We start from the raw sequence: 72,089 nt of genomic DNA, 5'->3' as shown, positions 1-72,089 counted from the left end.
TAACCATTGAAATAACAACTAGTACTTGATAAATTCTTAACATGAAAATCTTAAGTTATCATTTATGAATAACTTTAAATAACTTAGTTGCATACACATGAAAGAAATAGCATGAACACAAGTGACACCAATATTTAATGTGAAAACCCAATTTGGGAAAAACCACCAATTGCAACTAGTTACTATTTTTCACTCTTTTGAAGTGAGCATCGTTAGGAGTGAACACTATTAGGTGTGAACCTATTAGAGGGTTTAATCACCCTATTAGGAGTGGTCTTGTTATAGGTCTTTAGATACTTCAATTTGACTAGTTGTGAAAATTATCTCTTACTTATCAATTGATGAGCTTAAGGGGCTTTCTAATAAATGGTTCATAAGGCACAATACTTGGTGAAGGTTTTGCAAATGGGGTTGCAAGCTTTGGGTTTAACCATGGAGGAAACTATGTAGTTAAGCATGCTTAGGCTGGAGTAGTACTAGGATGGGTGAGCTCCCAAGAAATCTCGGTGCTTCACCCCTATGAGGATCACCTAGATCTAGTGAGTGCTAAGTGTTCCATTTAATCTCATGAGATATGGATTCATGTTGAATCACTACTCATGAAACATGGGTCAATGATTTTGATTCAAAAATCACATAGTTAAATCTTGATTGTAATATCCCAATTTGATTGGTTGTGGAAATTATTTCCTACTTATCAATTGATGAGCTTAAGGGGCTTTCTAATAAATGGTTCATAAGTAACAACACTTGGTGGAGGTTTTACAAATGGGGTTACAAGCTTTCAATTTAACCATGGAGGAAACTCTTTATTTAAGTGTGCTCAGACTGGAGTAGTACTAGGATGGGTGACCTCTCAGGAAGTCTCGATGCTTCACCACTGTGAGCATCACCTAGATCCAATGAGTGCTAAGTATTCCATTTATTCTCATGAGAGATGTATTCATGTTGAATCACTACTCATGAAACATGGATCAATGAGTTTGACTCAAAAATCACACAGTTAAATCTTGATAGCAATATCACTACATTAGTACTAGCTATTTCAGTTATTTCATGATGATATATATGTTCATGTATTGACTTTCATTTATTTAGTGATGTTAGTTATATATGAATGATTTTTATGCAGTTTCTATAGATACTTACCCCATACTTGCATATGTATGGTGTGCATGTATGTTTTCTTTATGTATGATGTTCTTGATGTGGTTGAGGAAGGGAGTTGTAGTCACCTGTTAGTTGGGATCTACACAATGTGCCACTTTCTATCATTGCTTGTTTAGTTTAGAATATTGTGTTTGTACATGTGCAGATTTTATGTAGATTGCAGGTATCAGGTATCATCTTCCTTGAATTTCCAGGGTGAGCGTACCCTATTATAGTATTTCAATGGTATAAGTGGGGAGATAACTCTTGAGTCCAAATCCTAAACCTTAAGCCAATTGTCTTAGAAAATAGGACACATATTTGAGTTAGTTTCACCTTTCTAATTCGTCAAGTGACATGAATTTATGATTTTAATCCTGGAGTTTGATTATGTTCTTTATCTTCAGTTGAGTTGTCATTTTTAGTTTTGTTGGTCTATTGTGATTTTTTATTATAATTAAATCAAATTGAAAGATAATTTAATTTAATAGAAATTTAATAAAAAAAATTCAATACTTAATTATATTTAATTAATTGAGAAATTAGTTAAATAAAAGAATTAAATTTAATAATTTTATTAAAGTTCTATTTAGGCATTTTTATATTTATTTAATTTAATAATTATTATTTAAGTTTTATTTTTAATAATAAACTCTAAATAATATTATTAGTTGAATTAATAAATATATTATTATAGCGTCTCGTGATTTAATAAGAGAGAGAAAACATAATTTAATAAAGTTTATTTTAATAAAATTGTATAAAGCATATGCATGAAATTAAAATATAATAAATTAAATAAAGTGAGAAATTAAATTAATTTAATAAATATATTTTAAATTGCTAAAAGTGTGCATGAAAATAAAAAAGATAATAAAATATTTTAAAAATTGATCAATGAATTCTCTTGTGTGATTGCACAATCAAAGCCCCAAATTATCAGAGATCATATGATTGGACAATCAGAGGCCCAAATTAAGGGAGAACTCTTTATCAGAGATCACGTGATTGAATAATCAGAGGCCCAAATTAAGGGAGAATTCTTTATCAGAGATCTAGAGCTCATTTTGCAATTACACAAGTTTTGGAGGAACAATTTCAAAGAGGATGGTTTTTGGAAAAAGGGAATTGTTGCGTGTTCTGTGCGTCTATCATTTTAGCATCCGATCGAGGTAGGATCTCATGGTTTAATTTCATAGTGGATTTCCATTCTTTGAATTATTGTCTTCTTCATGTTTGGATAAATCTATTTTTGAAATTTTAAATTTGATTGAAACCCTTGTGTTGATGTTCTTTGTCCTTGATTTTGTTTGTGAACGAATTAATTAAATTGAAACCCTTGTTTGTTAAATTGAGATTGGAAACCCTTATTTGATTTAAATTGGGAGATTCGTAATGGATTTGATTAAATTTGAGATAGGGGTTCTGAAAAGAAAACTAGTTTTAAATTACTAAATTTAATTGTTTAAATTTCATTGCTCTATCATATCTATTTTGGAAAGTTTCCATTTTTAGTAAGTTTCTATTTTTGAAAAGTTTTCATTTATAGTAAGTTTTCATTTTTGGAAAGTTTCCATTTTTACCAAGTTTCCATTTTGGAAAGTTTCCATTTTTAGTAAGTTTTCATTTTTGAAAAGTTTCCATTTTTCGTAAAGTTTTGTTTTTAGCAAGTTTGCATTTTAGTAAAATTTTTATTTTTAGTAAGTTTCCATTTTTGAGAATTTTCTATTTTTAGCAAGTTTCTATTTTTGAATTTTTGAATTTTTAGCAGGTTTCCATTTTTTGGAAAGTTTCTATTTTTAGTAGGTTTCTATTTTTGGAAAATTTTCATTTTTAGTAGGTTTCCATTTTTTGAAAGTTTCTATCTTTAGTAGGTTTCTATTTTTGGAGAGTTTCTATTTTTTGCAAGTTTCCATTTTTAGTAGGTTTTATTTTTGGGAAAGTTTTTCTAAGGTTAATAAATTTAAAATTATTATTAATAATTTTAATAAGTATTGCTAAAATTTGAAATTTAATTATTTGAAAATTTGATTTATTACTTTATTATTTAAATACAATTCTAAAGTAAATTAAAAATTAAAGAAATTAATTGGGAGAATTAATGTTTTCTTTTATAAACTTGGATGTGTTTATATGGTTTAGATATATGAAAATGAATTGTAATACTAGGGAAATTTAATTATTCGAAAACCTTACTAATTATAATACTTTGAGAAAATGAAAACTGAAACCCTAGCTTTGAACATTGAATCTTGTGTTTGGTGTAATGAATTAAACTATGAAACTATGTTTAAGTAAATTTATATGATTTTTTGAATCATCTAGGATTCTAGTGAACTTGGGAAACCTTAGTGAATCTAAAAATTAGAGAAATGAAATTGAAACCTGGATTGAGATCAAAAAAAATTATGAATTGATATACTTGATAACGAAACTGAAAACTTGAAAACCTATAAGTGAAAATGGAATTGGTGTGTTTTCTAAACCTAATATTTTGTGAAAGTTACTTTTGTATTTACTACTTTTATGACATGTGATTTTACTATTGGGTGTCATGTTGACTTAATACTTTGACCAAATTAGGATTTTTACTAGAGGCTTGAGAGTTCTATTTTGTGATGTCATGATGATGTTTTGATCACAATCTTTTATGCTCAACCATGGTAATGTGTCTTGTATTCTCTATGAGGTGTTTTAATCTATTAATTGTTATTTCTTTCTAGTGTTCTTGTGTGAAACTGAGGTGAATAGTGTGACCTATTTGATATAACCTTTGAGTCTTCAATTAGTTGCATTTAGATTGCTTTTCAATCACTTGTATAGGACTGAGGTGTTTGTATGATTTGTTCTTAATGATGTCATGTTATGATGTGGATTAGTTTATGTGTACTTTCTTGGATCAGTCCTATTAGGATGATCATTTTAGTGATGCTCGTATTTTGATCAATAATATTTAGTACTTGTTAGTTGCTTATTTAAGAACTGATGTATGGTATGTGGTCTTTTGATTTTATTGAGCTGAGGGTAGGTTATCTGTATGTCATGTAGGGAAGTGTCTTACAATAATGGAGGCTGAGGCCCTAAAGAGGCTGATGGGTAACCCATTGTAGGTTATTTAATAAGTGATAACATTTCATTAAATGGGTTTAAAATGAATTAATAAGAGTAATTGTTTTTCCTACCCATGCCTTGAGTGCTAGTACAGGCTAGGATGGGAGTAGAGAGGATGCTTGGTTGTGAATATGCTTTGTTAGTATGCCTTGTTAGTACAAAATGATACTAGTACCACATAGAGTCATTAGTAGGTCAGAGGATTAAAAGACTAGCCAGGTAACCTTCAATTTGGTTTGTATGATGGAACTTGCCCACATGCATAATAGATTTCTTATGTGATTGTATTGCCTCTGGGATTAGCTGATACTTGTGTCTTGGTACCCTTTGAGATAGTTTTCTTTCAAATGATTCCTCAATCCTAGATGTTGATTTTGAATTTTGAGTTTATTATCTTGTTTGGGACTTGAGACTATCCCCTCAACATGGTGGGAGTGGACCTTTTTGGGTTCCACGAGGTCAGGTAGTAGTGCTTTTTCTTATACCATCGAGATCTGACTATTGGATGTCATTGTTGGATTTATTCATGTAGATGTTCCCTTTTGTCTATTCCTATATTTCTATGATAGATGGTTATACTTGGTGTATTGTATTTGATTTCATAGATCTTACAAGATGATGTAATCTATTTCATGATGTATATTATTTCAGCCCTTCATACCCTGTGACCTGTATAGTGGATGATGGTGCATTATGATTATTTTCAAGTGACATTCAAGATGTCCATTTATTATTTAAATGGATTCTTAATTTAATATTATTATTTGATCTAGATTTATTATATATTAGATTTAGTGCTAATTAAAATTAAACTTGATTCATCATCATGTGACCCTTAAGAGTTATAACCTATTTATGTGTTATTGATGTATGAGTGTATGTTAATTGCTTCCACTATTCTATAATTTTTGTTGTATCTTTATCTTATCTAAAATAAATGTTTGAAAAACTTAGTAAAACTTTAGGTTAACTTCTTTTGGGTCATGGTAGGGCATTATAGTGTCTTAAGACTTAAATGCTTTAGTGACACTACAAGTTTCCCTGAGTACCAATCATATAGAAATAAAAGAAAGAAAGATGAAAAAGAAGAAGAAGGAAGCCCAAGAACTAATATCTAAACCAAATACATTAGATGAGGTTATTGTTATACCCTCATGGGATCTGAAATCCTTGGATGATAAGAAAATGAAATCTATATCGAGCTCTATAAATAGAAAAAAGAGCAAACAAGGTTGAGGAATGAATAAAAACAAAAGTAGATTCTACATTATGTTAAGGATATTTTACTTGAAGTATTACTTGACATCTTAATCAATGAGAATGCCCCAATATTGGATACACTTGAGAAGATAATGGATAAACTAGATGATCAAGATATTGACACCCTATCAAAGCTAACACAAAGGGTAGAAAGAAATTTCTAGAGTAAAGTTCTAGAGAAGGTGTTGACAACTATTGCACTTCAACAAGTTGTATTGTCTTCTACTATTACCAAGATGAATGTAGTGACGTAGAATGTTATTTCTTTATTATCAAAATTATGTGATATTCCATCACTCACTAGTGATATAAGGGAGAAAATGAAAAAGGTAAATGAAGACTTGAAGTCTAGTGCTTCTACTCTAACAATAGAACTAAGTACATCCTTTGTACATTTTTCCAAAGTGAGATTTCTCACTAGTTTTCAATATGGTTTCATAGAGGAAGATAAAAAATTAAGAGAATATATAAATGAGACTCAATGGTTTTTGTTACCCTATCTTGAGGTTATGCAAAATCATATTAATGCTTCTAAGGAGTTAATTTCTTCCCTAATCCTCCTGGTAGTAGATCACATGACAAACATTTCTGCCCAACTATAGGTTGAGAAAAAATCACTTGAGTTGGTAAGAGAAAATTGGGATTGAAAAGTTATCATGCTAAAGAAACACAAGGAGTTCATTGATCACTTTGGACTGCATCAAAATTAAGTTATTATTTGTGTTGATGGTAAACACTTTTTGACATCAGATTCAAAAAGGGGGATAGGTAAGGTATATTGTTTTTTCATAATGTTTGTTTGCATTATAGTCATATATAGAGATATGAGGAGCAAGTGATATAAACAAAATTATTTTTGAAAAAGATTTTGAAAATACTTCATTACCCAAAGACTATATACATAGAGGGAGTTTGTATGAGTTTTCAAATAACTCCAAGTTATCTGAAGCTTAAATTTTTTTCCACTAATATCAAAGGGGGATTATTCTACTTTCATAAGCAATCATGAATAATATATTTCCAATTAGTGTCAAAATATGGACAAGGAGTTGATGTCAAATATAGTCATTGTATATAGTTAGTGAGTTATGTAATGCCTAAGCATGAAACAAGAGAAGGTAAATCAAGTAATTTTACACTTGATGAGCAAAAGTATATATTGAGTTTGATAGAGATTTCCAAGCAAAATTTTTATACCAGAGCAATGAAATTCACTGAATGACAATAGAACAAACATTATGTTTATCAAATAATACATAGACTACATAAGAATCTAATTTTTTATAAATATTGGTGTGAATTAGTTATACTAAGTGGGTAAATGGATTCAAACATTTTAAAGAAAATAATTAAAAAGATTCTTGAAGTTTGTGTCTTAAGTGTTTTATGATTTAAAGGCATAGGAGACCACTCAAAATAAAGAAAAGAAAAAAATGGAGCAGAGATTATTCTTGATCATTGATTTCAATTTGACATGTATTTTAGCGGGTTAATAAACCCTAATTAGGTCAGATATAATGAAGGAAAAAGAAAATTATAAAAGGTCTCACGTGGAACAATTTTATGTTGTTGCTAGTTGAGATTGATGAGGAAAACAGAAGCAAGAAGAATTTTTATGACCAATGATAGAGTTGAGCTTATGGAAGGTTAGAAATATTAAGAAATGAAAAAGGATTTGAAGACCAATAAAAGGAGGTGATTCAAGACATTAGGCATAAGTGAGATCTAATCAAGAAAAGTAAGTTCCAATCATATAGATCAATTGTTATTACTTTCTTATCATTGTAGTAGTTTTAAATCCTTATAAAAGTAGACCTAATAGTTTGATCTAAATCTCTTAACTGAGTATACACTTAAAGATTTTTGTAGAAATCCTTTTGAAAGGTGGATCTAACTGATCTTATTGTATACATATAACAAAGTAAGTGACCAGAAGTGAGAAAACATTATAGCCCTAATGAGGTACCCTCTTATTATAGTAGTGATGGATTTGTGGGTACAATCCCCATAATAGTTTTCCTTTTGACCAACAATTTCTATGTGATCTAAATGATTGTGTTATATATGATGATTATTTACTTTTATGCTTATGTTTAAATATCATTAGATTATTTGTGTTATTTTAACTTGCAAGAAATTTGGTATACGTTTAGTATTTATCAAGTGACAAAGGAAGCAAGGAAAATATTGAATTTTGTTAAATGGTAAAAGTTTAAAGATACTGATTCAACCCCCCACCCCCCCAGCATCATATCTATCTAATATTCCAACACTCTATTCATAATTTGGAATTATGACCTACTAGTACTTATGTTCAAAAGATTATAATAAGAAAATAATGCCCATGGTAGAAAAAGTCCCATAATTTGGGTTTATCACCTACTAAGAATCTTATTAGGTTATAAAAGATTGTATTCACTACTTAAATTTTCCCTTTAGTTTGTGAGTGATGTGAAAAGATATACTTTGACTCTTTCTTTAATTTCTTCCTCAAGGATCTCCAAAAAATACCTAATAAACTCAATATAGTGGTCTGAAACTATGGTCTATGGAAGACCATGTAGCCTCACCACCTCTTTAAAGAATAAATCAGCACTTTGAACTGCATCATAGGTCTTTTCAAAATGAATGGAATGAGACATTTTTGAAAACATATCAACTAAAAGTACCAAATCATTTCCCCTTTGTGTCCTTGGTAAGCCAAGATAAAAATTTATAATTATATCTTCCTAAGGTCGTGATGGTATAGGGTGCACCTGATAGAGTCTTTTATTCTAAAAACCTCTTTAATTGTTTGACACACTTTGAAACTCTACATAAATTTCTTCACATGTTTTGATAACTAAGAAAACAAATTTGGCTGGATGTTTTGCAACTAAAAATTTGTATAACTTCTTTTTCAAAATAGGAGTACTAGACACAAAATGTGAGACAAATTCTCTCATACCTTTGAGGGAAAGCTCCCCCTTCTCACCATTCCTTGGATCAACTCAAAATAATAAATAAGTTTAAAGACACTTCTAAAGGGCATTACAATATTTTTTCCTCTTGTTTTAAGAAAAAATCCAGTTATGCTTAAAGTGGGTAATGGGCAAGATGGATCTATTAACTACACTTCTATCTTAAAATTGAAAATTATATTTGTCGATAAACTCATGCAAAATCATAGGTAATTGAAAGTGTACTAGCTTAGATATATGCTTATATCTTCTATTCTATAAAGATAAATCTCTACTATTAGGTCTTACAGACTTCTAGAAGTAGATGATTTCTAAACACTAAGCTTATAAGCTATTCCAATTAATAGTCATGAAAGTAACTTAATTCTTATAATATGTGTAAATATAAGACAAAAATACAAACCAAAATCATAGCTTCTAAATTGTATCACCTCAATTTCTTCTAGACACAACTTCAAGAAAAAATGTTTCTCCTACTCACTTTGTTCCGAATGTAAATAGGATTAAAATGAACTAAACATAGAAATAAAAAATTATAGTCACAACTTCCAATTTTACTACCACAATTGTTCCCAGACATAGCTTCAAAAAAATGTTTCTTCTATTCACCTCTCTTTACAACTTGTACAACAAATCATAGTTATGCTTGCACAAATTTTGCATAGCTTTCTTGCATATAAAAGGATAATTATTTTTTAAGGCACCTCCTCTTAAGAACTTAATAAAAACCTAGTTATGTAAATGTCGCTTGTTAGAAGAATTGAAAGATTAATTATGCGAGATGAGATGTGGCATTAATAGATAAGTGATGGTATAGCTCAAAAATATGGTCGTAAAGCACATATTGTTCTCCATACAAGAAATTTTCACAAAGATGTCATTAAGAAGAATTATAAGATTCTTTCTTGCCATTCTTTGCATCAATTGAAAAATTGTGAGAAAATGACTGAGAGAGATGTAGCCTTTAATTTATGTTCCTTATTAGTTCTTCTATTTTATTGGTACAAGATTGATTGGTTTAGACTCTATAAAAAAAAGATTTGATATTATTGTTATGGTTAATTTATAAACTTATGAAGACTATGCTATAATACATCACTACCAACATTGTGATTTTCTAATTTATGTAAATATTAGAATGATGTTGTATGAGTATTGAAGATTGTGTTAAATTGAAAATAATGTTATGAAGGATGTTGTGTACTCATCTTATATGTAAATTATGTGGAATTTATTTTGTTAAAAATAAACTATGGGTCACATATTGTTGAGACATGGATAATTGAGAGGGAATTTAATTCAGATATTATATGCTAAAATCTTACTAGACATTGAAACTCAAAAGTCACTTACATGTACATGTAAGTTCAAGTAGGAGTTGCCTTAGAAAGGTGTTAATTTATTCTATTGGGTGAGTTATGAATTGATAACATAGAGTTGGTGAGAAAATGCTAATATTTTCTAAATGATGTTAACCATCATATATACATATGGTTTCTAGGAATGAAAGAAGCATTAGGAAAATTATAGATGAAAATTATATAAGGTCAAGAAGTGGTTGCATGGTCAAATTATGTATGATATTTAATTTTAAAGCGAACCATTATGTTAGCAATGATATGAGAATATTCGTTCTTGATTGTCAAATTGCAATGTTTTACTATTTAATAAATTTAAATAACTTGATAGAGATGGATAGAAAAGAATAATTGTGTTTTACCAGACAATTGACTATTACACTTATTTTGTTTACTTCCTGAATTGTCAACCTACTAGAAGTTATGACCTTTCAAAAAGAATCTCATGATAATAATTTAATGTTTAAATGATATCATGTTGGTTAAGAAATTAGCTTGGGATGAACATGTTTGCATAAGAGAAATTTGAAAATGGAAGTTAAGTACAAATTATGCAATTATGGTTATTAGGTTAATTACTTAGTTGTTTTTAGTACATTAGAAAATAGTGAATTAAATTGAAAGAATATAATATTGGGGTGGATATTTCTTCCATGAGATGATTATGAAATTGAGGAGTTTAATTAAGGTGATGTGATTGAGGTTTAATTGTGAATCGGTTATGTTGTATATGTATATTGAAAAAAAATGAAATGGTTTGAATTAGTTGAATGGTGAATTGAATGATGTGAATATTGTGATTTGTGCACTTTTTTAATATAATGTATATGACTTCTCAAACTACTAATATTTGAATTGAGTTGTGTAGGAAAGTATATGGAATTAAATTTAGAGAGCTCGTACTCAATTGATGTGAAACAGTCATCCAAGGTTGCATCTTTTGAGAGATAATAGCTCATTTGTGATAGTATTTTATTCTTAAATATATTGTTGCATGACTATAATTATTAATTGTATTTGTAAATGAGTAATTCCTAGGTGGAAAATTCCATGTGTGTTGATATGTAATTATGGTGTCACTTGGTACATGTGATGTGTATGTATTATATATCCACCTAGAAAGCATGTGAACCCTACCTTGACCATATTAACTTATAACTTCCCATGTGATCCACTTGGTTAGAGAGCCTTAGGATGGCTCCAATATTTTGAAATTTGTATGTAAACTTTAGGTGGATTCTTGGAGGGTCATATGAGCATCTAGGGCTAATTTAGGCACTTTTAGAAATCTCAATTGGTATACCTATGGGTAAGGGTCAATTTTAACCTTAGGAAACCTCTTAGTCAACTTGAGAGGCCCTCCAAAAGTTGGTTTTCCAAGATGGACGAAAATCAACTTTTGAAATCATGGCCTTAGTTAGGGAACATTCTATTTGGGTGCAAAAGACCTTTTTCCTTTCCTAAAGCCAACTTTCTAGTTTCTAAACATAGAACTTGTAAGGGTTTGGGAAGAGTGACCAATGAGAGCTCACACTTTTACCAAGAGGATTATGAGAAATGTGTGGAGCCCATTTAATGAGTTTCTTCATGGTTGGGGAAACCATTTCCCACTCTCCAACTTAGGAGACAATCTTATGAGTTACGAAATTTTGAAGGATTAGAAAGGAGTTCTTCATAAACCATCTTTCCATAGTTGGGATCAAGGTTTTTCCTCTTCTCATCTTGTGTAACTCATGTTCTTTCTATAAATTTGGTATTGTAAATGTCATAGATTTGCATACAATAGATATTTTGGATGACATTTGTTTCTTATTATTATTTCTGGTGTGTTGTTATTGGTGTTTTCCTTTTGTATTGTTATGGGTGTTTTTTCTTATGTGTTGTTATGGGTTTTCAAGGCATCACTCACCCTTGGGAGGGAATTGTTAGGATGAATCCTGATGATACTACTTTGGGGGAGTATCCTAAGCATTGGAGAATATTGACATGCTACATTCATGAATGTGTTTGTCATTGATGTCAACATAGCATGGCTTCTATAAAGACTAGCTGAGTAGCAAACAAAGATCTTAATGGTATAGATAATAGTTTGATTATCTGGTGATGCATAGTTATGAAAATGTTTGGCACAGTGTCCTAATGATGTGGTCAAGTGTACATAGTCTAAGTTGAATATGTACAAAATTTTTACCTAATGTATAGAGTATTTTAGAGATAAAGTACTAGGAAAGTAGTTCCTAATGTTTGTTTACTAAATTACATCTGAGATGTAGTAAGAAGATGTACAATTAGGTAGTGATAGAGGATAGTCTATGATGAGATTAGCACGTGTGAAGTTTTGTATATATTATAAGTCAACAATGATATTATAATTTTAATTAACTAATTATCTTATTATAATTAATTAGGAAAGCCTCAAGGCTAACTCAAGGAATTATTATGAAGACATGGTAAAAAGGAAAGATATTTTCCTTCTTTGTATTGTATCCATTGAAGTGTGAAGTGTGAAGAGGAGAATAATGTTTGGTAAATGTTTGTAAGCGATCCAAGGGATTATTGGATGTGATTTATGTGATCTAGTTACAAGGTCAAAAGGAGTAGAGGTCTAGTTGATAGGATAGAAGAAGAGGAAGGAAGCATATTTCATTTCTATTATTCTGCAAGAAATAATATAGAGATCATTTGGATAGTGGATTTATTGGTCTTTCCCTTGAATATATTTGGGTAGTGGGTCCAACTATCTTCCACAACTCCTAATAGGGCTAGAATCTCCTAATAGGGATTCAAAGTCTTCTAATAGGGACTCATACGTACTAAATGTATTTATAGACTCCTAACAGGGTCCATCCTTTAACAAGGAATATTTATATTAGTAGATAATTTGTGGGTCTATCCCCACCAAGTTTTTCCCTCTGATCAAGTGTTTCCCTAGTTAGCATATCTAGTGCTATTGTGTATGAGTATCTTGTCACTACTACATTTGGGCCTAAATTACGATGGAAAGCCATCACAATTATGATGGTAACTCATCTCCCAATCTACATCAATTGGAATTGGCTCCTGTTAGATGAGCGTCAAACTTTTGTTGTCACAAGTTGTAATGAAAAGGGTTACCATTGCAATTACAATAGCCACATGTGTCATAAATTGGGCTTCCATTTTAGTAAACTATTCATTTTCACTGTAAAAATTGTGATGGAAATTTGTTGATGACACTATCATAGTTGTGATGACTATGTGGCAGAAGTGTTATGGGCCCTATGGCAAGCTATCAAAACCATCCGTCATAATGGGGATGACATCTGGTAGGATCGACAACTAGCCATCACTATTGTGATAGTGTGTTGTACTAATAAAAAAAAATGTTGATAAACATTGAATAGCTATGATGCAATCATACATTAATATTGAGCTTCACTTGGTTTCAAGAATAGGCTAATTTCTCTACTAATAAGGGCCAACCATGTGAAGGTGGAAGCTCATTTCTCCCCCCTAACATCTAAATTCCCTGTTAACATCTAAAATCTTTAAAAAATGATCAATCTTTAAAGTACAAAAAAGGTTCTAGACTTGTAAAAGTGACATCATTTTCCCATCTTCTGGTGCACATCATTTTTCTATCACATCCAAAATTAGATTCTACCACTCTGAATCAAGAATGCATATGCAACTCCATTCTGTATCCATGGAAAATAGGAGCTAAAAAGACCGAACATGTTTACATTTATTTAATAGTTCTATGCAAACCTCTAACAAAAATGAAAAATTGTTGGGTTTTTTTTGCCCCACTTGATGTCATATGCATATGAATTGAGATTACATATTGAACTATGGAATCCTTCTACATTTCCTAAAACCAATAGATTCATATAGTTAGTTATCATACAATCATAGGTTAATGTTGAACTTCACTTGGTTTCAATAATAGTTTAATATTCTCTACTAATCAGGGCCAACCTCGTGAAGGTGTAGGCTCATTTGCCCCCCCAACATCTAAATTCCCATTAACATCTAAAATATTTAAGGAAGGATCAATATTTAAAGTATAAAAAAAGGTTCTAGACCTACAAAAGTGACATCATTTTCCCATCTTCTTGTGCATGTCATTTTTCTATCACATCCAAAATAAGATTCTGTCACTCTGAATTGAGAATGCACATGTAGCTACATTCAAATGCATGGACAATAGGTGGAGTTGATAAAACAAAATAGGATTATATTTATTTAATAGGTCTATTAATTTTTGAAATTATAGATGATCATCATAAACAATATTCGTGATGGTCTATAACTTAAAACACCTAATTAAAGACCTCTAACAAAAGTGAAAACTTCTTGTATTTTCAACTCTTCCTAATGTCATATGCATATGAATTGATATTTCACATTGAACTATGACATCTTTCTACATTGCCTAAAATCAAGAGATTGACACAATTAGTTGTCATTAAATCATAGGTTATTGTTGAGCTTCACTTGGTTTTGAGAATAGTTTAATATTCTCTACTAATCAAGGCCAATCATATGAAGGTGGAAGCTCATTCCCCCACCCCCCAACATCTAATTTTTTAAAGAAAGGATCAATCTTTAAATTAACTAGAATGTCCTCATCACCTCCTGCTACTCTTAGGGGAAGTCTATCTTCACTACTAACAAGAAATTCATCACACAAGTACATCCAAGAATGTCCTCATCACCTCCTATATAAAATGAATCCAGTATTAGAAAATTTCCACTAAGAAATAATAGTTCATGTGAAATAAACACATGAAAAATGAGAAAGAAAAAGAGGAATCTTTATACCAATAGGTGTTACCATCACATTTGTGGCCATGCTACCTATTGAGTGAGTTTTATTGTTTTTTTAGTTGTGGCAAGATCTCTCTATTTATATACATACATACATACATACATGTATGTATATATATAGATGGATATTTTAAGGTTCTAAGTAACTTACATCAAGATCCTCCACAAAAATAATACAAACTAGGAAAAATGGGTAGAGTTTGCAAGAAAGTTTAGAAAAATATATGTTAGGTCCCTTTCGTAGTACTCTATTATAAATCTTAATAACATGAATATGATTAGAGCTAGGAAGAGTAAGGGTATGAGATGTCATGATTTTTTCTCTTGTGTATAGAATGTGAATTATAGATTGTTACCTTACACCTTATGATAGAATGATGGTAATAAGGTTTGGGATCGCAGTGTGTCATAATTGGTATTTTCCTTAGCAATAATACACCTAAGATCTTATTGATATATATATATATATATATATATATATATATATATATATATATATATATATATATATATATATATACAAAAGCTATTGTTTTACTAAGTATCCCATTCAAAATTATATTAGGTTGATCAACTAAGACCCTATGAAATAAGGGTTCAAGATGTCATAACTTAGAAACTATGTCAATGGGTTCATGATACTTTATGGCCTATCAAGATAATTGAATTAGATGGTTATTATGGAAAGATGAGTCAACACGTACCCTTATGATATTGCTTATAGTCATAGCTGAAAATTAATATCAAAATTGGATAAGGGTCTACATTGAAAAACTCAATATGATGTAATGTAATGGATTTATTCTAAGATTGATTTTGAAACTATGTGACTATACAGGCACCCTAATTACCTAACATAATTGATACACCTTATAATGTATTATCTCATAATGATAACAAGATACTATTAGCAATCAAACTATATTTAATAGGATCAAAGGATACTAGTTGTGATGGTTACATTTTTGTGATTTTGAACTAAGATATGCATTTAGAACTAATTTTAATGTTGGCTGATTTAATAGTATAGATTCAAAATTTCATCATTGATGATAGCAAATGGATTATGATCTAGTTCAAAATATTAGTTGGATCATTTGATATTAATGTTGGTATGCATATTCTAATATTTTAGCATTTTGAATGCTTTATATGAAAATGATTAGAAAATAAAATTGATTATGATGTTAAGGTGAATTATTTAATATGAAATTTTCATGCACCTATATATGTATTTTATATGATTTTTAATTGGGCTACTGATGTTCAAGTTTAGTGTGTAGGCAATTGAACCATAGAATTTAGTCAGGGAAACAAGGCCTAAACTCATGTGGACACAGTATAGCCAAGGCAAATCTTTGGAAGATTCAAAGCCTCATTGTGATGTGTTTATTTCATAAATGTAAGTTGCATGTGTGTAATAAATATATATTCATGAATGAATTAGGGACATGTCATTGTGATGTGTAATGTGTTTTAATGTGTCTCTTGACACTTGTAAATTTTTTATGTGTTGATGACATGCCACCTAGGGTTTAAGTCATGGTTACACTTAACCTTAAACTATTTGCCTTTCAAAAGATTTAAGCAAATATACTTGGAGAAAGGATAGGATGGGTCACCATCAAGGGAAATTTTGAATTCAAACTTCACAAGGATTTTAGAGGGTCAATAGGTGGTCCCAAAGTGCCATTTTTGTGAAAATAAGCTACTAGTATTTTAGCATAACATTTTAGGGGCCCAAATTTGACTATTGTGGTGCTTAGCTAGACTAGGGGGGCCCTTAACTAATGCATTCTTCCACCAATTCAAAATTTAGTTGTCTCATGAGTTCATCCCCATCTTCCCACTTAGTCAAAACTATCAAATTAGGTAGGGAAAAAGTTGTAAGAGATAGTGGCTTGATGTTTTTGCCAAAAGGACATAGTGGGAGAGTCTTTTTAAGCAACTTGGACAAACTAGTGGGGTGTTCACCCACTCTCTAAGTTTAGAGATAGTTAGGGTTTGGAAGGAGGAAGGATTAAAGGGAAAGGAGCTTTGTAAAAAATTTAATTCTTGCCTTTATCTTGGACCAAGGTTGGTGCCCATGCCATAACTCTCATTGCACTTGCTCAATGATATTGTTCTTGTTCATTTTGTGTTAAAATCTTTGTAATGTGTTTGTGTTGAGATTGTGGGTATGTGCCATTATTTGTGATGGATTTCTCTTTACTATTTTTTTTAATTTTTGAGTGTTGATTGTAAATGGGTGTGAAGGCTTCACTCACCCTTGGGAGGGAAGAGATTCCTTGGGTGAAGGGGTTAGTTGGGTTCAACATTGAAGTTGAGAGATTTCTCTCTTGGAGAGGGCTTTTTTGTTCCTGGAGTATGGGCTCCATTGAATCCATATACCTGTTTTTTATTATGGGAGGTATAATTGTATGGATGTGATGATGAGGATGTATTTTGATAGCCTTGAAGAGGCATGATGCAATTGAAAATGTATATGTTTATTTGGATATGGCATTCTCCTCTTTAAAGAGCCCACCTTCACCCATTGTGTAGTGCCTGCCCCTAAGTCGCATTTTTGTCTTCATTGCCAAACTCTTTTAGGCCAGTTTTATACTTGATGTTTAGTAGCATTACTTTCAGATTATTAGATGTTGTTTTACACTCAATTTATTATACGATGAGATGACTTGGTACTCTATATTTCATGCATGTATGATGATTATTCAATATTTTCAGTTATCGATGATGATTAGTTAGATGGTTTATTATCACACGTGCTTTCTTATGGATACTTACCCCATACTGCATGTGTATGGTGTGCGTGTTTGTTTTCTTTATGTATGGTGTTTCTGATGTGGTTAAGGAAGGGAGTCGTAGTCACCTGCCAGTCGAGATCTACACGATGCACCACTTCCTGCCATTGTCTGTTTAGCTTAGAATATTGTGTCTGTACATGCGTGAATTTTATGCAGGTTGCAGGTACCGGGTATCGACTTCCCTGAATTGCCAGGATGAGCGTACCCTATCGCATTATCTCAATGGTAAGAGAGGGGAGATAAACTCTTAAGTCCAAATCCTAAACCCTTTAGCCAATTGTCCTAATTGATAATTAGGACAAGTATCTGAGTTAAGTACCCTCCGAATGCATCAAATGATGTTATTTCGTGATTATAACCCTTTTTGTTTGATTTAGTATGTGTTCTTCTATGATGGGTTTTCATATGTTGCTTTATGAGTCCTTGATGTATTTTCTATTAATTAAGTTTAATTAAAAGGATTAATTAATGATTTAATTTAATAGAAATTTATTATGATATTTTAATATTTAATTATATTTAATTAATTGAGAAATTAATTGAATAAAAAGTATTAAATTTGGAAATAAAAGTTTTAAGCATAATTTTAGAATGTGATAATATTTATTTAATTTAATAATAATATATATTTAGAGTTCATTTTTAAATAAATGCTAAATATTATTATTAATTGAATTAATAAATATTTTATCAATTAAAGTTTCTTAAATAAATTAAAAGTGGAAAAGATATTAAATTATTAAAGGTTTCTAGATCGCATGATCTAAGCATGAGTTTAAATATAAAAGAAATTAATTAAAATGATTAATTAATGATTTAATTTAATAGAAGATTATTATGACATTTTAATATTTAATTATTTTTTTTATTAGGAAATTAATTAAATGAAAGGAATTAAATTTGGAGATAAAAGCTTCAAGTCTAAATTTAGAATGTGATAATATTTAGTTAATTTAATAATAATATATTTAGAGTTCATTTTTAAATAAATGCTAAATATTATTATTATTTGAGTTAATAAATATTTTTATCAATTTAGTTTCTAAAATAATTTAAAAAGTGAAAATATAATTATTTAATAAAAGATTCTAGTTCGCATGACTTATGCATAAGATTAAATAAAAGAAATTTATTAAAAGATAAAATAAGTGAAAATAATAATGTTACTTTAATTTCATAAAGTGCGCATGAGATTAAAAGTAATAAAGATTAAAAATAGAAGTCAAGTGGAATATTAAATAAAGTTATTTAATAATTCAACTTTATGTGCATAAAAGATGAATGCAAATTTAAAGAAAAGATAATAAAGGTTAATTTGGAGTTAACTGAGTTGTGCAAAGAGTCTTCTCGGGTAAACGCACAATTAGTGCCCCGATTTGAGGAGAAATTGCTTATCACAACTTTGGGGGGTTCATTTTTGGGGAGAGACGTATTTTTGGACTGGGAATTTAGGGGGAGACAAACAATTTTGGAGAGACAACTTTTAGAAGCGAATTTCAGAGGAGCGGATTCTCGAGGTTTTCATTTTAGCATCAGCATCAGGTAGGGTCTTGTGCTTTGATCACTGGTTAAATTATGCAATTTGAGATTCCTGTTTTCTTCGTGAGTGTTTTAAAGAAAAATCAAGTCTCTGGGTTCCATTGCATGAATCTCTTGTTCTTTGGTTCTGTATCTACGATAGGGTGTTGTTAAATTATGCATGGTAGAAAAATAAATTTACTTAGGAACCTTCATCTTCTAGCTTAAAGAAGACACGATTGGATTGGGAAGGGTTCGAATTTTTTTTATAGTCGGAGTAGTAATGGGATGGGTGACCTCCCGGGAAGTTCCGGTGTTGTACCCTTCTTTTAACGAAATTTTAAATTGATAATTTGGATAGTTGGCAATAGTTTCTCTATCAGAGTAATGTGGAGATCAAATTTTTTTTAAAAAAAATTTAAAAAAAAAAAATAATAATAATAATAATAATAAAAATAATAATAAACTTTAAACTTTAAAAAAAAATAATAATAAAATAAATTTTTGGGAGTGGGCAGGAATACCCACACCCCCCCCGTACCGCTCCGACAGCTCTGCCGTCCCTGCCGCAGAGTACTGCGGCAGCGGCAGTACAGAGTACTGCCGGCGGCCGCAGTCCTCTGTGGCAGGCCGCAGGCGGCCTTTAGGATTAAGCCGGTGGGCTTATAAAAAATACGCATTTTGTTTTAATAATTCAATTTTTTTTTTAAGGTTATTCATAAAAAGGTTTTATGAATATTTAAAATTTTTATTTATAAATTTTAATATGTTTTTATAATGTTTTAATAATAATCTTTATTAATATTTAATAATTAAATATTAATGCATTTCTTATAGTCTTTTTTTGTAAGTATTAATTTATTAATAATTTTTGGGTAAATATTAATAAATTAGTAATTAATGAAGATATTAAAATAGGTAATTAGAACAATAATTATTGAGTAATTTAATTAAAATTAGTTTAATTAAGTTAATTAATAATGAATTTTATTTGACTAAATTATAAATTTGGATATTGATTTAATGAAAGTTATTATAGAAAAGGGTTAATCGAAAAGGGTAGTTGAGAAAACCTAGTTACTTGAATTTGACATTAAACTGAAACATAAACCTTACCGTAACTCAATAATATACTTTCAAATCCAATCTCCAAAACTTTGATGTTGTTCTGGTGCTTTGAGTGTTTTGGGGTTGGTTTAGCGTTGACCAGTTTAGGTTGTTACCAGAGGCTCGAGGTTGTGAATGTGATGTCATGATGATTTGGTCTCGATCTTTCTTAACCTGACCATGGTAATGTGATGAAGTGCTCTATGACATGATTGTGTTTACTATTTGTTATTGCTTTCCAGTTTCCTTGTGTGAAGCTGAGGTGTATGTATTTAAGATACTTGACTTAACCATTTTTGAGTCTCGATCAGTTATACTTGGTTTGCTTTTCGGTCGCTTGAGAGGACTGAAGTGTTGTTATGTTCTTGATGATGTCATGTTTTGACTTGACCATTTTGGAGTCTTCGATCAGTATTGTAATTTACTATTGGGTTACTTTCTGGTTGCTCATTGGAGAACCATTGGATTTTGTGATTTATCATTGATGCCTTTAGTTGTTGATAGAGAACTGTCGTGATCATATGATTATTATTGGATGCTTATCTGTTGCTCATGAAGAACTGATGTAATTTTGTGGCTTATCTTTTATGATGTTTTTCAGTTGCTTGTATAGGACTGAGGTGATTTTATTATGATTCTTGATTTGTGATTTCATGAGCCTAGGGTAGGTTATCTATGTGTAGAGTTGGAAAGTGGCTTGCAATGGAGATCGGGGCCCTAAGAGGCTGCCTGGAGTAACCCATTGTAAGTTGTTTTAATAAGTGAAAACATTTACACTAAATAAGGGAAAATGAACCTAATAAGATAATTGTATGTTCTCTCCCATGCCTTGAGTGCTAGTACAGACTAGGATGGGGTAGAGAGAACGCTTGGTTACAACCTTGCATTCCATAGTATGCCTCGTCAGTACGAGAGGATACTAATGGCCGCAGGGATCAGTAGGGACCCGGGATTCCTAAGGGATTGCTCGGGTAACTTCTACGTGACTTTTGCGATGACACTTTCCCACTTGCATATTAGGTTTCCTACGTGTCTTGTGGTACCTCTGGGATTTAGATGTCGATCTTTTTAGGAACCCTTGAGTTAGTATACTTTTAGGATTTCCCAGACTTAGAGAGTACTTGTGTTTTGTGTTTTGTTATCCTATTTGGGACTTGAGACTATCTCCTCAGTGCGGTGGGAGTGGACCATTTAGGTTCCACGCGGTCGGGTGGTAGTGCTTTTACTCTTACCATTGAGATTCGTTCCGTGGTCATCGTGGCTGGAGTTTTTGTGATTGGCATTTACCTTCACTATGTTCTTGGATTATTATGATGGATGGTTAGATTTTATGATAGATGTTTTATCATTATGGATGTATGGATGTATCATGTATGGTGAATAGTTTTGTATACATCTTTACTGTACTTTGTATCATGGATTCATGGAGGTTGATGTATTTCTATTATTACATATGTATATTCTTTTAAGCCTTTCATACCCTGTGACTTGTACAGTGGATGATTGAGCATTCTGAATTAGTTTGCCGAGAGGCATTCGGATCAAATGTATATTATGGACATGGGACTTTCTGATTAATCTTTCATATGTATGTGATAGTTGTTAGACTTAGATTTAATTAAATTTAAACGTGACTCAACGTCTTGGGATCTTTAAGAAATGTAACTTACAATGTATGTTGTCAATGATTACATGTTATTGCTTCCGCTACTATGTGTTTGATGTGTATGTTATACATTCTTACTTTTAAAATTTTTTTTAAAAAAAAAATGTTTAGCAAACTTAGTAAAACTTTAGGTTAATTCTTTTGGATCCCTTGGCGGGGCGTTACACATTGTTTAATGATTCCAATGGTGAATCATTGTGTTAAGCCTTGGAAGGGAGTTTATATGTGTTGAAATGATATGTTGTATACATTGTTGGTTCTTTAGTGTAATCTATTTGAACCTTGCTTCCCTAGCTTGGTGGGTGGCTTCTTAGAAGCCTAGGATGGGAGGTGAGCCTCCATGGTTCTTGGTTTGTTTTTATTTTTTTGCAAGTTGTAAAGAAATATTGGATCATTGATAGTGGTTAGTCACATCACATGACTAGTGATATGAACAAGTTTATCAAATTTAGAAGCCATGATGAAGGAATTGTCAAAGTAGGGAACAATGCAGCCTATCATATCATAGGAATTGAATCTATCACACTTGATGGTAAAACATACACTGATGGTGTTTATTTTGTTGATGAACTAAATCATAACTTGTTGAGTATTGGACATCCTATGGACAAAGGTTTCCAACTGTAGTTTGGTAATGATACATGCATCATCAAGAACAAGGAAAACTAATTGGTATTGGTACAAGAACCAAAGGTAATGTATTTTAGTTAAACTCCACTGAAATAACATGTTTGGTAGCTAAGATTGACAACAGTTGGTTATGGCACAAAAGATTTTGTCACATTAACTTTGATAACATTGTAAAAGCCAATAATACATTTTCTATAAGAGATTTACCTAAGATCACTAAGCCCACTGACAATATATGTAAGGAATGTATCTTGGCTAAGCAGAAGAGAGTCTCATTTCATAGCAAAATCATTTGTACTACACAAAAGATGGAATTGGTTCATTTCAATCTAAGTGGTCTTGCAAGAATAAAAGGATTCTATGGAGAAAGGTACTTTATGATTTTTGTTAATGATTTTAGTAGAATGATGTGGGTAGCTTTTCTTAAAGAAAAATTAGAGGCTTTTGTGAAATTCAAGATATTTAAGAACAAAGTTTAGAATGAATCTAGAGTTAAAATCAAGAGCTTAAGATTAGACAAAGGAGGAGAATTCACCTCTAGAGAATTTAATATCTATTATGAAAAGCATGGTATCAAGAGACAACTATCCTCACCCCATACACCTGAGTAGAATGGGATTGTTGAAAGAAGAAACAAGTCAATTGTTAAAGTGGTAAGAGCCATGTTATTTGAGAATGATGTACCAAAGACCTTTTGGAAAGAAGCAGTCAATACGATAGTATAAACATTGAACAAGGTGCAGATAAGAAGAGGTATGGAAAAAACACCCTATGAGATATGATTTGGTCACTCGCCATCAGTCAAATGTTTTAGGATATTTGGAAGTAAATGTTACATCAAAAGAGATGATGATATTAGTAAGTTTGATCCAAGGAGTGATGAAGGTACATTTCTTGGCTACTCATTGAAGAGTAAAGCTTATAGATGTTTCAACTATAGAACAAAAACTATAGTACAATGTGCAAATGTTAAAATTGATGAAAAATTTGGCACTAAGGAAAAGATAGTGGACTATAACTCTGATGGAGGTGACTATTCTAAAATGACTAACAAAAGTAATGAGTTATCTTTCAAGACTAACAATGACTTATAGAATAATGTGCAAGTTGAAGATGTGAGAGAAGAATAGAGAACAATACCAAAAATAAGAGTTAAAGCAACAACTCGTACCCCAAATAGGAATTTGATAAGAAATCATCCTGCAGATTAGATAATAGGAAGTAAGGATAAGGGAGTAATGAAAAGGAGCATAATTAATGAAGAGATATGTATGACATCTTAAGTAGAACCAAGAAGAACAAATGAAGCAATCAAGGATGACCATTGGATAAAAGTAATGGAGGAAGAAATTCAGTAGATAATAAAAAATTGACACATGGGAATTGGTTCCTAGACCAAAGGACAAAAATGTGATTGGTACAAAAGGGGTATTCAGAAATAAAATGAATGAATAGGGAGAAGTAATAAGGAATAAAGCAAGACTTGTGTGCAAAGGATATTCATAGCAAGAAGGAATTGACTATGAGGAGACATATGCACCTATAGTAAGAATGGAAGTAGTCAAAATATTTTTAGCATATGCAACAAATAAGAATTTTAAGGTGTATCAAATGTTGTTAAGTCAACATTCATGAATAGAGAGTTTGAAGAAGAAGTTTACATTGAACAGCTAGAGGGTTTCCCTTTAATAGAAGAGAAGGACATGGTTTGCAAACTAAAGAAAGCATTTTATGAATTAAAGAAAGCACCTAGAACCTAGTATGCAAGATTGGAAAAGTACTTAGCAAAGCTTGGATTTGCAAAAGGAATAGTAGATACTAACTTGTACTTGAATAAAATAGAAGATGGTTTGCTAATAATCATTGTATTTGTTGATGACATCATTTTTGGTGGAAATGATGAAAGTAGTAACAAATTCTCAAAAGACATGAAGAATGAGTTTGAGATGAGCATGATAGGAGAAATGAAATTCTTCTTAGGATTGAAAATTGTTCAGAACAAAGAAGGTATCTTTATTTCTCAGACCAAGTATTTGAAAGATTTTCTGAAAAGATTCAATCTAGAAGATTGTAAACCTGTTGGAACTCCTATGGTAACTAGTCATAAGTTATCAAGTAAGGATGAGATGCCTACTATTGAACAACAAAAATACAGATCTATGATTGGAAAATTGTAATATCTGACTCATAGCAAACTAGATATAGCTAATGTAGTTGGAATGGTAGCAAGATTTAAAGTTGATCCTAAAGAATATCACTATGCAAAAATAAAGAGGATATTTAGATATCTAAAAGGAACATTAGATTATGGAATTTGGTATGAAAGAAGTAATGACTTTACTCTTTATACTTATATAGATGTTGATTGGGCTAGAGATAAAGATGATAGAAAAAGCACTAGTGGTGGAGCATTCTTCCTTGGAGGAAGACTAGTTTCTTGGCTCAGCAGGAAGCAAGATTGTACCTCACAAAGTAATACAGAGGTAGAATATGTTGTAGCAACAAACAAATATAATCAATTCATATGGATGAAGTAGATATTGAAAGATATTGGAATTACATTCACAAAACTTGTTATCATTTACTATGATAACACAAGTACTATCAACATGTCTAAGAATCTTGTTTTGCATTCTAAAACTAAGCACATAATAATAAAGTATCATGTGTTGAAGGAGAAAGTTACAAAGAAAGAAATCAAATTGGATTATGTCAACACTAAGGAATAGATTGCAAACATTTTCATAAAGGCTTTAACAAAGGATACATTTGAGTACTTGAGAGGTATGCTTGGGGTTATGCCCCTACTTAGCTCAAAGTAGAAGATGCAGAAGTGCATTAGTCCAGTGAACACAACACCATGGTTAGACTGGATTGAATGTTGAGGCTTCCTCAATGGGGGAGTATCTGTGATGAACAAAGTTAGCAAAGGACTCTTGATAATTTATAATTGGTATGCAATTATATCTTTTGACACTTGTAATATTTATAGAACTATATGCAAAGGTGTAAAGAAATAAACCAACTTGTGGTCATGTTGATAGATTGTTGTATGTTCAATTATTGTACTACCTTTGACATTGATGTCAATGGGGGAGAGATGAAATGAAAAATACTAGAAAGAGTTTGTACTATGGGGGAGAAATGTTGCAATAAAATATCTGCATGAAGATTTGAGTGATGAAGAAAAAATATTGGTATTCTTGGAACTAGATATTTTTCATCCATGTTGCCATCAATGCCAAAGGGGGAGATTGTTAGCATGAATTTTGATGCTACGAGGGAGCATTGTAGAACTTTGTTTTTCATTCATGACAATGTAGCAATAAGTTTGAATAAGACTAACAAAGTAGCTAACTGAGATTTGTGTATTAAAGACATCACATTGTGTATCTTCTTATGTGCAATTACTAGCATGTACTACAAAATGTATTTAACATATGGGCAAGTGCATAGAACCTAAATTGACAATGTACAAAAGATATTAGTGATTTACAAAGAATTGCAGGGAAACAGAGTAGTGGAAAAATAGTATTTGATATATGACCAATATAGAGCTTTACACTTGGAATGAAGAGTTATGTAGATTACTGGAGGAAGTATATTGACCATTAATGATGTTAGCAAGTGCAAAGGTATGGAAGTTGCACGTGTGAAAGTTTTTGTACAACTGAGAGGTGGTATCATTAATTAAATGTGTATTTCATTTAATTAAACATGGAGCTGACTCAAGGAATTAATGTTGAGTGTATATAAAGGAAAGATGTTTTCTGAGTTTTGAAGTGTGGAAGAAGATTAAGTAGTGAAAAAGACTTGCAAATTGAAAAGTAGGAGAGAAGAGTAATCTACTAATGCATGTAAGTGACCTTAAGGGTTACTGTTGCTAAGTTCCAGAGCTGATTTCATGATCTAAGGGTAAAGAAGTTTGACATACTAGATAGAGGAAGAGATAAGATATTTTTCAACATCTATTATTCTAAAAGGAATAGTACTGAGATTAATTAAACAGTGGGTTTGTTGATTTGATCCTAAAAGCTTTTTGGATAGTGGGCTTAGCTGCCTTCCATAAACTCCTAATAGGGTTAGAATCTCCTAATAGGGATTCAAAGTCTCCTAATAGGGACTCTTTGTACTAAGTGTTATAATAGAATACTAACAAAGTCCATCCTCTAACAAGGAATATTCATATTAGTACATTATCTTGTGGGCATCATTCCCACTGGGGTTTTTCCTCTGATCAAGGCTTCCCCTAGTCAACATATCTAGTGTAAATGTGTATGCACATTTCTTTATGATTATTTTTTACCTTGGTTAAATGATTAAGAATTGATTAAGAGGTTTAATTTTTGGATTACTATATAACTGATTCACCCCCCCCCCCCCCCCCCCCGAGTTAAATTGGTGGACTATATATTCTAATATATAGAGCCTTTTGAAACATACATACCATGTTCTTCTTGCTATGGTCAAAAAATCCTTTTGGATACTCAATGTAAAATTCTTCCTAAAGTATTCAATTTAGAAATGAAAATTTGACATCCATTTGGTATAAATTATATCTTTTAGAAGTTGAATAGGCAAGTAGAGTTCTAACTCCTAATCTTGTAATAGGGGAAAATATTTCCCCATAGTTAATTCCTTCTTCTTGTGCATATCCTTTGGATGCCAATATGGCTTTGTTCCTTGTGAGTTCAAATTTTTCATTGAGCCTATTCTTGAATACCCACTTTGTTCCAATAATATTCTTGTCCTTAGGTCTAGGTACTAGTGTTCATGTTTTGTTCATCTCTATTTGCTCAATTTATTTATTCACTTCTTGAGTCCGGTCTTCATTCTCCAAAGCATCTTTTATAGATATAGGCTCAAACTCAAAAAGTAAACAGGTCTCACTTCTAAGTCTTTTCCTTTTTATAACTCCATATTATTTAATTCCCTTAGGTGCATGATCTCTTCTCACATATTTTTCTAGTACAGGTTCTCTCCTTCTCTCATCTTCTACGAGTTCATCTTCAAAAAATATTTTAAGTTACATTTTATCTCTCTAATTCAAGTTCAGGCTCAAGTTCTTCTTGCTCAAAATTGTCTTCTTGATGTTTGGCTTCTTTTACATGTTTCTACACATAATTTTCCTATTACCTAGCACTCATGGCCTCTTCCTTGGCAATGGGCTATTGCAACTCAACATTCACATTTTGTTGCAGATTTGTATCCTTTTTCTCTTGCTTAGGTGGGGTGCAAGGAACACCTTCATTCACATTTATGAATTTGTTATGATCTTTTGGTTTCTTTTTGCATTTAACTTCATTCTTTTCTCCATATTTATCAACTTTCATATTTTCACTTTCCACAACTTTGTTAGTGTTAGAGTCCAAACACTTATAAGCTTTTCTCTTAGCAAAATATCCTAGGAATATGCCTTCATCACTTTTAGCATCAAGATTTCCATTTCTATTGTCCTAACATTTAATTTCAAAAAAATAAAAATAATTCACATTAGGTGCATATCTATACCATAATTCAAATGGTGTAACAATTGTACCTTTCTAGACTTGCACTCTATTCAGAGTATAAATTGTTGAACTAACAATTGTGATACATTCTTCTCCATTATTAGTGTTGTATCATAGTCCATGATTTATCTATTTATCCTTTCAACTATTACATTTTGGGGAGGGGTCTTAGGTGTTAAATCTTCATTTTAATTCCTCTATCATTGTAGAATATGTTAAATTTATTATAGATGAGCTCCCCACCTCTATTAGATCTCAAGCACTTCAAACACTTACCTATTTGCTTTTCAACTCTAGCCAAATTCTACATACACAATTGAAAAGAATCATATTTTTCTTTAATAAACATCATGGTCATCATCCTAGAATAGTCATCAATAAATATGATGAAATATTTGTCTCCACAATATCTTTGAACACCAATAGGTCCAGAAAGGTCAGTATGAACTAGTTCCAAAATATCATTAGATGTGTATGTCTTTTTCTTGAAATTAGACTTTGCAATTTTCTCGATTGACATTGTTTACACATAGCATTGTTAGGTTTCTTCAATTTTTCAAAACCTCTTACTGTTTTCATTTTACTAATGCTTACCAAATTGTGAAAATTCATGTGACATAACCACTTATGCAATAACCATATATCTTCATATTGTGCAAACAAACATGTCTCATTAGATAAATCCAAATAGAACAACTTTCTTGATGTTTGATCACTATTTCCAACAAGTTTACCATCAACATCAAATATTTTGGCATTTTTGTGTGGGAATTCAACCCTATATCTAGATTTGTTCAACTATGAAACACTCAATAAATTATAGTTAAGTCCTTCAACCTGATAAACATTGTCACACTTGATCTTATCATTCAATTATATTTATATCCTTTACATTTCAAAAGATGCAGTGCATCATTACCAAACTTAACACAACTACTCTTGTATGGTCCAATGGTTCCAAATTTACTTTTATTACTAGCCATGTGATGTAAACAACCTCTATCAATTATCCACCTATCACCTTTTCTCACATATAAAATTAATGTAGTTTTCTCATCTTCATCAAAATTTTCATCTGTATCTTCATTCATAGAAACATAGACAACTTCTTCATCATTACTTTTAGATTCATTATTAGATTCTTCTTTAGCAAAGTAACAAGTAATCTCTTCTTCCTTTGCACTTGCTTTCCTTTTATCCCTGTGTTCTCTATTAAGACATCTCGTAATAATATGACCAATTTTTTTACATAAAAAATAGATTGTAGGAAGTTTACCTTTGTATTTCCCTCTGGCTCTTGGAAGTCTTATAGCCATCAGTGCTTCAAGCTCACCAAGTTCATCATCAAAAACATCACTATCACTTTTCACACATTTTACTTTTCCTTTCTTACTAAGAACTAATTGTGATTTGAAAGGAGCTTCAATAGTGGTAAGGATGAAATTATCAAAATTTGACATCTCAAAAATGCTTAAGTCTACCAATCACACCTTCCAAAGTTATGTTATTAATAGGATTACATCTCAATTCTTGTATTGAAGAAACACTAATAGCATAAATAGGAAGTGGAGTTATGAATACCTTGCTGATCAAAGTCTCATCATCAATCTTCCCATTTCCTCCTCTTATAGCATTAACAACCTCTTTGATTCTTCCATAATAATGAACAATATTCTCACCTTTCATCATTCTTATTTCATCAAACTTAACTCTCAAGCTTTCTAATTTTTCCCTCAGGACATTCTTGTCTCCCCCATAGTTGGTCTACAATGTATCCCACATTTCCTTAGTAGTCTTGCAATATTTTATTTCATGAAACTTGACATAACTTAGGGTTGATAAAATCTCCAATATAGCATGGTTGTCTTTTTTCTTCTCTTGCAACTGTTGAGCTATTATAGGAAGAGTTGTTATCTCCACATGTGCATTATCCACAAAATGTATTGCACCATTAGCAATTCCTTCTATATGTAGCCTCATAAAAATTTTCTATGTAGGGAAGTTCTCTTTTAGTAATCTAGGAACCTCTTTCTTGTACATTTTTATCTTTAGCTTCAAGTACCTTCAAAATTTTCTCTACAAGCACCAAAGCTCTAATACAAATTGTTATAATGCTTAGAATAAATTATTTTTTTCCGGGGGGGGGGGGGGGGGGGACGGGGGGGTGAATAATCTATCTAACATCCAAATGTACCAATTGAAAAAACAAACACTTCAACTACTTTAGACCTTAACATCCTTTGGCTCAGTCTCTATTGTAAACTTTTAGTAACATAAACTAGTAGTTCATTACCCTAAATATAAAAAACTTGTAGAATGTAATATATTAATAGTAAATCATCACACATAACATCCACACAAGTTTGACACTAGGATTTAACATGGAAACCCAATTTTGGAAAAACCACCTGTAACATGTTACCAATATTTTTACTCTTTTGAAATGAACTCTACTACGAGCCCACCCTATTAAAGCTTACAACATACATTGTTAAATGTGAACTTACTAAAGGATTTAATCACCTTTTTAGGAGTGGCCTTATTAGAGGACTTTAGAAATTTTCATTAGAATTCCACATTGATTAAAGCATTTATATATGACTATTAGTCAACCTTGAGTAAGTGGTTTCAATACTGATGCAATGGTTAGAAAGTAACAACATGTTTTGATTTGGAAAATACAACTATATTTGCAAATATTGTTAGTCTCAGAATGGTTTTGACATTTGAGTGCCAACACACTTAACCACTTTCTACATTGAAGTTGAGGACACTATGTATGTCAAGTCAGAATTCCAAAAGGTGCCAAATGATCTTTAGGTGCTGAGCAATATTTAAGTGCCGAGTGAAGATCAAGTGCCGAGTGACTACAAGTGCCGAGCAAGATCCAAGTGCTGAGTAATATTTAGGTACTGAGTCAAAGATGATGCCAAGCAAGATAGAATCTTTACAACAGTCGAGTGAGCTAGTTTCTTATATGTGCTAAGCATTAGGAATTAGTAAGTGCCGAGTAACACAAAATGCATATATGATTTTGAGAAGGCACAAACTCAGATGTAAACCATTTTTATGGCTGACATATGATGAATCTCGAAGGATCTAAGTGATAAGATTGAATCTTTTGTATTTCTTATACAATCTACATACAACCAATAAGAAAAATGGAGAAGGCCTGCAAGCAATAATAAAAGTGCAAGGAATGAGTGGAAAATAGAGATTCAATATGGATCATAGATCCATATCTAACCCTAAGTCTTTGAATTTCTTTATAAGGAAGATGAAATCTCTTTGTATCAGAGATGGATAAAGGAGTGTATGAGAAAACTATAGTGGAGTTAAGAGTGAAGAGTAAAAAGACTTAGAGAAAAAAAGCAACAATTAGATATTCAGTTGATCAGAACAAAACAAGGAATATGAATAGTTATCAGATTTCAAAGAATCAAGATCAGAGAAAGTAGATCAAATGCCTAAAATCAGCAATCACGAATTGTAAGCTATAAAGTTTATTATACCTAATAATCTCTAGTAATTGTATTAGAAAGGAAATCCTATGTTGATAGGTTAGCTTAACAGCTAGGTTGTAGATCCTTTGAAGAGGTGATTAAATCCTTTAACAAGGTAACACTTCATGTAAAGTGTTTGTAAATCTTTTAACTAGGTCACTATTGACACAGTGTAAAGCCTTTAATAGGGCAGACCATTAGAAGTGGTCAAAATAATTATTCCTACAGTAATTTTGTGGGTATCATCTCCACCCCAATTTTACCTTCTTATTCCTAGAGGGTTTCTAGGTCACCAAAATCTCAAGTGTTATGTGGTGATGCATGCTTTTTTTAATGGATAAAATGCAATGCTTCTGATTCACCCCTCCCCCCCCCCCCCCCTCTTAGAAGCATTCTTCCCATTTGAATATTCCAATAATTGGTATCAGAGCCTTGTTCTCTCAAAAAGAAGCCTAACAGCTTGGAGGGAAAGATCTAAAGATGGAAGTTTTCAAACTTGGAAAGATCATTGAGAACCAAGTAATAGATGTGCATCTCACTCTACACAAGGTAGAGGAATCTAGAGAGGAATTAAGAAAATCCTTGAAAAGAAGAAAGGAGATAGCCATAGCTGAAAATGATATAAACTACAAGGAAATTGATACCACACAAGTGTTTTCCAATGGAGACACTAAAGAGTTTGATGTAGCAATTGCAAAACTGATGGAAAAAATGAAAGTTCAAGTAGAAGAGATAAGATCTCTCAAGATGGAACATGAATCACAAGCCATAATGTTATGTGAAATCACTAAACAAAAGAAAAGAGTGATTGAGGATAGAGTCATGATGGAAGATGAAAAAAGGAATCTTGCAAACAGACTTGAGGAAAAGTGTATTGAATTAACAAGGATCTCAAACATGCAGATGGATACACTTGCCCAAATGATGAACCTTTATCATGAACTCAATATGAAAGATATTGAGATCTCTACTTTGAGGATGCAAAATGGACAACTGAAAAATGAATTGAATAGAGAAAAAGAGATAGTAGAGAATCTCAACAAGTCAAGTGAAGCCATCAAGTACTTTGAATGGTTGCTAAAATTCCCAAGATCATCCCATGATAGATTAGGACTTGGATACAACAACACTGAAGTTGGGGAATCATCAAAGAGTGTTGAGCAAAGAAGTGACAAAGATAAGGATTCTAAACCCACTTTTCATTACTGTAATAAAAAGGGGCATACTACTAATGTGTGTAGGAGTAGAAGAATCAATAAGCCAAATACGCCCAAAAGCAAGGGTTACTGTCATAAGTGTAACATGCAAGGACATGTGACACAAGATTGTAGGACTACAGTCACAAGGACACAAAGATTTGATGGACATTGCCATAATTGCAAGAAGTATGGACATAGAGCCTTTGAATATAGATCAAAGCCTATGTGGACATCAAATCAATCAACAAATACAAAAGGAAATGGAAATCACTATTGTTGGGATTACAACACCAGGTATAGTTGTCATTATTGTTAAGAATATAGACATATCCCTGAAAATTGTATAAGGACACACTTCAGAGGGAATTATAGTAGGTGGCTAAGTCATACCACTTGTTTCGACTGCTTGAAAATTGGTCATATCAGCAGAAACTATCCTACAAGGTCCAAAGCACCAAAAACTGAATCCAACAAAGGAAAAGAAAAGATTGATGTCGAGAAAATAAGAGGACAAATAAATAAGACTTGGAAGAAGAAAGATGAGTGCAGCACATCAAGTGAAGGGATCACTTCACCCAATGGGTCAAGTGATCACACTTCATCAAAGTAAGCATGAGAGAGGTGTATGGGACTAATATACAAAATTATATCATACATCAGTCCCAAGACAAAGAAGTATTGCAAAGAAAAATCAGCATAAGTAGAGATGAAAAGTCATAATATAAAGATTCTTACAAAACTATCGAGTTGTCCTCAAATGTCAAGTAAAGTCCCAATGCATGCCAAGTTGCTAATAGAAACTAAGTTGATAGTTGATGCTGAGTCATGTTGAAACCTTCAAGTGCTAAGTTTACAGTTGTACAAGCACTAAGCATTTAATGCTATGTTTTGAAGGGTTTAAGGTCAATTTTTTATCATTTCTTGTCATTCAAATGTAGAGCAAAGATGAGAGAGCATAGGAGAGATTAAAGAACTACATCAAAGCCATTTGCATAGATTTCAACAATGATTCAGCATAAAATTCGTCGATCAAAGGTATTTATAAAGTGTCGAGCTATGCAGTGTTAAAAGTTTCTTAATCTTAAAAACCCTAGATTAGAATAATGGCCTCTAGTTCTAAGAACTCCAAGGGAAAATAAGGTCATGAGGTTCAGCTGGTCAGTAATGAGGTTAAACAACCCGAATTTAGGCCAATTCCAGAAGTTGCCTATAGAAACGATCCTGCTGGTGCATTATCCATTGTTCCATCTAAAATAGTCATGGTGCAAGATGTATGAAAGTGTTAAAAATGCAAAATTGGTGCCATAGGTGATCTTGAAATACTCCAAGCCTATGACAGACTATGCGAGAATAAGATTGTGAAGGATGAATTCCAGATAGTCAAGAGAAAGGATTTGACCAATGCCTTAGTTTACCCTATAGGATTCAAAATTGAATGAATATGAATTATTTTAAGAAGAATTCATGATGGATGCTTTTGGCTAGAAAAAGGTCCAGTAAAGATTACAAAAAGGATAGTATATAGGGTTACTAGTTTTCCAACTCTAGATCAGACTAAGACCCTACGCAGTGATTCCAAAGAGATCATTGAAAAGAATACAAGAGAAAAATGGAATAAGAGGGGTATGACTATTGATACTATCACTGATCCCCTTCTAGATTTTTCTATGAGGATAATATCCCACAAATTCTATGAATCCAATAGATTGAACAACATGCCATCCATAGCAGTTGATGTGGCCTACAAATTGGTAAAGAGAGATCACACATATGATCTATCAGAACTTTTTCTGCAACAGATAAATTAAAACCTAAGAGCAATAAGGAGAACAAAAGGTGCTCAATGCAAATTTTGTTTAGTTCTTATGTGTATATTCTTCTATATAATGGAAGAGTTTCCTTCTATAGGAAAGGTAAATTGGAATCCTAACAAAACTATAATTACACAAATTAATGAGTTTATTGATTAGATGGGTGACAACTTTGAAGCCCATATGATAAGATATTTTGAGAATTTCAAGAAATCCATGAAGCAAAGAGTAAGAATACTAGTTTCCTTAGTGGAAAAAAATATTAATGATATATGCTTGTTAGTTGATATTGATTCAACCTATTTCCAAGTAGCAGTTCCAAGGGTGAGATGGATAAGGCCATTTGGTTGTGAACTAGATGTGGATGAAGCATCAGTAGCAATCACTACATTGCTTGCAGAAGAAATAGATAAGACTGCCAAGCCTTTTGGAACATATGATGTTGCTAAATCTAAAGTTGTAATAGAATTAAATACTACCTCCTTAATGAAGAAGAAAGATAAATTGGTGAAGAAAATTAAGAAGAAACTTGGTGAAGGAATTGAGGCTGAAGCAAAAGAAGAAGACGATGATGACAATGATGATGATGAAGATGAACAAGGGCAAGATCAAATGGAATTGAATCAAGGCCTATGTGAAGATAAGTAGGAAGGTGTTGAGGAAGAAGAAGCCAAGGAAGCACAAACCCAAGCCGAGCCAAAGAAAAGAAAGGCAATAGTACAGCCTCCAGCCTAGCCCAAAACAAAGAAGGGTGCTAAGCCAACTCAAGCCAAGCCATAGATATAAGTCACAAGGGCTGCCACAAGGGCATCTTCACAAAAGGCCAAGGAGCAAATCAAAGAGAAGAAGAAGGCTATTGAACAGACTAGTGAAGTGTTGAGAAAAAGAAGAAAATATGTAGCACAACTAGATTCTAATGAGGAGTAGAGAACAAAGTCAGAAGATATCAGCCAATTCAGAGTGGTAAGTCATCCTCCCAAATTAGCCTTAGATAAAATTTGTGAAAATATTAAGAATGTAGATTTTACTAATTTGAAAAGCATTGATTTCAACAAGCTAAGTAAAGGAGAGCAAGAAAAAATAGAGGAATTAGTATATGCCATGATGGCTAAATTCAAGTATACACCTCTAGAGCTAGACAATACCATGCCTAGAGAATTATATGAGATAATTGAAAATAAATGGAATTATTGTCTAAAAATTGACAAGGAGATAAGAGAATCTACCTTAGCACAGGTGATGCCTGACCTAACAAGAGGTCAAATAACAAAGGCTAATAAGAAATATAGTGGAAATTTCACACCAAAGTATAGAGCCTTTGATATTTTATGAAACAAGATTGTAGATGTTGTTAGTAAGTCAACAAAAATACGGAAGTTGATATATGGTTTGACTATTGTCAAGGATGGAGAAGAAGATCCCCTTGAGGGAGAAAACATAGAACATGAAGAGCCTAGTGAGAAAGAGGAGGAAGAAGTAAAGGATACAAAAAAAGAACAAGAAGAGAAGAAGGAAGAAGAAAATAAAGATGGAGAAGAGAAAAAAAAAGGTGAGGAGGAGGAGACACAAAAACAAGATGAAATGGCAATAGCTAAGTACGAGTAGCAACAAGACTAGAGTGTGCAAGACACACAATTGTCACCTTCTAGCCCTCCTCATGTACCCATCACACCTGTAGACACTGTAACGACACAGGATGTTCCTGACACTTCTACTCAGAACATCAATCATTTAACTGTAGAGGATCTCAAAATAATCCTTGAACAATCCACACAACAAGTAAAATTATGTACAGATCCAGTATTGGTCAGTGTGGATGAATTAAAAAAGTTAGTAGAAGGCACAGTTAGAAATAAGGTGAATCCACAAGAACCACCTTCAATCATCTCTATAGCTACTGGTGGTCAACCTCAAATGCAAATAGTTGTTTCATCAGGAATAGTTGACACCATAGTAAAGAAGCAGAGTGCAGCATGAGAGAAAGAAATAGAACAAATAGGATAGAATGCTACATCTGATCCTACAACACAAACATAAGGTGCACTTCCTCACATTTCTATAATTGATCAAGGTAGTAGATAGAAGGAGAAGGAAGTGGAAGAAACCCCTAAAGAGTAGGAGGCAATACAAACATTGATAAACTTGCCTATGTTGGGAACTCCTTCGAAACAACCAAGCAATGATGCAATGCCACTACAAATGTCAGCACCAGGATCAAGTACTATAGAAGTTGCAAGGGTTCTTCACTATGGAGACCTTGAATTAGATGAGGAGATAGTCATACCTAGTTATGACTCAAAAACAATAAGCATTGATCAAATCACTGAGGTATAGGAAGCATTGAATAGAAGAAAGAGGTAAGAGATACTTAGGAAGGAGTATAAACAAAAGAAAAAATTACATGAGATTAAGGACATCTTTATGGATGCCTTTAGTTTGCAGTCACCAGATGAGTCAAAGCATATAATGGAACAATTATCAGATACTATTGACCAAGTGACAAATGAAGACCAAGAAACCAATGTAAAACTTATGGAATGGTCTAAAAGGAAATTCCAAGGGAATGTAAATGAGAAAATATCTAATGAAATTTCACTTTCCCGAGTTGAATTGGAAAAGATACTTGACAAAGTGAAAAAGGTACTTGAGAATATATTCTCATTGTACAAAAAGTTGTGTGAGTTTTCATACTTCACACAGGAAACAAGCCAAAAAATAATGAGCCTGGAGAGGAATCTGAAGATTTCAAGCATGCAACTACCAAAAGATCCAACTCAAAGTGAGAAGCACTTTAATCAAATGCTTCACACCCAGAAAGAAGTAGCTATGTTGACAGAAAAAGAGGCCACCATCAAGGCCAAACTGATACAACTCCAATCCTCTATTACCCCACATTTGGAAGTACTCCATAAAGAATAGGTCTATGCTGAAACTGTTCTCAAGAAAGATCCTAATCTTTCTACTTTAGACGGACTTTTTCACCTTGTTGCAGAGACTCCCATCCAACGCAAGTCATTGCAAATTGCTTTGCATAATTGGGATGCAACTCTCAAGATGATTATGGAAGTAAATAGCACATTTTTGGTGAAATATGGTCTTAACCCTTAAAACTCTTGGACATAAGTGTCAAAAAGGAGGAGACAAGAAAAAAGGGGGCGCATGGGACATATACAACAAAAAAATTTTGGTTACCAAGACAACACAAATAATGGCACAATCAACTTGGAGGAGTTACATTAATGTTGAGGTATATATTGTAAGTTACAAATTTTTGATCAAGTTTTCTTTTAAAACTTCTGTATATATATACCGAGTAGATTAGTGAATGTACTCATAAGGTCAGATAAATAATGCTTAGTTAAGTGTTTTTGAAACTCATGTCAAAGGGGGAGATTGTTAGTCTCAGAATGGTTTTGATATTTGAGTGCCAACACACTTAACCACTTTCTACATTGAAGCCAAGTACACTATGTATGCCAAGTCAGAATTCCAACAGGTGCCAAATGATCTTCAGGTACCGAACAATCTTTAAGTGCCTAGTGAAGATCAAGTGCCAAGTGACTACAAGTGCCAAAGAAGATCCAAGCGTTGAGTAATATTTAGGTGTCGAGTCAAAGATGATGTCGAGCAAGATAGAATCACTATAGCAATCAAGTGAGCTAGTTTCTTATATGTGCCAAGCATCAAGAATTAGTAAGTGTCGAGTAACACAGAATGCATATATGAGTTTGAGAAGGCACAAACTCATATATAAACAATTTTTATGGCCAATGTATGATGAATCTTGAAGGATCTAAGTGATAAGATCGAATCTTTTGTATTTCCTATACAATCTACATACAACCAATAAGAAAAATGGAGAAGGCATGCAACCAATAATAAAAGTGCAAGGAATGAGCAAGAAATAGAGATTCAATATGGATCATAGATCCATATCTAACCCTAAGTCTTTGAATGTCTTTATAAGGAATATGAAATATCATTGTATTAGAGATGGATAAAGGAGTGTATGAGAAAAGTATAGTGGAGTTCAGAGTGAGGAGTAAAAAGACTTAGAGAAAAAGAGCAGTAATTAGATATTCAGTTGATCATAACAAAGATAGGAATATGAACAGTTATCAAATTTTAGAGAATCAAGATCAAAGAAAGTAGATCAAGTGCCTGAATTCAGCAATCACAGATTGTAAGCTATTAGGTTTATTATACCTAATACTCTCTATCAATTGTATTAGAAAGGAAATCTTATGTTGATAGCTTAACTTAACAGCTAGGTTGTAGATCCTTTGAAGAGATGATTAAATCCTTTAACATTGTAACACTTCATGTAAATTTTTTGTAAATCCTTTAATAGGGTAGGCCTTTAATAGGGTAGACCATCAGAAGTGGTCAAAATGATTATTGCTACAGTAATTTTGTGGGTATCATCCCCACCCCAATTTTACCTTCTTATTCCTAGAGGGTTTCTGGGTCACCAAAATCTCAAGTGTTATGTGGTAATGCATGTTTGTTTTAATGGATAAAATGCAATACTTCTTATTCACCCCCCCCCCCCCCCCCCCCCCTCTCAGAAGCATTCTTCCCATTTGAATATTCCAACAAATATAGATCATATTTTTGCTCATATGCTCATCCACTAACTAGCTGGCATTGTCATCTCAATCTCTTATATGCCTTGCAACCCTTTAAGCAATCACACTTTACCTCTTCACAAATCTTCTTTAGCTTCTTGCTTAAGTTCTCCAATCAATAATATTAATAATTGCTCCAACCTTATTAGGTTATCCCTTGTACCTCCTTAAATAGGTAGTTTTAATATTTTTCCACTTAAACACCACCATAGAGATTAGGTTTAGGTTAAAATCACAAAATCCTTCCACCATTTCATCTCTTATTTTCTATTATATAAACTTTTCCAAACTTCTTCTTCAATACTTGCATAGAAATGCACAAATTTCGTTTCCCTTTATTTAAATTTTCAAGGTCATCCATCCTTATCTTCAACATGCTTTACATATTCCAAAAGATCAACTATGTTTGGAAATCATGATTTTTTCATAATATGTCAAAATATTTTCCTTCAATCGACACTATGTTCTGATACTTGGTCATCACTAGGTTAGTTGATTGTACTAGCATTCTTGTTTGGTATATATAATGACACTTGGTCTATACTGATGCTTGGTCAACACTATTTTTTCTCAACACATACCGGCACTCGATCAACACTAGAATCACTTGACAAATATTGCAAGTTCCTTAATCTTCTTCTCTTTTTCTCAGTCAAGCCTATGCATTTTGTCAATATTTAATCATTTCTTCAAGGCTTTAGTACAATTGTCATCTTCACTTGTAGTATTATTTAAATAGTCACTTTATCTTGTAAAAGTCTAAATAATCAAGTGTCAATTATAGTTTCTTCTCATAACTCAACCTTTCCTCTAGGTGATATTGTTATGATCAACTTCTCAAATACTCTTCATCAATAATTTAGATATGAAACTTAAATAAGATAGAAAATTATCTTACCAATAAGGTTTGACATCAATGACAACATAAAAATTATTTCAATTGTAGTTTCCAACATCAGAAAATTCCCTATGCCATGTTTTTCTTCTACCAACTTCTTGATGATAGTCAATAGATTCTTATTGCTAAATTTTTCTTGACCATTACCTTCTAGATAATAGCATAAAGTATGTGCTAGAGTGGTTTCGTAGGTAAAAAAGAGTGTTGAGTAACTTTCTTGGATGAGAAGGTAGTTTCATTGTCTATGATAGTATCATTCAAAATACCAAATTGAGAGACAATGTTTCGTGTCATAAAATCACAAATCACCTCAAATGTAGAAATCTTGATAGGAATTGCCTCACTCATTTGGTAAATTAATCTATCAGTACTAGGATTTATGTATTTCCTTTTGTGGGAGGAAGATTGATGGTACTAATGGAGTCAAGTCCTTATTTATGAAATGTCTCCTCTTTCACCACTAGCTTCAACAATAGAGAAGTAATCTTTTATTACCCCACAAACTATAACCAAAAGTCACATGTCTTAACCAATTGATAAGCATTATGAAATAGTGTAGGCAAATCATATTAGGATCTTAGGATATTATGTTTAGTAACAAGCACTTAAATATGTCCTCCACAAGAATTTCCATCAATACTTTGTTTGTAAAGGAACTTATCTCATAAAATGAATTAGGAAACCTTCAACTTGAGAGTCCTTTGCTCCCTATATGAAAAATTTGTGGAGAATTCACCATAATTCAAAAAATGAGCCATATTAGAATACCACTCATTTGTAGTATTGACAAACATAATAGTCAAAAGAGAAGTTGAATCCTTGGTATCTAATTCTAAGGGTATTTTTTTTAGTGACAAGTATAAAAATTTTCTTACTAGACTAACTTGGTATGTGTGATCTCCATGTTGCATTCTTGGATCTTGGAAATCAAATTTCCTCTTTTAATACCAAATTCTTGATGTGTCAAGATAGTCTTAACAATAGCATTTGAAGCCAAATCTATGACATGAGAATTCAAGATGTGTTGATCAAATAAATAAGATTAAAAAATGAGTGTCAACACACTTAACCATTTTCACTATACATGTCAAGTACACAATGGAAGCTAAGCTAGAATTTTTTTATGTGCCGATTCACAGATAGTGCCGAGAAAACTACAATTGATGCCGAGCAGAACACATTACAGTATATGCTGAGCTATACATGTACTAAGTAGATTAGAAGACAGTGTGTGTTGAGAATTGTGAAGTTAATAGGAGCTAAGTGATTCAAGAATTAGTAGAAGTTGAGTAATGCAGGAATTTAATAGCAGTCAAATAACATATGAAACATAGTGGATGTCGAGCAATCTAGAATAGATGGTGCTAGGCATTAGTATTACTTCATGTGCCGAGCAATGTAGGATTAGCATAAGAGTTTTTGCCAATACAAATGAAGATGTAAAATGGTTATGCATGAATCATGACAGGATAAGGAGATAAGATCAAATCCTCTGATCCACCTATGCAATCCTCATGCAGCCAATCAAAAAATTGGAATTGCATGTAGCCAATGGGTGAATTTTAAGGGTTTGAGCAAGAACATTTTATCCAAGGATGCATAAAGATCCACTAATCTTTATAAGGGAGTCCCGAAGCCATTCAAAAAAAAAGTTGGAGAGAAGAAGGAAAAGTAGAGCCTTTTGTTGAGTTCATTACAAAACATTGGTGTAAAAAGATTTAGTGGAAAGGACAACATTTACACATCTTGTTCATTAGAAAAAAACAAGGAACACAATTAAAAAATCAGATCTAGCAGAGATTAGGGATAAACAAGAAAATCAAGAGCCTAAGATCAGCATTAGAGATTGCATTAGTTCAAGTGTATTATTCTAATACTCTCTCACAATTGTATTAGGAATTTGGAAATCCTATTGAGTTAGGTAGGTTTAATAGCCTTATGTAAATCCTTTAATAGGGTGGCATTCTAAGTTGAATTTTCTTAAGTCCTCTAACAAGGAACACTCCTAACAGGGTGTAGAAATCCTTTAATAGGGTCACATATTAACTGTGTGTTGTAGCCTTTAACAGGGTAGGCCTTTAATAGGGCAAACCATCAAAAGTGGTTAAATTCAATTACTGCAGTAATTTAGTGGGTATCATCCCCACCCTAGTTTTACCTTCTTATTCCTAGAGGGTCTGGGTCACCAAAATCTCAAGTGTTATGTGGTGATACATGTTTTTCTCTCATGATTGTTTAATGTTTATATGCATGCATGTTAATTTTAGTTATATGTTATTAAGGGTTTAAAAGTGGTTAAAAGGCTAGTACTTCTGATTCACCCCCCCTCTCAGAACATCTCTTCCCATTAAGACATTCCAACAATTGGTATCAGAGAAAAGTTCTCTCAAGGAGAAGTCTAACGGCTTGGAGGAAAAGATCTAAAAATGGAAGTCTTCAAACTTGGGAAGATCATTGAGAACCAGGTGATAGATGTGCATTTCGCTCTACACAAGGTAGAGGAAGCCAGAGAGGAATTAAGAAAATCCTTAAAAAGAAGGAAGGAAATAGCTATAGCCAAAAATGATATTCACTACAAGGATATTAACAACACACAAGTATTTTCCAAAGGAGATTACAAAGAATTTGATGCTACAATAGCATAACTAATGGAGAAAAATAGAGCTAAAGCAGAAGAGATAAGAACTCTTAAGATAGAGCATGAATCACAAGCCATGATGCTTTGTGAAATCACTAAACAAAAGAAAAAAGTAGTTGAGGATAGAGTCATGATGGAAGATGACAAAAGAAATCTTGCAAATAGACTTGAAGAAAAATGTACTAAATTAATAAGGATCTCAAACATGCAGATGAATACACTTGCCCAAATGATGAACCTTCATCATGAACTCAATATGAAAGATATTGAGATCTCTACTTTGAGGATGTAGAATGAACAACTACAAAATGAATTGAACAAGTCAAGTGAAGCCATCAAGTACTTTTTACAGTTGCTGAAATCTCCAAGATCAGCCCATGATACATTAGGACTTGGATACTCTAGCACTGAAGTTGGTGAATCATCAAAGAGTGCTAAGAAAAGGAGTGACAAAGGTAAGGATTCTAAACCCACTTGTCATTACTATAATAAAAAGGGGCATACTACTAATGTTTGCAGGAGTAGAAGGATCAATCAGCCATACACACCCAAAAGCACAAGGACACAAAGATTTGATGGACATTGCCATAATTTCAAGAAGTATGGACATAGAGCCTTTGAATACAGATCAAAGCCTATGTGGACACCAAATTAGCATGTAAGAAGGGACAACTATGAACACCATTACAATTGGGACTACAATACAAGGCAAAGTTGTCACTATTGTCAAGAGTATGGACATATACCCTAGAACTGCATAAGAACACATTTCAAGGGAAACTATAAAAGATGGTTGAACCAAACTACTTGCTTTGGTTGCTTGAAAATTGGACATGTCAGCAGGAATTGTCCAACAAAGGCCAAGGCACCCAAGATTGAAGTAAATAAGGGCAAAGAAAATATTGAGGTGGAACACATCAAAACAAACATGAAGAAGACATGGCAGAAAAAGGATGGATCAAGTACATCCAATGAAAGGGTCACTTCACCCACAAGGTCAAGTGATCATTTCTCATCCAATTAATCACAAGATGAGCCTACAGGGCTGATACATATAAGGAAGTATCATACATTAGCCCTAAACCATGAAGAAGCATTACAAAGTATAAATTTGCATGAGACAATATGCTAAGAAAAAAATTTGAATGATGATGCTGAGCTGTCTTTAGATGCCGAGTTAAGAAGTCAAGTGGAAGCCAAGTGAAACTGCAGTGGTGGTCGAGTTATTAACAAAGTTAGTAGATGCCAAGTGAGAATAGCTACCAAGTGGATGTCGAGTTAAAAAACTTTGGAAGCTGAGTGACAGGTAAAGATACCAAAATGCATTAAATGCAAAGTTTTTGAGTCACTTAAAGGTGAAAATTGATTCATTTTTGAGCCATTCAAACAAAGAGCGATTACCAAGAGCATGACTGAGCAATTTTCAAGCTTTTAACCAATGATTCAGTATCTACCCAAGGGATCTAAGCATTTAACTAGGTATTTCCTTCAGGTGCCAAGTTTTATAGTTTGTGAAATTTTCTTTAATCGTCAAACCCTAGTTTAGTTAAAAATGATGTCTAATTCAAAGATGACCCAAGGGAAAGAGAGTCATAGATTCAACTTGTTAGCAATGAGGTTAAGCAACCTAAGTTTAGGTCCATACCTCAAGTTGCATATAAAAATGATCCTGCTGGTGCCCTATTTGCCATCCCTGAAAAAGTTGTTATGGTTTAGGATGTGCGAAAGTGTTATAACTACAAAATAGGAGCCATAGGAGACTTGGAAATCTTTAATGCCTTTGAAAAACTCTGTGATAATGGTATATTGAAAGATGAGTTTTCTATCATAGAGAAGAAGGGTTTAACCAAAGCCCTAATTTTTCCAATCATATTCAAAACTAAGTGGATATGCATAATACTTAGCAAAATCCATGATGGATCATTCTGACTAGAGCAAGGACTAGTCCTTATTACCAAGAAAATGGTTCATAGGGTTACAGGATTTCTAACCCTAGATCATCCCAAGACACTGAGAAGTGAAAAGAAGGAAACAATAGAGAAGAGCACAGGTGCAAATGGAATAACAGGGGAATGAAAATTGACATAGTAAAAGACCCCCTATTAGACTTTGTTGTAAGGATCATATCACATAAGTTTTATCAATCCAGTAGGTTGAATAGTGTACCCTACATAGCAGTGGATGTGGCATATAAGCTTGTAAAGAAAGACCACACATATGACCTTGCAGATCTCATGTTGCAATAGATTAATGAAAATCTTGGAGCTATTAGAAAGTCTAAAGGAACACAATGCAAATTTGGTTCAATGCTAGTTTTTATGTTCTTCTATGTGATGAACGAATTCCCTTCGTTTGGTAAAGTCAACTGGAGTCAGAATAAAACCATTGTTGATCAAATAAATGATTTCATTGCACAAATGGGAGATAGCTTTGATGATCAAATGTCTATCTATTTTGATGATTTCAAGATTGTAATGAAGAGAAGAATGAGGATACTAGTTTCACTGGTAGAAAAGCATGTAAATGACTTATGCTTTCTAGTTGACATTGATTAAACTTACATTCAAGCAGTCCTTCCAAGAGCAAGATGGCTTAGACCATTGGGATATGAGCTTTATGTTGAACAAGCTTTTGTAGCCATCACAGCATTACTTGCAGAGGAAATGGACAAATCTACCAAGGCATTTGGAATATATGATACATTTCAAATCAAGAGTTGTTATAGAACTCAAGATAGCCACAGTAGTAAAGAAAAAGGAAAATTTAGTAAAGAAAATAAAGAAGAAGTTTGGTTTTGGAGAAACAAGTGCAGCAGGCAAAGCAGAGGAGATTAGTGAAGGAGAAGAAGAAGATGATGATGAGAAATATGAAGATGAGTGAGAACAAGGGCCACTTGAATTGTCACAAGGCCAAGGTGAAGACAAAGATGAGAGTGCCAATGAAGAAGAAACCAAGGAAGCACCCATCAAAGGAAAAGTCATCAAAAGGAAGGCAAAGACACCTCCTACTCCTCAGCCTAAATCAAAAAAAGCTATCGTGAAAACACCCAAGAAGCCAACAACCAGAGCTACAACAAGGGCCTCTACACAAAAGGCCAAAGAGGAAGATACAAAGAAGAAGAAGACAATCAAGAAGGCATAGGAAGAACCAAGGAAAAGAAAAAGATATGTGGCTCAACCTAATACTGATGAGGAAGATTAGACTGAAAAGGTAAGTCATCCTCCTAAGTCTTCAGTTGATATATTATGTGAAAAGATTAGGAATGGAGACTTAAGTAACATGAAACAGATTGATTTCAATAAGTTCAGTAAAGAGGAACAAAATAGCATAGAAGAATTAGTCTATGCATTAATGGCATAGTTCAAGTATAAACCTCTTGAACTTGATGGACAATTGCCAAAGGAATTGTCTAAAATTGTAGAAGACAAATGGCATTTTTGTTTGAAAATGGAGAAGGAGATGAGGGAATCAACCCTAGCAAGCATACTACCTGATTTGACAAAGGAACAGGTGACTCAAGCACTCAAGAGGCATAACACTAGGTTTACACCTAAGTATGGGGCATTCTCCATTCTCTAAAATAAAATTGAAGAAGTTGTATAGAGAACCACAAGAGCGTGGAAGAACTTGTATATGAAAATATAAGATGTCCTTGAAGAGGAATATAAAGAAGAAGTTGCTGCTAAACTCGAGGAAAGAAGGAAGAGGAGAGAAGAGAAGATAGAAGTAGAGAAAAAGGTTGAAGAAGAGGAAAAGAAGGAAGAAAGAGAGGAGGAAGGAAAAGATGAAGTCAAGGGTACTAATGAGCAGCAAAGTGTGCAAGACACACAACTTCCACCTCCTAGTCCTCCTCACTCTACTACCACATCTGCAGAAATCATAAAGATTAAGGATGTTGTTGACACCTCATGTCAAAACATCAATCCACTAACTATAGAGGATCTCACTAAGATCCTTGACCAAACAACTCTTCCAGCACAATTGTGTACAAGTCCCATATTGGTCAGTGTAGATGATCTCCAAAAGTCAATAGATAAACTCAAAGAAGCCAAGGTGTCACCATAAGAACCACCTCAAATCACTCAAAATATTGGACTTTCATTTTTACCACCTCCATCACCACCAAGAATAGCCATAAAAGCTCATCAGGATCTGAGTGCAATAGCAGAGGAAGTCAAAGGTATAATAGTACAGACAACAAGTTACAGACAATAAGTACACCTCCAATAGCAGTGGTACAAGAAGAAGATAGGGAAGAAACATAGGATAAGGAGGAGTCAGTAATACAAACTTTGGTTGAATTTCCAAAAATAGGTACTCCTACCAAACCCATTCAGAAGTTGAGTACTGAAATGATGACCTTATATGTTAGTACACCAAGCTCAAGTTCTACTAGGGTAGCCAGGACCATTCATTATGGCATTCCTGAGCTTGATGAAGAAATTAAAATACCCTATTATGATTCAAGCACTTTAACTAAAGAAAAGATGAATGAGATAAAAAGTGCATTGGATAAGAGAAGGAGGCAAGAGGCAATGAGGAAAGACCAAAAATAAAAGCAAATAATGAATGAGATCAAAGATATATTCATCGATTCCTTCAACCTACAACCTCTAGATTCAAGCAGGCCAATCCTTGAGCAACTATCTGATATAGTTGACCAAGTGAATAATGAAGACCATGATACAAATGTAAAACTCATGGAATGGTCAAAAAAAAGTTTGAAGGAAAGGTCAACCAGAAGATAGCTAATAACATAAATTTGGGACAGGTTGACCTAGCTAAGAAACTAGATAATGTAACGATTGTATTAGGGAATATATTTTCCCTTTATAGCAAATTGTGTGATTTTTCCAGGTTCACACAAGAAATAAATCCAAAAGTTTTGAACCTTGAGAGAAAAATTAAGCTCTCTAGCATGCAACTACCCTCAAATCTTGCATAGAGTGAAAATAAATTTGCTCAAACACTTCACACTCAGAGGGAATTAGCTACATTATCAGTAGAAGAGGCCATTATTAAAGAAAAGTTGATGTAAATACAAGCCTCTATCACTCCTCACTTGGAGATATTACATAAGGAGCAAATGTATGTAGAAATAGTCCTGAAGAAAGATCCAAATATTTCTACTCATGAAGGACTTGTTGCTCTAGCAGCAGAGCTTGCAATCCAACACAAGTCATTGGATATTGCATTGAATAACTGGGATATAGCTCTCAAAATACTCCTTGAGGTAAATAAGACATTTTTGGCTAAGAATGGCATTACCATTTAGGACCCTTTGACATCAGTGTCAAAAAGGGGGAGATAATATTAATATTCTAAGGGGGAGATAATATTATAAGGGGGAGAGATATATTAAAGGAGAACATAAGAAGATAATAGGATCATAAACAAAAAAGAACATTAGGCACAATGGCATAAGACATCAGAAGTCATGACATGACAAGGCATAATCAACTTAGGGGGAGTCATAAGCTATATTTTTGTTCACAATATCTTTTTGAAATTTTGAAAGTGAAGAATGTACACATAAGGTTTAGATCATGAATGATCAGTTAAGTGTTTTTGACACTCATGTCAAAAGGGGAGATTGTTGATCAAATAAATAAGATTGACAAATGAGTGTCAATACACGTAACCATTTTCACTATACATGCCAAGTACACAATGGAAGTTGAATTAAAATTTCTTTATGTGTTGAGTCACGGATAGTGTCGAGAAAACTACAATTGATGTTGAGTAGAACACATTATAGTATATGCTGAGCTATACATGTACGGAGTAGATTATAAGACAGTGTGTGTCGAGCATTGCAAAGTTAATAGGAGCTGAGTGATTCAAGAATTAGTAGAAGTTGAGTAACATATGAATTCTATAGGAGCTGAGTAATGTAGGAAACATAATTGATGTTGAGAAATCTAGAATAGATGGTGTCGAGCATTAGTATTACTTTATGTGCCAAGAAACAGGATTAGCATAAGAGTTTGTGCCAATACAAACCAAGATGTAAAATGGTTATGCATGACTCATGATAGAATAAGGAGATAAGATCAAATCCTCCCATCCACCTATGTGATTCTCATGTAGCGAATCAAAAAATTTGAATTACATGCAGCCAATGGGTGAATTTCAAGGGTTTGAGCGAGAAAATTTTATCCAAGGATGCATAACGATCGACTAATATTTATAAGGGAGTCCTAACACCATTGAAAGAAAAAGTTGGAGAGAAGAAGGAAAAGTAGAGCCTTTTATTGAGGTCATTTCAGAACATTGGTGTTAAAATATTTAGTGGAAAGGACAAAATTTACACATCTAGTTGATCAGAATAAAATAAGAAACACAATCAATAGATCAGATCTAGTAGAGATCAGGGATAGACGAGTAGATCAAGATCCTAAGATCAGCATTAGAGATTGCATTAGTTTAGGTGTATTATTCTCACAATTGTATTAGGAATTTGGAAATCCTATTGAGTTAGGTAGGTTTAATAGCCTTATGTATATCCTTTAATAGGGTGGCATTCTAAGTTGAATGTTCTTAAGTCCTCTAACAAGGCACACTCCTAATAGGATGTAGAAATCCTTTAACAGGGTCACATATTAATAGTGTGTTGTAGCCTTTAATAGGGCAGGCCTTTAACAGGGAAAACCATCAAAAGTGGTTGAAATCAATTGTTGTAGTAATTTCATGGGTATCATCCCCACCCCAATTTTACCTTCTTATTCCTGGAGGGTTTCTAGGTCACCAAAATCTCAAGTGTTATGTGGTGATGCATGTTTGTCTCTCATGATTGTTTAATGTTTATATGCATGCATGTTAATTTCAGTTATATGTATCAAGGGTTTTAAAGTGGTTAAAAGGCTAGTACTTCTGATTCAGCCCCCCTCTTAGAAGATCTCTTCTCATTAAGACATACTTCACTACTTTAACCACATAATAAACATGCTTCTCGATATCATTATACTTCAATTCATGATCCTTCAAAGGATAACTTATGAAACAATGGGTGATTCAATACCTACGACAAGTTTTTCATCAAGATCGCAGACATAGTATTCTCAGAAGCATAACTATACATGATGAAGCTCTTTACATAATTAGAGAATACCAGAACTAGTAAATTAATTATTACATCTTTTATCTCCACAAATTTTTTCCTATCTTCCTAACTCTAATGAAATTCATATTTTCCTTTCATCATGTCCTTGATATGAAGAGTCTTTTAAAAAAAAAACTAAGAACAAATATCAAAATATATTACTTTCTAAAAAAAGTGAGTGTATTGTTTTCTTATTAGATGGTAAAGATAAGACTTGAATTTATTGCACCATATCTGGATCAATTTTGATACCTTATTTAGAAACTATATATCCCAACTTTCCTTTTGTCATATAAAAAATTAATTTCTTCATATTTAGAGACACACCATGTTTCCTACATCTTTCCAAAAATTTCTATAGATAGAAATGATCATGACATCTTTGAGAAAAAATAGTCAAATAATCTAAATACACAACAATTCTTTCTTTGATGAGCCCTTAAAGATTATTCCCATTTCTCATTGAAATATTTCTCTAGCATTAATTAGACCAAAAGGTATCTAATTATATACAAAGGTACCCCATAGAGTAATAAACATAGTCGTATGTTTGTTACCTTCTTAGACCTTACTTTGATTGTAACCTAAAAAACCATTTAGCATAGACAATATTTATGAACTAGAGATGCTTTTTATATCTTGATCCATAGTTAAATTAAATTATGGAAATCCACACATATGAGTATTTCTACATTATTATTATTTACAAAAACTATATTGGATACCCATGATGAGATAGGAAAAATAATACTTGCATCCAACCTCTTCTAAATTTTAGATGATGGTACCTAAAAATTTGGGATTGTATTACATTTTTTTCTAACAAAAAGGAACTACACCTAACTTTAGAGGAATATCATGTCAGATCTCTTAAGGAAAACTTTTTTAGATCTTCATAGGAGTAAGCCAAAACATCTTTATATTGATGAAGCAATATGATGAAATTCTTTTCTTTAGTAGTGCAACAATTATCAATGTTAACCATCTTAGAATCCTCTTCAATCCCAAGATTGTATTTTTCAAAGTGCACTAAAGAACTTATTCTCATCCTTTGTTTCTCCTTGGAATATCTATCACTCTTATTAAATAGAATTTCTAAATAAATTAGACCTTTCAAAATCTTATATCCTTTAAGTTAAATAAAACCCTCACCAACATTAGTACATTCATAAGAGATAATGTCCTTTGGTAGATTTTCACTTGCTTGAAAATATTGGTCATCAAATTTTTTGTTAGACTCAAGGAAATTTATGATATGAGTATCAAAAATGAACATCTTCCAATGTTGACACTAGGTTGAAAGCCCATTTGTATCTCATATCTATTATCTTTATAGTCCTTATGAAAAATAAAAAAAAGTTACTGAAATATTAAGAAAATAATCTTTATTCATTAATCTCTCTAGAAACTATTGATATACTGAAAGCATAAAAAATCTTGGCATAATCCCAAAAAAAATCTTCATAATGGCTAAGTTGACCATTTCTTGCTTGTTATTGACTTTTAACTTAACATACACCCAATACAACATCTCCTTTGACATGCAAATTTTGAATTACTTTTTCTTGAGCCATGTCCAATCCTAATATTAGGGTTGTATATTCATTAGTGTTATTAGTATTCAAAAATTTTAACTTGTATGAAAAGGGGAAAATCTTCCCTTCATGTGATATAGCACTATTCCTACACCATATCCCATGGAAGCAAAACTATCATAAAATTTAATGCTTAAAACCTTGTTGGGACTACTAGTACTTGCTATAGGAGAATCCATAAGGCCCTCTTTAGATATAAGTTATTTTTCAACAACTATTAGTAGCTTTTTAGGAACAATAACCTCCTCTTGATCTTCATTGGCATTAGAAAACCTTTCGACATCGAGAGTAAGAAGAAGCTCTCAAAACCATCTTTCTAGTCCTTATAAAATTTTGAGACTTCATCATCATGTAGGTAGTAATCACCCATTGTAGTTGATTTAAAGAGAAACTAAGCATGAAGATCATTGGATTTGACCACAACATACTTGGTTTCCCTTTTAGGATGTAGCTTCTTCATAACACATTTAATAGGTATCATGTCCTCATTCATGCCTCTATTAAACACTCCACCCATGTTATTACAAAAATTATGGCCAAGAAACATACAATAAGAATCAGGTACATCTACAATTATAATAATCATTTTGATCCTTTTATCTAGGATGGATGTAGAGATAAACTTAGCATCTTGATTTGTCCTTTTTAGGGTTACTTTCTTATTCTCTATAAAATATTAATTTCCAAAAGGTTTAGTTAGGGATAAACCTAGGACATTTTCCACCTTAGTTGTCATAACATTATTAGAAGCATTAAAAGCTATGTCATAATTACTTACCTTGAACCCATTGATCAACAGGGAAAGGTAGAAAGGTTTACTCTTTCCTAGAATTGAGGATGGTATGGAGACTAAGCTATTAGAAATTCTTTTAGATTTAGGTGTAGAAATATGAGCCTGGGTGGGTTGAGATTCATCGACACATTTTTTGAGCCTATCTAATGGATCTGTATATGCTTGTAGGTATTCTACTTTGGACATTTTGATTTTTAGTTCTCTTAGCATGGTCAATATTATCAAAATATTGGAAGGAAATAATTAAGGAGGAAGTAAAATTTTAACTTGAGGTTTAGTAGTAGTAGGAATCTTGGGAAAAGGATCCTTCATGAATTTTATTCTTGAGAGAAATAATTTAATTTCATAAAATTTCAACCAATGGAAGAGTTGAGCATGACAAAGAGGATTCCATAAAGGAAATGTTCTTATTTTGGTTGGAAACCTTTCTGATTTTTCTTGATTTTTCTGATTCCTTCTTAACAATAAACTAACTTCTAGAATATGAGTGTTAATAAAGAAACACTCCATATTTTTAGTTGTAGGTTGAGAAGCAATTGGAATCCGATTGGCCAACTTATTAAATTTTCCACTAAACTCCCACATTTCTTTTTGTGCTTCCTTCTTCATTTGAGTGAGTTGTGCTAGGAGAGAGAACTCATATTTTGTTAGCTTGAATATTTCTATAAATTTAGTCCTTAAAGAAAAATTGGGTTCCAAATTGTAGAATCAACCAACTTTTATGCCTTATAAAGTCTCAATAAAGAGCTTTATAAAGACATGTTTGTATTCAACACCCAAAAATCCCACAAAAAAATAGAAAGACTTGACATGTTCATTTTGATGTTATTTTCCATCCTAGTATAATTTGAGAAACTATATTATGGGTACCTTAAGGGTGACCATGTAAAGGTGCTACAATATTTAAAGGTCCAAAAAATTCTCCCTATGGAATGGAAGCCATAGTGAAAATAGCTAGGATATGAGTAGCAGGGATAGGTTGAGAAGCATGAATAAGAAGTTTGAGAAAAATTGTGAATTTTTACTAGGAATATATGAAATCTTTTTGGAAAGAGGAAAACTTGTAGTTTAAGAAAGAATATGGATTTTAGTCAAAAAACAAAATCAAGCTTGTTGAGACCAACTTGATCTTGTAGAACTTGTAGAATTTTGAGTCTTCTCTCTTTAAGTGTAGAATTATTCAAAATTATCCAATGTGATAGCCTATAATACTCAAAAAAAAATAAGAAAATGATATTAAAACCCAAAAGAAAACAAGATGATTCTAAATGCATTCTTTTCCTATAAGAGTCACCAAAAACTATTGTGTGAATATTTTACAACTGACAATTTGTATAACTTCTTTTGCAAAATAGGATTACCAACCACAACATGTTTTACAAAGTCTTTCCTACCTTAAAGGAAAGGCTCCCCCTTCTTATTTTTCCTTGGATCAACTAAAGGTAAGAAATAAGTTTAGAGATACTTTTAAAGGGTGTTACAATATTCTTTCATCTTTTTTTTAGAAAGAACCCACTCACTCATAAAGTAAGCAATGGGAAAGATGGATCTCTTAACTATACTTCTATCTTAAAATTGAAAATAATGATACTGATAAAATCACACTAACTCAAAATCTGATTTAAAGTTCACCAACTTAGATCTATATCTATTTATTCTATTCAATAAAGGTAAATCTCTTATATTGGGATGATTTCTAAAATCTAGGACTATATGTTATTCTAGTTCATAGACATGAAAGTAACTTAATTCTAACCATATGTATAAATATAAGATATAAATAAAAACTACAATCACATCTTCTAATTTGTATCACCTCAATTATGTCCAAACATAGCTTCAAAACAAATTATTTCTCTTACTTACTTTTCTTCAAACACAAAAAAGATTAACTTGAACTAAAGACAACAATACAAATTAGAGTTACAACTTCCAATTTTTACTATCACACATTTTTCTAGACATAGCTTCAAAACACATTCTTTCCTCTATTCAACTTTCTCTCAAACTTGTACAAAAAATCATAGTTATGATTGCACAAATTTTATAGAGCTTTCTTGCATATAAAAGATGATTATTTACAATAAAGGGTGCTCCTTTATATAGGCAAAGGTGTGAGACAAAAAATGTGGGAGAAACTCAACCATCTTGACTAAGTCAAAAAAAATTTTTATTGTATTACATGACTAAATGCACATGCAAATGGATCACACAAAAAATTTCTTTTGAATTTGTAAAGTTGAAAATACACTTAACAAAATTTTGAAGAAAATATTGAAAATGTCAAATAAATCTTAATTTTTTTTAATGAAAGCCTTGTACTTTTTAATTCAATCATGAAGAATAAAAGGATGTAGAATTCCCATGCTTTGGGTAATTGCATTCACCTTTATTTCCATGGAATTACACTTCTTGACGGCTTGGTAGTTCTCTTTGATAAACTTCCACAATGTTTTACTAAAAACTTGTAAGTGTAGAATCTATTCACCACATTCATAACATGCACTCCATAACCATCTACTTCAAATTTGACATTAATCCTATTGGTGAATTTTTAAGTGATGACTTCCTCTACTAGCAAGTTATTATCTATAGTGAACACTTTTCACTTGATCTTTTCTAGATCATCCATGATCTTAGTCTCCACAACTTTGCATCTTTTTAGGGATTATTGTACCTCTATCACTAGCCCCTCTCATATCCATATTGTGTTGACAATGAGTACCTGATATTCATAGAATATCTATGAGGATGGGATAATCCTATCTGTGGTCAAGACATCTAGGTATATTTCTAGAATTTGGTCTAGAAGATTTGTAGTTCTTTGTTGAAACAGGAGTGTGTGCCCTCAATATTTGAAACAATAATTTTTAGATATATAAGAAATTTATGTATATATCTTATGGTATGAATTCCCTCTATGACAATGTGTTAAAATTAAGCCTTTACAACTTTATTTCTATGATTTTCCTACTCTAAATATGGTGTAGTGATAGAAGATTATGAATACTATTGGAGGATGATCTCATAAAGTTGAGTATTCTCCAACTTGAGCTAGTTTTTCTCCTAGATTTTATTGTTTCATCTGGACAAGGTTGAAACTGCATGTTGTGCCTCTTGTTGGCTATTGGAAACTACAATTGGAATATTTTTTATGTTGTTGTTGATGTCAAACCTTATTGATGAGAAAGTTTCTATCTAATCTAAGAGTCATATCTATATGATTAATGAAGAGGATTTGAGAGGCTAGTCATGGAAAAAACACCTAGATGAAAGGTTGAGCTATAAAGAGGAAACTACAAATGGACACTTGATTAGTTAGACTTTGACAAGAAAAAGTGATTGTTTAAATCATGTTACAAGTGGAGAAGACAATTTTATGAAAGCCTTGAAGAAGTAATCAAAGATACACCAAATGCATAGGATTGACTAAGAAACATAGTAGAAGATTAAAGAACTTGGAATAAATGTTGAGTGATGCTTTTGTCAATCGAGCCATTGAAAATGTTGAGATGAAATAGTGTTGACTGAGCATCAATATTGAGTGAGTGAAAATATATATGTTGAGCAAGAAATCTAGTAGAGACAAATTAATCTAGTGATGACAAGTGTCAGAACATAGTGTTGGTCGAGGGACAACATTTTGACAGTTTATGAGAAATCATAATTTCCATTCCACAGAGTTGATTTCTTGGAATATGGAAAACATGTTGAAGATAAGGATGGATGACATAGAACATTTAAATCTAGGGCAACTATGTTTGCACATTCCTATGCAAGAATTTGTGAAGAAATTTTTAGAAAAGAAGAGGATGAATGCAATGGTGGACAAATTCATTGTATGCATTGAACTTGATCATAACCTTAAGATTGATAGTGGTGTTTAAACACAAAAGATTAAAATTACCTATTTAAGGAGGTACAAGGTCTAACCTTAGAGATTTGTTTAAAGTTGAAGTAGTAGTTTATGCTATTGGCTTGAAAATCTAAGCAAGGGGCTGAGAAAAGTTTAGAAGAGAAGTGTGATTGCTTGAAGGATTGCCAAGAGAATTGGAGACTGAGATGACACTGAAGGGCTATTAATGGACCAGATTGTGAGCCAAAATAAGATGTGTATTTACAAAGTGAGTTGTATTTATCAAATCAAAAATGATGTTTGTAGTGCCTGCCCTAGTTTACATTGCTGCTATCATTACCAAACTTCATTAAGCCGATTTTATGTTTGATAACTAGTAACATTGTTTTGAGATTATCAAATATTGTGTTTTAGATTCAGTTGATATATGATGAGATTACTTAGACTCTACATTTCATGCATGCATGATGATTATTACATTATTCTCAGTTATTGATGATGTTTAGCTAAATGGATTATTATATGTGTTGTCTTATGGATACTTACCCCATACTGCATGTGTATGGTGTGCATGTTTGTTTTCTTTATGTATGACATTTCTGATGTGGTTAAGGAAGGGAGTCATAGTCACCTACTAGTCAGGATGTACATGATGCACCACTTCCTTCCATTGCCTATTTAGCTTAGCATATATATATATACACACACACACACACACACATATACATACATACATACATATATATATATACATACATATATATATATATACACACACATCTATATACATACATATATATATATATATGTATATATATATGTATGTATATGTATGTATGCATGTATATTTATGTATATATATACATATATATGTGTGTGTGTGTATATATATATGTATATATATACATACATACATACATACATACATACATACATACATATATATATATATATATATATATATATATATATATTATGTATTATGTATGTACATGCATGGATTTTATGCAGGTTGCAGGCATCGAGTGTTGACTTCCCTGAATTGTCAGGATGAGCATACCCTATCAGACTATCTCAATGGTAAGAGAGGGGAGATAAATTCTCAAGTCCAAATTCTAAACCCTTAAACCATTTGTCCTAGAAAGGTTGGACAAGTATATGAGATGTTTTACCTTTTGAATGCATCAGATGACATAATTCATGATTTTTAACCCCTTAGACTGATTTTGTATGGATTGTTCTATGATGGGTTTTCATATTTTATTTTGGAGGTCCTTGGTGAATTTTCTATTAGTTAAGTCTAAATTAAAAGATTTAATTATTTGGGAAAAATTGTTGAGATATTATGATATTTTGATTTTAATTAATTAAATGGGAAATTAATTAATTAAAAGAATTTAATAATAATAATAATAATTTTTTTTTTTTTAAAGTCATAACTCTACCTAGGAGTATGCACACCTCTTTTATGCACGTGTGTCTACAACACATGAGTTAGCACACAAATTAAACACATGGTGTCTACAACCTTGTGACTCATCTAGAAGGTTGGAAAAGGCTTGTGCTTAGTTGTCAACACTTATCTTATCTTTTGGTTGTTTCTAGAGACATTCTAGGTGTTTCCTTGGAAGTCCTTATATACAGGCACTCCAAGTAGCTTAGTGTGCATTTTTGGGTGGATCCACAGATGTTGCAGAAGGAAGGGACTTTTCTCTATAGTTTTTGAGGTGTAGCGAATTAGCATCAGTGTCCAGGTAGACACTCATAATTTTTGCATTATTATTTCACTCCTTTTTACTTCCTATCTTCTTTGTGCCTTCTGAATGTTTTCTAAGGAACTCTTGAGATGAATGTTTTCAGTTGTATACTTTTCTATTGTGAGTACTTAATTTCTTGTATGGAGAAGAAAACCATTACATGCGTATAGCTCTCTTTAGTAGATCTAAGAAATTTTATTAGGCTAGGATCTTCTTAGGAGGAATGAATAACTAAATTTAATGAGAAAGGATACATTGTATTCATGTTTTAGACTTGAGCTTGATCTTGTTTTATATATATATATATATATATATATATATATATATATATATATATATAATTTATATATAAATTCTTTTAAAATAAATTCGATTGTATAAATAAATAAAAAATTTATTAAAAACATTATACTCAAAGAATATTTTCAAAAGCTGGTCGGGGTCCGTAGAAATAAAATCTTTTATCAAAAAAAATTATATTTCCAAAATATTTTGGGAAACATTTTTTTTTTTTTTCTTTAAATCATTAAAATAAATTGGGAGGGATGAACCTGTACCCCATAGTCCTTGTGGGTGCTAGAGTACCTACTGCTGCAGGCACATGATGATAGGGGTACTTTGTACTTGCTGTCAGTGCAGACCAATGATAGCAAGGTACTGCATACTCCTGGCAAGCCTGCGATTCATAGGTGTGAGGTACGTTTTGCATTATTAATTTTATATTAATGTTGGGTTAAGTATGTGTTATAAATTTAATTTTTATATTTTGCTTTAATTATAATGTTATTAAATATTAATAATTTTTAAATATTAATTATTATATATTAAAAAATATTAATTTATATATATATATATATATATATTAATAATGAAACTTTATTAATAGTTTTTCTTTCTATTAATAAATTAATTATCACATAGTAATTTATTTAATTGTTTAATTGAATTTGATTTGTTCTAGGATGAAGGATAGATAACAATGAGGAGAAATTTGTAATCACTCATATTAAATCTTTAATGTGTCTTATTAAAACATGATGGGGGTTATTGTCTAAATACGTATTTATCCTTTGGGAACTTTAGAAAATTGATTTGAATGAGTTAGGTGGGGTAGGGTGGGGGGGGGGGGGGGGGAGGGGGAATATCTTTAACCTATTGAAACTAATACATGGGTTAGTTATAAGGAAAATAGACAATGTTCCTTCACCTGATATCTAACTCTTAAAACTAAAACCCCACACTTTACTCAACTAGGTGATTTTAACAAACCAAAACATGTGCTTGCATTTTGTGTTTTCTTTATGCTATTTATTTTGGGGTTTTTGCATTGACTAGATGGTTGACCAATTATAGGACGTCTACCAGAGGCTCGAGGGTTATGATATGTGATTTCATATTGATGTCTTTAATCTCAATCCTTTTAAATCCAACCATGGTTATGTGATGGCATGCTCTATGATCTGTGTGGTTTATTGATTGTTATTGTCTTTTAGTCTTCCTATGTAAGCTGTGATATATGTATATGAGATACTTGACTTAACCACTTTTGAGTCAACGATCAGTTATATACTTGGATTACTTTCTAGTTGCCTTGATGGGACTAAAGTGTTTATTTGATCTTGATGATGTCATGTTGTGACGTGTATGATTTGACCATTTTGGAAGTCTTGATCAGTATTATTTGGAGATATTTTTTGGTTGCTCGTTGAGAACTGATGGATATTGTGAATTGCCATTTGATGCCTTTTAGTTGCTCATAGAGAACTGATATGTTATTATGATTATCTTTATGATTCTTTCTAGTTGCTTGTATAGGACTGAGGTGATTCTCAAATTTTGTGAGTTCATTAGCTTAGGGTAGGTTATCTACATGTAGTGTTGAGTAGTGGCTTGCAATGGGGGTTAGGGCCCTAAGTGGCTGCCAGGGTAACTCATTGTAAGTTGTTTAATAAGTGAAAACATTACACTAAATATCGACTTAAATGAACCTAATAAGATAATTTTATGTTCTTTCCCATGCCTCGAGTGCTAGTACAAACTAGGATGGGAGTAGAGAGAACACTTGGTTGCAATCTTGCATTCTGTAGTATGCCTCATCAATATGAGAGGATACTAGTGGCTGCATAGGGATCACTAGGGGCATGGGGTCTATTGAGAGACTACTAGGGTAACTCTAGTGTGATTCGTGCAATGACACTTTCTCGCTTACATAGTAGGTTTCCTATGTGTCTTGCGTGCTTCTGGGTGTAGATGTTGGTCTATGTTGGAACCTTTGAGTTAGTATACTTTTAAGATTCTTGGACATAGAGAGTACTTGTTTTGTGTGATTTGATATAATGTTTGAAACTTGAGACTATCTCCTCAACACAATGGGAGTGGGCCATTTAGGTCCCACACAGTCTAGTGGTAGTGCTTCTTCACTCTTACCATTTAAGATTCATCCAAGACACTATGGCTAGAGAATTCCTTGTTGGCATTTATCTTCATTCTATTCTTGCATCATTATGATGGAAACGTATCCTTATATTGATGATTAGCATGTGATAAATGATGTTATCTATTATAGAGTCATCTTATGCTTTATTTTTGTATGTTAGATTTCTTTTGGCATATGTTGTAGTATGTTTTAAGAGTGACATTCCTACTATGATAATATTGATGATCTCTTTGGTGACTTGGGATGTTACACACAGAGTGATGGCTAGGGCCCACGATGGTCTAATGATGCTATTGATGGTTGGGAGGAACCACACACTTAGATAATTGTGATTTATGATGTATGGTTATTTTTTTACGATGGATGATATATCTTTTATGATGATGGATGTTTCATGTATGGTATATGGTTTCATTTACTTTATTGCACTTGCATCATGGATTAGAATAGGACGATGTACTTTATTTTCTCATATGTATATTCTTTGAAGCCTTTCATACCCTGTGACATGTACAGTGGATGATTGAGCATTTTGAAAATGAATTTGCTAAGAGACATTTGGAACAAATGTATATTGTTTAAGGTCATAGGACTTTTCATTATTATTTCATGTGGATGTGGTATTAGATAGAATTAATATTAGTTAATTTAAATGTGATACAATGTTAAGGGATCCTTAACGAATGTAACATGTTATGTATGTTTATGTATACTTTTAGTTGAATAGATGTTATTGCTTCTGCTACTATGTGTTTGATGTGAATGGTTTAACTTTCATGTTTCTTTTCTGAAAAAAAAAAATGCTACCAAACTTAGTGAAACTTTAGGTTAATTCTTTTGGATCCCTTGGTGGGGCATTACATCTAATATTAGAGCCCAAGTGATGCAGGAGCATCTTCCATGGAAAAATTATTGAAAAAAAAAAAAAAAAATTGTGGAGGAGAGAGAAAGTGACGAAAATAGAAGGAAAAATAATAAAAAATAAAATAGGAAAAAAGGAGAAAAGAGGAATTTTTATTTTCAAGGTGCATAGGTGGAATAAATAGAAAAATAATAAAAATAGTTGTTATTCCATTAATTGAGGTGTGTAGGTGGCATTTTAGAAGTTTGTGGAAAGTTCCTTAAATCATGCATTTAATATTTTTTGTGATTCATAAAGAAAATTTAATTTTATAATTGGGCCACATGGTGGTGCTTAGTTGTATTTAGGTGAAAATTGTAGAAGGTTGTGGATATTGTGGAACGTTGTGGAAATTCTAGAATGTTGTGGATAAATCATGCCTTGGGTGGTAAGTGCCTATTTAAGGAAGGCTTATGTTCATTTGTAATCAAGCTCTTCAAGTGTAAGCTCTTGTAGTGAAGCTCTTCGAATGTAATCTCTTGTAAGGAAGCTTTCAAGGTGTAGCAAACAAGCTCTTTTGTTGTAAGCTCTTCTAGTTGGAAGCCCTTAGTGAGGAATCTCTCTTATATTGTAAGAATTTGGATTTCTTTTATTTGGAGAATATTGTAATGAATTTCAAGTATTAATGGATGCTTTATGAAGCATTTTTTTTTGTCATCTCTTTGTCTCCATCTTGTTGTGATATTGGTTGTGAGTTGGTATGGGTGGTGTTGCCCTACATCGCCAAGTTTCTACATTGGGAGCTTTGGGTATATTTGAATGTCACTAGTTGTCAACTAGTTAAACAAAACAAGGACTTTGAACTATCATGTGTATCTCTTTCAAACTAAAACTTGAAACTAGGTGAACTGAAATAGAACTTAAAGCTGTTATTTGCATATGTTTCACACTTCAACACTTAGTTGTTAAAACTAAAAAATTTCCTTAAACCTAAAAATAGGTAAAACTGAAATTGAACTTAGTCTATTTGCTAAACATGTGTCTTTATATATATATATATGCTTTACTATAGCATGCTTTATGGTTGTAATAGTATTTTGCATCTTGGATATTGTTGTAGGATGGTATCTAGGATGAGGTCTTCTATTAGAGGCCCTGGTAGAGGTTGTGGTAGAGATCATGGGTGTGGCCAAGCTATCAGTGTCCATAAGTCTATCTAAAGAGGGCCTACTCAGGAAGAGAGTAGAGGAGAGCATGTTAGTGAGCAGTAGGAAGAGAACCTTAGAGGGGACCAAGCTGAGTTTGAGGAGGTTGAATTGAGATAGATGATGCAAACCATTCTTGATCGCCTGCCTCCTATTCATGCTCTACATAGAGCACATTAATCAGAATATGAGCATATATCTAGGTCTAGGAGCCCTCGAAGGGATCTTCATAGATCCATTGTATCTTCTAAGATGAAGGAACTTTTGAGATCCAAGGTCAAGCCGTTGAATAGGTAGGGTTTTGGATATGTGGCCAAAGAGTGGCTTATTGCCCTTGACATGATTTTTTCCATTTAGGACTTTGATAGTAATGTTAAAGTGAGATTTGCTATTACAAACCTAGAGAATTTTGGGGTCACTTGGTGGACAATTGAGGAAAAAAGTTGGGCATAGGTATGAACAGTGTCACTTGGGAGCTATTCTTGGAGAGTTTCTATGAGTGATTCCTACTGGAGGAATGGAAGCAACAAAGATCAGATGAGTAAGGAAGTACTCTATGACTATAATATAGTATAAGTGCAAATTCTATGAGCTCATGTCCTTTTTGAGATTTAGTGACAAATCAGCTGAGTTGACATAGCACTTCATTAGAGGTTTGAAAAATCATATAATTGGGGGTGTTAAGGTATTTGAGTCTAAAACCCTCAAGGATGCAGTTTGACGAGCCATCCTTGTAGAACAAAGTGTCAACCTTGGACAAGGAGGTTTTGTGTGAGCACCTACAACATCAAGATCTAAGGGAAACCACAACTCAGGTGGAAAAAAAAAAAGCCTCCTTTTCCTAAGGGAAAATAGTGTTAGCAATAGCCTTAGCAAACACAGCAATAGAAGGGATCATACCCTCAAGCTTAAGGTGGTGGTAGAGGTTCTAACTACAAAAAAAACTGCAATAAATAAAATTAGCACACTCAACACACATAGAGTAGTCAGTATTTTGCTAGTAGAGATAGCCACTAGCAGTCAAATGCACCACCTATAGGGAAAATATATAGGATGTTATACATGTGGGTAGGTTGGACATTTTACAACTCACTGTCCATAGCGAGCACCTCAGTATTCAAGTTCTAGGCTAGAAACATATGAGCCCACAGTTGGAGATGCAGGTAGAATTCATAGAGTGTTTGTAGTGGTAGATCACCATTATGTAGACCATCGAGGGACAGTGGTTGAAACTACAAGAGCTATTTGAGGTACACCTCTATTAGTGTTGTTTAATTCAGGTGCTATAAATTATTTTATTTCTACATCTCTAGTTGCTAAGTGTAAGCCAAAAGTGGTTAAGCAAGATCATGGTTAGCAAGTGGAACTAGCCTTAGGCACTAAGGTCTCCACAGATTCTATAGTTCATAAGTGTGAGCTTAGCATAGGAGGATTTGATACTCTCATTAACCTTTGCATTATACCCCTTGACTCCTACAATGTGGTCTTAGGTATGGATTGGCTTGGCTCTCATAGAGCTAGCATAGACTGTAGGAAGAAGACTATTATCTTTTAGGGTGACCAAGGGAAGAATGTGAAGATTGTTGGGATAGCAAGACCTATATCTCTATGGATGATTTTTGCTATGAAATTGAAGCAAAGTTTTTGTAAGGGATGTTAGATATTTGTTGTTATAGTAAATGAGGTAGATGAGGAAGATCCAGTGAGAAAGACTTTAGATCACCCCATTTTACAGGAATATGCAAATGTTTTTTCGAGTGATATTTTGGGCATGCCCCTAAAGAGGAACATTGATTTCAGCATTGACCTCATTCCAAGAGTGGAGCCTATCTCTAGATCTCCTTACTGTATGACTACATAGGAATTGGGTGAGTTCCATCTTTAGCTAGAGGAACTTTTGGCTAAGGAGAGTATCTGACCTAGTGTTTCACCATGGGGAGCTCCAATGCTCTTTGTGAGGAAGAAGGATGGTTCTTTGTGCCTATTTATTCATTAGAGATAGATGAACAAGGTGACAATAAAGAACAAGTATCATTTTCCAAGGATTGATGATTTATTTGATTAGATCAAGGGAGCTATAGTGTTCTCCAAGATTGTCCTTAAGTCAAGATACCATCAGCTTTGCATAAAGGAAGCCGACATTCACAAGACCACCTTCTAAACTCACTATGGGCACTATGAGATCATAGTGGTACCTTTTGGGCTGACAAATGCTCCATCAATTTTCATGACCTTGATGAATGCGGCATTTCAATCTTATCTTGATAGATTTTTACTTGTGTTCCTTGATGATATATTGATATCTTCTAAGTCTCAGAATGAGCATGAGGAACAATGTGATTGGTTTTTTAGTGCTTGAGAGATAATTAGCTTTATGCCAATGTGGCTAAGTGTGAATTCTTCCAATCAGAGATATAGTATTTAGGGCACATCATATCAGGTGATGGTATTTTTGTAGACCCTACAAAGATTGAGGAAATAGTAGATTGGCCTATACCCACTACCATGTCAGAGATTCATAGTTTCATGGGTCTAGCTAGTTATTATCATAGATTCGTCCAAAACTTCTCCAAAATAGTGCATCCTATCATGTCCCTTTAGAGGAAAGGAAAGAAGTTTATATGGACAGAGAAATGCGAGGAAGCATTTTGAAAGCTCAAGGAGCTTTTGACTAGTGCACTAATCTTAGTAGTACTTGATCTAGAAGGTGATTTCATGGTATGTATAGATGCTTCCCTTGAGGGGATTGGAGTAGTTTTGATGTAGAATGGATAGGTGATTGCTTATAAATTGCATAAGCTCAAGGATCATGAGCTGAATTATCCTGCACATGATCTTGAGTTAGCAATGATAGTTCATTCTTTGACAAGGTGGAGACACTTTCTTTTGGGGCATAGATTTGAACTACATACTGATCATCATAGCCTTTAGTACATCTTCACTTAGCCTAATTTGAATGCTCACTAGAGGCAATGGATGGAATTTCTATATGAGTATGACTTTGAGGTAAAGTACATTCAAGGAAAGGAGAATGTGGTGGCACATGCTTTGAGTTGCAAAAGACATGTGATACTATCTATGACTCTTAGTGTTGATTTGAGGAGTCAGATTCTTCAGGCACTTACTATTGATTCCTGGAATCAGGAGGTGTGCAGAGAGATAGTTTTAGGGAGACCTTTGGAGGGTAAGTTTTTAGGCTATGTCCTAGAGTTAGATGGCCTTTTGAGACATTTAGGAAGGATCTATGTGCCACTACTAGATGAGCTTCACACTTTGATCCTAGCAGAGGCCCATCATGCACCTTACTTGCATATCCAAGTGTTAAGAAGATGCATGCAAACTTGTGACATTTATTCTTTTGGTTTGGGATGAAGCATGACATTATTGATTATGTGGCTAGGTGTCTTGAGTGTCAGAGAGTCAAGGCAAAACACCAACATCTAGCAAGACTCTTATAACCAAATCTCATTCCTTCATGGAAATGGGACATCATCTCTATGGACTTCATAGTAGGATTACCTATGACTGCTTGTCGTCATGATGCTATCATGGTTACCATTGATTAGTTGACTAAGTTGGCACATTTTTCACCAATTAGGTCTTCCTACACTGTAGCTTTTGTAGCTAATGTCTTCATGTAGGACATCATAAGACTACATGGTATTCCCCAAAAGATCATTTTGAATAGGGATCCTATATTCACTTCTGCATTCTGGACATCACTACAGCATGAGCTTGGAGCATAGTTGGATTTCAGTTTGGCATATCACCTAGAGACAGATGGTTAGATAGAGAGAGTAAATTAGGTTTTGGAAGATATGTGATGGATAGGCAAACACATTGGGAGGACTATCTTTACCTAGTGGAGTTTGCTTGCAACAATGGGTATCACAGTTCTATTGGTATGACACCATTCTAGGCCTTATATGGATGTACCTATCGTACACCTTTGAGTTGGGACAGCCTTGAGGATTGCATCCTCTTGGATCCTAAGATGCTTCATGATATGGAGCAATAGGTAGTATGTATCCATGAGCACTTGACTACGGCATAGGATAGGCAGAAAAAATGTGTTGATGCACATAAGACATATAAGTAGTTTGTTGTGGGAGACAAGGTATTCTTGAGAGTGCATCTATGGAAGAGTTTGATCCATTATGGAAAGGTTTCAAAGCTAGCACCTTGCTTTGTGGGACCATTCGAGATTCTTGAGAGGATTGGCCCAATTGCCTATCGCCTTGCTTTACCACCTAGCCTAGCTCACATTCATGATGTTTTTCATGTTTCAATACTTAAGCAACATATCCTTGATGTAGTACATGTTCTTGATTGGAATGCATTGTAGGTAGAGGAAAGATAGTTGGCTTTGGAGCTGGTTCATATTCTAGAGCAGTAGGAGTTGACCCTTAGGGGTTGAACCATAGAGCAAGTAAGGGTCCAATGGGACCCTACTGATGATTCTTTAGCTACATGGGAGGATGTAGCTAGATTATAGGATTTATATCCCTACTTTTTTGTAGGCTTCCAAGAGTAAGCCTAATCCTAGGGGGGGTGAATGTAGTTCCTACCCTAGTTTACATTGTTTCTATCATTGCTAAACTCTATTAGGCCAGTTTTATGTTTGATAATTAGTAACATTGTTTCGAGATTATTAGATATTGTGTTTCAGATTCAGTTGATATATGATGGGATTACTTAGACTATACATTTCATATATGCATGATGATTATTACATTATTCTTAGTTATTAATGATGTTTAGCTAAATGGATTATTATATGTGTTGTCTTATGGATACTTACCCCATACTACATGTGTATGGTGTGCATGTTTGTTTTCTTTATGTATAGTGTTTCTAATGTGGTTCAAGAAGGGAGTCGTAGTCATCTGCTAGTCAGGATCTACACGATGCACCACTTCCTGCCATTGCCTATTTAGCTTAGCATATATGTATATTTTGTATGTACATGAATGGATTTTATGCAGGTTGCAAGTACTGAGTATCGACTTTCCTGAATTGCCAGGATGAGCGTACCCTATTGCACCATCTCAATGGTAAGAGAGGGGAGATAAATTCTCAAGTCCAAATCCTAAACCCTTAAACCATTTTTCCTAGAAGGGTAGGACAAGTATCTGAGATGTTTTACTTTTTGAATGCCTTGGATGACATAATTCATGATTTTTAACCCCTTAGACTATTTTTTTTATGGATTGTTCTATGATGGGTTTTCATATTTTATTTTGGAGGTCCTTGGTGAATTTTCTATTAGTTAAGTCTAAATTAAAAGATTTAATTATTTGGGAAAAATTATTGAGATATTTTGATATTTTGATTTTACTTAATTAAATGGGAAATTAATTAATTTAAAAAATTTAATAATAATTTTTTAAAGAAAAAGAAGTCATAAGTCTACCTAGAAGTATGCACACCTCTTTTATGCACGTGTGTCTACAACACATGAGTTAGCGCACAAATTAAGAACATGGTGTCTACAACCTTGTGACTCATCTATAAGGTTGGAAAAGGCCCGTGCTTAGTTATCAAAGCTTATCTTATTTTTTGATTGTTTCTAGAGACATTCTAGGTGCTTCCTGGGAGGTCCTTATATAAAGGCACCCTTAGTAGCTCTGTGTGCATTTTTGGGTGGATCTGCAGACGTTGGAGAAGGAAGGGACTTTTCTCTATAGTTTTCGAGGAGTAGCGAATTAGCATCAGTGTCTAGGTAGACACTCATAATTTTTGCATTATTATTTCATTCCTTTTTACTTCCTATCTTCTTCGTGCCTTCTGAAAGTTTTCTGAGGAATTCTTGAGATGAATGTTTGTAGTTGTATACTTTCCAGTTGTGAGTACTTAGTTTCCTGTATGGAAAAGAAAACCATTACTTGTGTATAGCTCTCTTCAGTAGATCTGAGAAATTTTATTAGGATAGGATCTTCTTAGGAGGAATGAATAACTAAATTTAAGGAGAAAGGATACGTTGTATTCATGTTTTAGAATTGAGCTTGATCTTGTTATATTTATATATAAAATTTATATATAAATTCTTTTAAAATAAATTTGATTGTATAAATAAATAAAAATTTATTTAAAATGTTATAGTCAAAGAACGTTTTCAAAGGCTGGTCGAGGTCCCTGAAAATAAAATCTTTTATCAAAAAAAATTATATTTCGAAAACATTTTGGGAAACATTTTATTTTATTTAAAAGAAATTTAATTAAAATAAATTGGGAGGCATGAACCCATACCCCATAGTCCCTGTGAGTGGCAAAGTACCTGCCATCCTAGGCACTACAACGACATGGGTACTTTGTACCCGTTGTTGGTGCAGACCTATGACAATAGGGAATTGTGTACATATGACAGGCCTGCGATTCACAGGTGTGAGGTACATTTTGCATTATTAATTTTATATTAATGTTGGGTTAAGTATGTGTCATAAATTTAATTTTTATATTTTGGTTTAATTATAATGTTATTAATAATTATTTTTATTAAATATTAATAATTTTTAAATATTAATTATTATATATTTAAAAAGATTAATTATTATATATATACTAATAATGAAACTTTATTAATAGTTTTTCTTACTTTGAATAAATTAATTATCACATAGTAATTTATTTGATTGTTTAATCAAAATTGATTTGTTCCAAGATGAAGGATAGATAACAATGAGGAGAAATTTGTAATCACTCATATTAAATCTTTAATGCGTCCTATTAAAACATGATGGGGTTTATTGTCTAAATATGTATTTATCCTTTAGGCACTTTAAAAAATTGATTTAAATGAGTTGGGGGGGGGGGGGGGGGGGGGGGGGTGGGAATCTTTAACCTATTAAAACAAATACATGGGTTAGTTATAAGGAAAATAGACAATGTTCCTTCACTTGATATCTAACTCTTAAAACTGATACCCACACTTAACTCAACTAGGTGATTTTAACGAACCAAAACATGTGCTTGCATTTTGTGTTTTCTTTATGCTATCTATTTTGGGGTTTTTGGGTTGACTAGATAGTTGACCAGTTATAGGACATCTACTAGAGGCTCGGGGGTTATGATATGTGATGTTGTACTGATGTCTTTGATCTTGATCTTTTTAAACCTAATCATGATTATGTGATAGCATGCTCTATGATGTGTGTGGTTTATTGATTTTTTATTTTTTTTAGTCTTCCCGTGTAAGCTATGATATATGTATATGAGATACTTGACTTAACCACTTTTGAGTCAATGATTAGTTATATACTTGGATTACTTTCCAATCACCTTGATGGGACTGAAATATTTTTTTGATCTTGATGATGTCATGTTGTGACATGTATGATTTGACCATTTTGGAAGTCTTGATCAATATTATTTAGAGATATTTTTTGGTTGTCTGTTGAGAACTGATGGATATTGTGAATTGTCATTTGATGCCTTTCAGTTGCTCATAGAGAATTAATATGTTATTATGATTATCCTTATGATGCTTTCCAGTTTCTAGTATAGGACTGAGGTGATTTTGAGATTTTATGAGTTCATGAGCTTACGGTAGGTTATCTACATGTAGTGTTTGGAAGTGGCTTGCAATGGGGGTTAGGGCCCTAAGTGGTTGCCAGGATAACTCATTGTAAGTTGTTTAATAAGTGAAAACATTATACTAAATACTAACTTAAATGAACCTAATAAGATAATTGTATGTTCTCGCCGATGCCTCAAGTGCTAGTACAGACTAGGATGGGAGTAGAGAGAATGCTTGGTTGTGACCTTACATTCTATAGTATGCCTCATTAGTACGAGAGGATACTAGTGGCCACATAGGGATCACTAGGGGGCCAGGGTCTATTGAGAGACTACCAAGGTAACTCTAGCATGATTCATGCGATGACACTTTCTTGCTTACATAGTAGGTTTCCTATGTGTCTTGTGTGCCTCTGGGTATAGATGTCAGTCTATGTTGGAACCTTTGAGTTAGTATACTTTTAGGATTCTTGGACTTAGAGAGTACTTGTGTTGTGTGATTTGATATCCTATTTGGGACTTTAGACTATCTACTTAGCGTAGTGGGAGTGGACCATTTAGGTCCCACACGGTCAGGTGGTAGTGCTTCTTCACTCTTACCATTTGAGATTCATTTGAGACACCATGGCTAGAGCATTCTTTGTTGGCATTTATCTTCATTCTATTCTTGCATCATTATGATGGACATGTATCCTTATATTGATTATTAGCATGTGATAAATGATGTTATCTATTATAGAGTCATCTTATGCTTTATTTTTGCATGTTAGATTTCTTTCTGCATATGTTGTAGTATGTTTTAAGAGGGACATTCGTACTATGATAATATTGATGATCTCTTTGATCACTTGGGATGTTATGTGTAGAGGGATGGCTAGGGCCCACGATGGTCTAATGATGCTATTGATGGTTGGGAGGAACCGCACACCTAGATAATTGTGTTTGATGATGTATGGTTATCTTTTGCGATGGATGATATATCTTTTATGATGATGGATGTTTCATGTATGGTATATGGTTTTATTTACTTTATTTCACTTGCATTGTGGATTAGAATAGGATGATGCAATTTATTTTCACATATGTATATATTCTTTTAAGGCTTTCATACCATGTGACATGTACAGTGGATGATTGAGCATTTTAAAAATTAATTTGCCAAGAGACATTTGGAACAAATATATATATTTTTAACGTCATAGGAATTTTCATTATTATTTCATGTGGATGTGGTATTAGATATAATTAATATTAGTTAATTTAAATGTGATTCAACGTTAAGGGATCCTTAAGGAATGTAACCTATTATGTATGTTTATGTATACTTTCAGTTGAATAGATTTTATTGCTTTTGCTACTATGTGTTTGGTGTAAATGGTTTAACTTTCATGTTTCTTTTAAAATAAAAATAAAAATGCTACCAAACTTATTGAAACTTTAGGTTAATTCTTTTGGATCCCTTGGTCAAGTGTTACAATTTTACTTTCTAAACATTTTATCAATATTAAAATACTTTTATCAATGTTGACCTAACAATTATATGCAAATCCTTCAATAAAAGTTGCTTTCTAATAGAGTGTTCTAAAGTCCTCTATCAAGGCCACTCCTAGTAGGGTGATTAAATCCTTTAACAAGGTCACATTTAATATTCTATTTTGTATAGTGGAAGAAAGCCACTCCTAATTAGAAAGTAGGCCAATTACACAACGAAAGCTAGTGTGGCTATTTATGGTCTATTATATGCTAGGAATATAAATATGGAGAAAATGTGGCTTGAAGGGGACTCACTAAATATCATTAATTGTCTCAAAAAAGTTAATAACCCCCCGTGGACCATTCATAAAGTTCTTTGGAGAGCTATAATTTTGATCAATTCTTTTGCAAAATGTGTCATTACCCATAATTACAGAAAAACCAACAAAGTGGTTGATTGGACAAAAAATGTGGCTTATAGAATTCACATGAAGATGACTTGGAATAATGGTAATAACATCCCAATTTATGGGCTATCTTTGATAGAGTATGACAAAAGTAGTAGTAGACACAAGTGTTTCAATAATGATTAAAATGACAATTAGGAGTATTTATGAGATGTATTGGAGTGGGAGATCATGGATTATGATTATGTTTGATGAGACTACTCACTTATTACCATACGGATTGTGGATATTATTGCAAAAGAGAAAAAGTATGTCATGTTTCTAAAATTGAGAACTACATTTTGCTTGAGCTCAATTATAAGGAGAGTAATTTTTGTAGATTGATGAATATGGTGTTGGAAATATTCAAGACTAGCTCGGTTACTGAGAGGGGAGGGGTTAATCAGTAACCTCAAAAACTTTATCAGATTTAGATCTTAATTGTAATAATCCAATTACTATTTAGTTCATCAAATCCAATCTACTTGTATGCATGAGAAACATAAA

This window comes from Cupressus sempervirens, chromosome 2 (genome assembly GCF_028749045.1).
Source record: "Cupressus sempervirens isolate cs-2001-9-10 chromosome 2, ASM2874904v1, whole genome shotgun sequence".
NCBI classification, from domain to species: Eukaryota; Viridiplantae; Streptophyta; class Pinopsida; order Cupressales; family Cupressaceae; genus Cupressus; species Cupressus sempervirens.
The sequence above is the reverse complement of the archived record's forward strand: the minus strand, read 5'-3'. Positions refer to the sequence as shown.